The sequence below is a fragment of the Peromyscus maniculatus genome, chromosome 11, assembly GCF_049852395.1.
Source record: "Peromyscus maniculatus bairdii isolate BWxNUB_F1_BW_parent chromosome 11, HU_Pman_BW_mat_3.1, whole genome shotgun sequence".
Taxonomy (NCBI): domain Eukaryota; kingdom Metazoa; phylum Chordata; class Mammalia; order Rodentia; family Cricetidae; genus Peromyscus; species Peromyscus maniculatus.
The window spans coordinates 1,313,561-1,385,649 of record NC_134862.1 but is presented as its reverse complement, the minus strand read 5'-3'; positions in this window follow the sequence as shown (position 1 = coordinate 1,385,649).

The following is a 72,089-nucleotide window of genomic DNA, read 5'->3' as shown; positions in this document are numbered from 1 at the left end:
GGCACGTACAGTGAGCTAGCTCAGAACAATAGAACTGTGCTTCCTACACAAACGGGGCATAACTAGTTCAACTCAGTATTGGAAACTGAGTAAAACAGGAGCTTCTCTTCAGTCCAATACACTGTACTGGCTGGGAACAGACGCGAATGCTATTTGCACTGTATATGGCCAGAATAGCACAAGTGTGCTGTTCTTAGCCAGAATGAACACTTTCTGCTAGAACTTGAATCTCAACGTGACTCAACTCCATTTAGGAAGTTTAATTGAACCCTAGTGTGCCATGCAAGAAAAACACTCTGTTTTAGAGAAAACAGCATTCTTGCACTCTACTGTGTTTCCTATAGGGCCCGTAAGTGAGCTAGCTCAGAACAAAAGAACTGTGCTTCCTACACAAACGGGGCATATCTAGTTCAACTCAGTATTGGAAACTGAGTAAAACAGGAGCTTCTCTTCATTCCAATACACTGTACTGACTGGGAACAGACGCGAATGCTATTTGCACTGTATATGGCCAGAATAGCACAAGTGTGCTGTTCTTAGCCTGAATGAACACTTGCTGCTAGAACTTGAATCTCAACGTGATTCAACTCCGTTTAGGAAGTTTAATTGAACCCTAGTGTGCCATGCAAGAAAAACACTCTGTTTTAGAGAAAACAGCATTCTTTCACTCTACTATGTTTCCTATAGGGCACGTACAGTGAGCTAGCTCAGAACAAAAGAACTGTGCTTCCTACACAAACGGGGCATATCTAGTTCAACTCAGTATTGGAAACTGAGTAAAACAGGAGCTCTCTTCAGTCCAATACACTGTACTGGCTGGGAACAGACGCGAATGCTATTTAAAGTGTATTTGGCCAGAATAGCACAAGTGTGCTGTTCTTAGCCTGAATGAACACTTGCTGCTAGAACTTGAATCTAAACGTGATTCAACTCCGTTTAGGAAGTTTAATTGAACCCTAGTGTGCCATGAAGAAAAACACTCTGTTTTAGAGAAAACAGCATTCTTGCACTCTACTGTGTTTCCTATAGGGCCTGTAAGTGAGCTAGCTCAGAACAAAAGAACTGTGCTTTCTACACAAACGGGGCATATCTAGTTCAACTCAGTATTGGAAACTGAGTAAAACAGGAGCTTCTCTTCAGTCCAAAACACTGTACTGTCTGGGAACAGACGCGAATGCTATTTACACTGTATATGGCCAGAAAAGCACAAGTGTGCTGTTTTTAGCCTGAATGAACACTTGCTGCTAGAACTTGAATCTAAACGTGATTCAACTCCGTTTAGGAACTTTAATTAAACCCTAGTGTGCCATGCAAGAAAAACACTCCGTTTTAGAGAAAACAGTATTCTTGCACTCTACTGTGTTTCCTATAGGGCAATTACAGTGAGCCAGCTCAGAACAAAAGAACTGTGCTTCCTACACAAACGGGGCATATCTAGTTCAACTCAGTAATGGAAACTGAGTAAATCAGGAGCTTCTCTTCAGTCCAATACACTGTACTGGCTGGGAACAGACGCGAATGCTATTTGCACTGTATATGGCCAGAATAGCACAAGTGTGCTGTTCTTAGCCAGAATGAACACTTGCTGCTAGAACTTGAATCTCAACGTGACTCAACTCCATTTAGGAAGTTTAATTGAACCCTATTGTGCCATGCAAGAAAAACACTCTGTTTTAGAGAAAACAGCATTCTTGCACTCTACTGTGTTTCCTATAGGGCCCGTAAGTGAGCTAGCTCAGAACAAAAGAACTGTGCTTCCTACACAAACGGGGCATATCTAGTTCAACTCAGTATTGGAAACTGAGTAAAACAGGAGCTTCTCTTCAGTCCAATACACTGTACTGGCTGGGAACAGACGCGAATGCTATTTGCACTGTATATGGCCAGAATAGCACAAGAGTGCTGTTCTTAGCCAGAATGAACACTTGCTGCTAGAACTTGAATCTCAACGTGACTCAACTCCATTTAGGAAGTTTAATTGAACCCTAGTGTGCCATGCAAGAAAAACACTCTGTTTTAGAGAAAACAGCATTCTTGCACTCTACTGTGTTTCCTATAGGGCCCGTAAGTGAGCTAGCTCAGAACAAAAGAACTGTGCTTCCTACACAAACGGGGCATATCTAGTTCAACTCAGTATTGGAAACTGAGTAAAACAGGAGCTTCTCTTCATTCCAATACACTGTACTGACTGGGAACAGACACGAATGCTATTTGCACTGTATATGGCCAGAATAGCACAAGTGTGCTGTTCTTAGCCTGAATGAACACTTGCTGCTAGAACTTGAATCTCAACGTGATTCAACTCCGGTTAGGAAGTTTAATTGAACTCTAGTGTGCCATGCAAGAAAAACACTCTGTTTTAGAGAAAACAGCATTCTTGCACTCTACTGTGTTTCCTATAGGGCACGTACAGTGAGCTAGCTCAGAACAAAAGAACTGTGCTTCCTACACAAACGGGGCATATCTAGTTCAACTCAGTATTGGAAACTGAGTAAAACAGGAGCTTCTCTTCAGTCCAATACACTGTACTGGCTGGGAACAGACACGAATGCTATTTGAAGTGTATTTGGCCAGAATAGCACAAGTGTGCTGTTCTTAGCCTGAATGAACACTTGCTGCTAGAACTTGAATCTAAACGTGATTCAACTCCGTTTAGGAAGTTTAATTGAACCCTAGTGTGCCATGAAGAAAAACACTCTGTTTTAGAGAAAACAGCATTCTTGCACTCTACTGTGTTTCCTATAGGGCCTGTAAGTGAGCTAGCTCAGAACAAAAGAACTGTGCTTTCTACACAAACGGGGCATATCTAGTTCAACTCAGTATTGGAAACTGAGTAAAACAGGAGCTTCTCTTCAGTCCAAAACACTGTACTGTCTGGGAACAGACGCGAATGCTATTTACACTGTATATGGCCAGAAAAGCACAAGTGTGCTGTTTTTAGCCTGAATGAACACTTGCTGCTAGAACTTGAATCTAAACGTGATTCAACTCCGTTTAGGAACTTTAATTAAACCCTAGTGTGCCATGCAAGAAAAACACTCTGTTTTAGAGAAAACAGTATTCTTGCACTCTACTGTGTTTCCTACAGGGCACGTACAGTGAGCCAGCTCAGAACAAAAGAACTGTGCTTCCTACACAAACGGGGCATATCTAGTTCAACTCAGTATTGGAAACTGAGTAAAACAGGAGCTTCTCTTCAGTCCAATACACTGTACTGGCTGGGAACAGACGCGAATGCTATTTGCACTGTATATGGCCAGAAAAGCACAAGTTTGCTGTTCTTAGCCAGAATGAACACTTGCTGCTAGAACTTGAATCTCAACGTGACTCAACTCCATTTAGGAAGTTTAATTGAACCCTAGTGTGCCATGCAAGAAAAACACTCTGTTTTAGAGAAAACAGCATTCTAGCACTCTAATGTGTTTCCTATAGGGCCCGTAAGTGAGCTAGCTCAGAACAAAAGAACTGTGCTTCCTACACAAACGGGGCATATCTAGTTCAACTCAGTATTGGAAACTGAGTAAAACAGGAGCTTCTCTTCAGTCCAATACACTGTACTGGCTGGGAAAAGACGCGAATGCTATTTGCACTGTATATGGCCAGAATAGCACAAGTGTGCTGTTCTTAGCCAGAATGAACACTTGCTGCTAGAACTTGAATCTCAACGTGACTCAACTCCATTTAGGAAGTTTAATTGAACCCTAGTGTGCCATGCAAGAAAAACACTCTGTTTTAGAGAAAACAGCATTCTTGCACTCTACTGTGTTTCCTATAGGGCCCGTAAGTGAGCTATCTCAGAACAAAAGAACTGTGCTTCCTACACAAACGGGGCATATCTAGTTCAACTCAGTATTGGAAACTGAGTAAAACAGGAGCTTCTCTTCATTCCAATACACTGTACTGACTGGGAACAGACACGAATGCTATTTGCACTGTATATGGCCAGAATAGCACAAGTGTGCTGTTCTTAGCCTGCATGAACACTTGCTGCTAGAACTTGAATCTCAACGTGATTCAACTCCGTTTAGGAAGTTTAATTGAACCCTAGTGTGCCATGCAAGAAAAACACTCTGTTTTAGAGAAAACAGCATTCTTTCTCTCTACTGTGTTTCCTATAGGGCCCGTAAGTGAGCTAGCTCAGAACAAAAGAACTGTGCTTCCTACACAATCGGGGCATATCTAGTTCAACTCAGTATTGGAAACTGGTAAAACAGGAGCTTCTCTTCAGTCCAATACACTGTACTGTCTGGGAACAGACACGAATGCTATTTGCACTGTATAAGGCCAGAAAAGCACATGTGTGCTGTTCTTAGCCTGAATGAACACTTTCTGCTAGAACTTGAATCGCAACGTGATTCAACTCCGTTTAGGAAGTTTAATTGAACCCTAGTGTGCCATGGAAGAAAAACACTCTGTTTTAGAGAAAACAGCATTCTTTCACTCTACTGTTTTTCCTATAGGGCACGTACAGTGAGCTAGCTCAGAACAAAAGAACTGTGCTTCCTACGCAAACGGGGCATATCTAGTTCAACTCAGTATTGGAAACTGAGTAAAACCGGAGCTTCTCTTCAGGCCAATACACTGTACTGGCTGGGAACAGACGCGAATGCTATTTGCACTGTATATGGCCAGAAAAGCACAAGTGTGCTGTTCTTAGCCTGAATGAAAACTTGCTGCTAGAACTTGAATCTAAACGTGATTCAACTCCGTTTAGGAACTTTAATTAAACCCTAGTGTGCCATGCAAGAAAAACACTCCGTTTTAGAGAAAACAGTATTCTTGCACTCTACTGTGTTTCCTATAGGGCACGTACAGTGAGCTAGCTCAGAACAAAAGAACTGTGCTTCCTACACAAACGGGGCATATCTAGTTCAACTCAGTATTGGAAACTGAGTAAAACAGGAGCTTCTCTTCAGTCCAATACACTGTACTGGCTGGGAACAGACGCGAATGCTATTTGCACGGTATATGGCCAGAATAGCACAAGTGTGCTGTTCTTAGCCTGAATGAACACTTGCTGCTAGAACTTGAATCTCAACGTGACTCAACTCCATTTAGGAAGTTCAATTGAACCCTAGTGTGCCATGCAAGAAAAACACTCTGTTTTAGAGAAATCAGCATTCTTGCACTCTACTGTGTTTCCTATAGGGCCCGTACAGTGAGCTAGCTCAGAACAAAAGAACTGTGCTTCCTACACAAACGGGGCATATCTAGTTCAACTCAGTATTGGAAACTGAGTAAAACAGGAGCTTCTCTTCAGTCCAAAACACTGTACTGTCTGGGAACAGACGCGAATGCTATTTGCACTGTATATGCCCAGAAAAGCACAAGTGTGCTGTTCTTAGCCTGAATGAACACTTGCTGCTAGAACTTGAATCTCAACGTGATTCAACTCCGTTTAGGAAGTTTAATTGAACCCTAGTGTGCCATGCAAGAAAAACACTCTGTTTTAGAGAAAACAGCATTCTTGCACTCTACTGTGTTTCCTATACGGCCCGTAAGTGAGGTAGCTCAGAACAAAAGAACTGTGCTTCCTACACAAACGGGGCATATCTAGTTCAACTCAGTATTGGAAACTGAGTAAAACAGGAGCTTCTCTTCAGTCCAAAACACTGTACTGTCTGGGAACAGACGCGAATGCTATTTGCACTGTATATGGCCAGAAAAGCACAAGTGTGCTGTTCTTAGCCTGAATGAACACTTGCTGCTAGAACTTGAATCTAAACGTGATTCAACTCCGTTTAGGAACTTTAATTAAACCCTAGTGTGCCATGCCAGAAAAACACTCCGTTTTAGAGAAAACAGTATTCTTGCACTCTACTGTGTTTCCTATAGGGCACGTACAGTGAGCTAGCTCAGAACAAAAGAACTGTGCTTCCTACACAAACGGGGCATATCTAGTTCAACTCAGTAATGGAAACTGAGTAAAACAGGAGCTTCTCTTCAGTCCAATACACTGTACTGGCTGGGAACAGACGCGAATGCTATTTGCACTGTATATGGCCAGAATAGCACAAGTGTGCTGTTCTTAGCCTGAATTAACACTTGCTGCTAGAACTTGAATCTCAACGTGATTCAACTCCGTTTAGGAAGTTTAATTGAACTCTAGTGTGCCATGCAAGAAAAACACTCTGTTTTAGAGAAAACAGCATTCTTGCACTCTACTGTGTTTCCTATAGGGCACGTACAGTGAGCTAGCTCAGAACAAAAGAACTGTGCTTCCTACACAAACGGGGCATATCTAGTTCAACTCAGTATTGGAAACTGAGTAAAACAGGAGCTTCTCTTCAGTCCAATACACTGTACTGGCTGGGAACAGACGCGAATGCTATTTGAAGTGTATTTGGCCAGAATAGCACAAGTGTGCTGTTCTTAGCCTGAATGAACACTTGCTGCTAGAACTTGAATCTAAACGTGATTCAACTCCGTTTAGGAAGTTTAATTGAACCCTAGTGTGCCATGAAGAAAAACACTCTGTTTTAGAGAAAACAGCATTCTTGCACTCTACTGTGTTTCCTATAGGGCCTGTAAGTGAGCTAGCTCAGAACAAAAGAACTGTGCTTTCTACACAAACGGGGCATATCTAGTTCAACTCAGTATTGGAAACTGAGTAAAACAGGAGCTTCTCTTCAGTCCAAAACACTGTACTGTCTGGGAACAGACGCGAATGCTATTTACACTGTATATGGCCAGAAAAGCACAAGTGTGCTGTTTTTAGCCTGAATGAACACTTGCTGCTAGAACTTGAATCTAAACGTGATTCAACTCCGTTTAGGAACTTTAATTAAACCCTAGTGTGCCATGCAAGAAAAACACTCCGTTTTAGAGAAAACAGTATTCTTGCACTCTACTGTGTTTCCTATAGGGCAATTACAGTGAGCCAGCTCAGAACAAAAGAACTGTGCTTCCTACACAAACGGGGCATATCTAGTTCAACTCAGTATTGGAAACTGAGTAAAACAGGAGCTTCTCTTCAGTCCAATACACTGTACTGGCTGGGAACAGACGCGAATGCTATTTGCACTGTATATGGCCAGAAAAGCACAAGTTTGCTGTTCTTAGCCAGAATGAACACTTGCTGCTAGAACTTGAATCTCAACGTGACTCAACTCCATTTAGGAAGTTTAATTGAACCCTAGTGTGCCATGCAAGAAAAACACTCTGTTTTAGAGAAAACAGCATTCTAGCACTCTAATGTGTTTCCTATAGGGCCCGTAAGTGAGCTAGCTCAGAACAAAAGAACTGTGCTTCCTACACAAACGGGGCATATCTAGTTCAACTCAGTATTGGAAACTGAGTAAAACAGGAGCTTCTCTTCAGTCCAATACACTGTACTGGCTGGGAAAAGACGCGAATGCTATTTGCACTGTATATGGCCAGAATAGCACAAGTGTGCTGTTCTTAGCCAGAATGAACACTTGCTGCTAGAACTTGAATCTCAACGTGACTCAACTCCATTTAGGAAGTTTAATTGAACCCTAGTGTGCCATGCAAGAAAAACACTCTGTTTTAGAGAAAACAGCATTCTTGCACTCTACTGTGTTTCCTATAGGGCCCGTAAGTGAGCTATCTCAGAACAAAAGAACTGTGCTTCCTACACAAACGGGGCATATCTAGTTCAACTCAGTATTGGAAACTGAGTAAAACAGGAGCTTCTCTTCATTCCAATACACTGTACTGACTGGGAACAGACACGAATGCTATTTGCACTGTATATGGCCAGAATAGCACAAGTGTGCTGTTCTTAGCCTGAATGAACACTTGCTGCTAGAACTTGAATCTCAACGTGATTCAACTCCGGTTAGGAAGTTTAATTGAACTCTAGTGTGCCATGCAAGAAAAACACTCTGTTTTAGAGAAAACAGCATTCTTGCACTCTACTCTGTTTCCTGTAGGGCCCGTAAGTGAGCTAGCTCAGAACAAAAGAACTGTGCTTCCTACACAATCGGGGCATATCTAGTTCAACTCAGTATTGGAAACTGAGTAAAACAGGAGCTTCTCTTCAGTCCAATACACTGTACTGTCTGGGAACAGACACGAATGCTATTTGCACTGTATAAGGCCAGAAAAGCACATGTGTGCTGTTCTTAGCCTGAATGAACACTTTCTGCTAGAACTTGAATCGCAACGTGATTCAACTCCGTTTAGGAAGTTTAATTGAACCCTAGTGTGCCATGCAAGAAAAACACTCTGTTTTAGAGAAAACAGCATTCTTTCACTCTACTGTTTTTCCTATAGGGCACGTACAGTGAGCTAGCTCAGAACAAAAGAACTGTGCTTCCTACGCAAACGGGGCATATCTAGTTCAACTCAGTATTGGAAACTGAGTAAAACCGGAGCTTCTCTTCAGGCCAATACACTGTACTGGCTGGGAACAGACGCGAATGCTATTTGCACTGTATATGGCCAGAAAAGCACAAGTGTGCTGTACTTAGCCTGAATGAAAACTTGCTGCTAGAACTTGAATCTAAACGTGATTCAACTCCGTTTAGGAACTTTAATTGAACCCTAGTGTGCCATGCAAGAAAAACACTCCGTTTTAGAGAAAACAGTATTCTTGCACTCTACTGTGTTTCCTATAGGGCACGTACAGTGAGCTAGCTCAGAACAAAAGAACTGTGCTTCCTACACAAACGGGGCATATCTAGTTCAACTCAGTATTGGAAACTGAGTAAAACAGGAGCTTCTCTTCAGTCCAATACACTGTACTGGCTGGGAACAGACGCGAATGCTATTTGCACGGTATATGGCCAGAATAGCACAAGTGTGCTGTTCTTAGCCTGAATGAACACTTGCTGCTAGAACTTGAATCTCAACGTGACTCAACTCCATTTAGGAAGTTCAATTGAACCCTAGTGTGCCATGCAAGAAAAACACTCTGTTTTAGAGAAATCAGCATTCTTGCACTCTACTGTGTTTCCTATAGGGCCCGTACAGTGAGCTAGCTCAGAACAAAAGAACTGTGCTTCCTACACAAACGGGGCATATCTAGTTCAACTCAGTATTGGAAACTGAGTAAAACAGGAGCTTCTCTTCAGTCCAAAACACTGTACTGTCTGGGAACAGACGCGAATGCTATTTGCACTGTATATGCCCAGAAAAGCACAAGTGTGCTGTTCTTAGCCTGAATGAACACTTGCTGCTAGAACTTGAATCTCAACGTGATTCAACTCCGTTTAGGAAGTTTAATTAAACCCTAGTGTGCCATGCAAGAAAAACACTCCGATTTAGAGAAAATAGTATTCTTGCACTCTACTGTGTTTCCTATAGGGCACGTACAGTGAGCCAGCTAGAACAAAAGAACTGTTCCTCCTACACAAACGGGGCCTATCTAGTTCAACTCAGTATTGGAAACTGAGTAAAAGCTCCTGCTTCTCTTCAGTCCAATACACTGTACTGGCTGGTAACAGACGCGAAAGCTATTTGCACTGTATATGGCCAGAATAGCACAAGTGTGCTCTTCTTAGCCTGAATGAACACTTGCTGCTAGAAGTTGAATCTCAACGTGATTCAACTCCGTTTAGGAAGTTTAATTGAACCCTAGTGTGCCATGCAAGAAAAACACTCTGTTTTAGAGAAAACAGCATTCTTTCCCTCTATTGTGTTTCCTATAGGGCCCGTAAGTGTGCTAGCTCAGAACAAAAGAACTGTGCTTCCTACCCAAACGGGGCATATCTAGTTCAACTCAGTATTTGAAACTGAGTAAAACAGGAGCTTCTCTTCAGTCCAATACACTGTATGGCTGGGAACAGACGCGAATGCTATTTGCACTGTATATGGCCAGAATAGCACAAGTGTGCTGTTCTTAGCCTGAATGAACACTTGCTGCTAGAACTTGAATCTCAACGTGATTCAACTCCGTTTAGGAAGTTTAATTGAACCCTAGTGTGCCATGCAAGAAAAACACTCTGTTTTAGAGAAAACAGCATTCTTTCACTCTACTGTGTTTCCTATACGGCCCGTAAGTGAGGTAGCTCAGAACAAAAGAACTGTGCTTCCTACACAAACGGGGCATATCTAGTTCAACTCAGTATTGGAAACTGAGTAAAACAGGAGCTTCTCTTCAGTCCAAAACACTGTACTGTCTGGGAACAGACGCGAATGCTATTTGCACTGTATATGCCCAGAAAAGCACAAGTGTGCTGTTCTTAGCCTGAATGAACACTTGCTGCTAGAACTTGAATCTCAACGTGATTCAACTCCGTTTAGGAAGTTTAATTAAACCCTAGTGTGCCATGCAAGAAAAACACTCCGTTTTAGAGAAAATAGTATTCTTGCACTCTACTGTGTTTCCTATAGGGCACGTACAGTGAGCCAGCTAGAACAAAAGAACTGTGCTTCATACACAAACGGGGCCTATCTAGTTCAACTCAGTATTGGAAACTGAGTAAAAGCTCCTGCTTCTCTTCAGTCCAATACACTGTACTGGCTGGTAACAGACGCGAAAGGTATTTGCACTGTATATGGCCAGAATAGCACAAGTGTGCTCTTCTTAGCCTGAATGAACACTTGCTGCTAGAAGTTGAATCTCAACGTGATTCAACTCCGTTTAGGAAGTTTAATTGAACCCTAGTGTGCCATGCAAGAAAAACACTCTGTTTTAGAGAAAACAGCATTCTTTCCCTCTATTGTGTTTCCTATAGGGCCCGTAAGTGTGCTAGCTCAGAACAAAAGAACTGTGCTTCCTACCCAAACGGGGCATATCTAGTTCAACTCAGTATTTGAAACTGAGTAAAACAGGAGCTTCTCTTCAGTCCAATACACTGTATGGCTGGGAACAGACGCGAATGCTATTTGCACTGTATATGGCCAGAATAGCACAAGTGTGCTGTTCTTAGCCTGAATGAACACTTGCTGCTAGAACTTGAATCTCAACGTGATTCAACTCCGTTTAGGAAGTTTAATTGAACCCTAGTGTGCCATGCAATAAAAACACTCTGTTTTAGAGAAAACAGCATTCTTTCACTCTACTGTGTTTCCTATAGGGCCCGTAAGTGAACTAGCTCAGAACAAAAGAACTGTGCTTCCTACACAAACGGGGCATATCTAGTTCAACTCAGTATTGGAAACTGAGTAAAACAGGAGCTTCTCTTCAGTCCAATACACTGTACTGGCTGGGAACAGACGGAAATGCTATTTGCACTGTATAATGCCAGAATAGCACAAGTGTGCTGTTCTTAGCCTGAATGAAGACTTGCTGCTAGAACCTGAATCTCAACGTGATTCAACTCCGTTTAGGAAGTTTAATTGAACCCTAGTGTGCCATGCAAGAAAAACACTCTGTTTTAGAGAAAACAGCATTCTTGCACTCTACTGTGTTTGCTATAGGGCCCGTATGTGAGCTAGCTCAGAACAAAAGAACTGTCCTTTCTACACAAACGGGCCATATCTACTTCAACTCAGTATTGGAAACTGAGTAAAACAGGAGCTTCTCTTCAGTCCAAAACACTGTACTGTCTGGGAACAGACACGAATGCTATTTGCACTGTATAAGGCCAGAAAAGCACATGTGTGCTGTTCTTAGCCTGAATGAACACTTTCTGCTAGAACTTGAATCGCAACGTGATTCAACTCCGTTTAGGAAGTTTAATTGAACCCTAGTGTGCCATGCAAGAAAAACACTCTGTTTTAGAGAAAACAGCATTCTTTCACTCTACTGTTTTTCCTATAGGGCACGTACAGTGAGCTAGCTCAGAACAAAAGAACTGTGCTTCCTATGCAAACGGGGCATATCTAGTTCAACTCAGTATTGGAACTGAGTAAAACAGGAGCTTCTCTTCAGGCCAATACACTGTACTGGCTGGGAACAGACGCGAATGCTATTTGCACTGTATATGGCCAGAAAAGCACAAGTGTGCTGTTCTTAGCCTGAATGAAAACTTGCTGCTAGAACTTGAATCTAAACGTGATTCAACTCCGTTTAGGAACTTTAATTAAACCCTAGTGTGCCATGCAAGAAAAACACTCCGTTTTAGAGAAAACAGTATTCTTGCACTCTACTGTGTTTCCTATAGGGCACGTACAGTGAGCTAGCTCAGAACAATAGAACTGTGCTTCCTACACAAACGGGACATATCTAGTTCAACTCAGTATTGGAAACTGAGTAAAACAGGAGCTTCTCTTCAGTCCAATACACTGTACTGGCTGGGAACAGACGCGAATGCTATTTGCACTGTATATGGCCAGAATAGCACAAGTGTGCTGTTCTTAGCCTGAATGAACACTTGCTGCTAGAACTTGAATCTCAACGTGACTCAACTCCATTTAGGAAGTTCAATTGAACCCTAGTGTGCCATGCAAGAAAAACACTCTGTTTTAGAGAAATCAGCATTCTTGCACTCTACTGTGTTTCCTATAGGGCCCGTAAGTGAGCTAGCTCAGAACAAAAGAACTGTGCTTCCTACACAAACGGGGCATATCTAGTTCAACTCAGTATTGGAAACTGAGTAAAACAGGAGCTTCTCTTCATTCCAATACACTGTACTGACTGGGAACAGACGCGAATGCTATTTGCACTGTATATGGCCAGAATAGCACAAGTGTGCTGTTCTTAGCCTGAATGAAGACTTGCTGCTAGAACTTGAATCTCAACGTGATTCAACTCCGTTTAGGAAGTTTAATTGAACCCTAGTGTGCCATGCAAGAAAAACACTCTGTTTTAGAGAAAACAGCATTCTTGCACTCTACTGTGTTTCCTATACGGCCCGTAAGTGAGGTAGCTCAGAACAAAAGAACTGTGCTTCCTACACAAACGGGGCATATCTAGTTCAACTCAGTATTGGAAACTGAGTAAAACAGGAGCTTCTCTTCAGTCCAAAACACTGTACTGTCTGGGAACAGACGCGAATGCTATTTGCACTGTATATGGCCAGAAAAGCACAAGTGTGCTGTTTTTAGCCTGAATGAACACTTGCTGCTAGAACTTGAATCTCAACGTGATTCAACTCCGTTTAGGAAGTTTAATTAAACCCTAGTATGCCATGCAAGAAAAACACTCCGTTTTAGAGAAAATAGTATTCTTGCACTCTACTGTGTTTCCTATAGGGCACGTACAGTGAGCCAGCTCAGAACAAAAGAACTGTGCTTCCTACACAAACGGGGCCTATCTAGTTCAACTCAGTATTGGAAACTGAGTAAAAGCTACTGCTTCTCTTCAGTCCAATACACTGTACTGGCTGGTAACAGACGGGAAAGCTATTTGCACTGTATATGGCCAGAATAGCACAAGTGTGCTGTTCTTAGCCTGAATGAACACTTGCTGCTAGAACTTGAATCTCAACGTGACTCAACTCCATTTAGGAAGTTTAATTGAACCCTAGTGTGCCATGCAAGAAAACACTCTGTTTTAGAGAAAACAGCATTCTTTCACTCTACTGTGTTTCCTATAGGGCCCGTAAGTGAGCTAGCTCAGAACAAAATAACTGTGCTTCCTACACAAACGGGGCATATCTACTTCAACTCAGTATTGGAAACTGAGTAAAACAGGAGCTTCTCATTAGTCCAATACACTGTACTGGCTGGGAACTGACGCGAATGCTATTTGCACTGTATAATGACAGAATAGCACAAGTGTGCTGTTCTTAGCCTGAATGAAGACGTGCTGCTAGAACTTGAATCTCAACGTGATTCAACTCCGTTTAGGAAGTTTAATTGAACCCTAGTGTGCCATGCAAGAAAAACACTCTGTTTTAGAGAAAACAGCATTCTTGCACTCTACTGTGTTTGCTATAGGGCCCGTAAGTGAGCTAGCTCAGAACAAAAGAACTGTGCTTCCTACACAAACGGGGCATATCTAGTTCAACTCAGTATTGGAAACTGCGTAAAACAGGAGCTTCTCATTAGTCCAATACACTGTACTGGCTGGGAACAGACGCGAATGCTATTTGCACTGTATATGGCCAGAATAGCACAAGTGTGCTGTTCTTAGCCTGAATGAACACTTGCTGCTAGAACTTGAATCTCAACCTGATTCAACTCCGTTTAGGAAGTTTAATTGAACACTAGTGTGCCATGCAAGAAAAACACTGTTTTAGAGAAAACAGCATTCTTTCCCTCTACTGTGTTTCCTATAGGACCCGTAAGTGAGCTAGCTCAGAACAAAAGAACTGTGCTTCCTACACAAACGGGGCATATCTAGTTCAACTCAGTATTGGAAACTGAGTAAAACAGGAGCTTTTCTTCAGTCCAATACACTGTACTGGCTGGGAACAGACGCAAATTCTATTTGCACTGTATAATGCCAGAATAGCACAAGTGTGCTGTTCTTAGCCTGAATGAAGACTTGCTGCTAGCACTTGAATCTCAACGTGATGCAACTCCATATAGGAGGTTTAATTGAACCCTAGTGTGCCATGCAAGAAAAACACTCTGTTTTAGAGAAAACAGCATTCTTTCCCTCTACTGTGTTTCCTATAGGGCCCGTTAGTGAGCTAGCTCAGAACAAAATAACTGTGCTTCCTACACAAACGGGGCATGTCTAGTTCAACTCAGTATTGGAAACTGAGTAAAACAGGAGCTTCTCATTAGTCCAGTACACTGTACTGGCTGGGAACAGACACGAATGCTATTTGCACTGTATATGGCCAGAATAGCACAAGTGTGCTGTTGTTAGCCTTAATGAACACTTGCTGCTAGAACTTGAATCTCAACGTGATTCAACTCCGTTTAGGAAGTTTAATTGAACCCTAGTGTGCCATGCAAGAAAAACACTCTGTTTTAGAGAAAACAGCATTCTTTCACTCTACTATGTTTCCTATAGGGCACGTACAGTGAGCTATCTCAGAACAAAAGAACTGTGCTTCCTACACAAACGGGGCATATCTAGCTCAACTCAGTATTGGAAACTGAGTAAACAGGAGCTTCTCTTCAGTCCAATACACTGTACTGGTTGGGAAGAGACGCGAATGCTATTTGCACTGTATATGGCCAGAAAAGCACAAGTGTGCTGTTCTTAGCCTGAATGAACACTTGCTGCTAGAACTTGAATCTCAACGTGATTCAACTCCGTTTAGGAAGTTTAATTGAACCCTTGTGTGCCATGCAAGAAAAACACTCTGTTTTAGGGAAAACAGCATTCTTTCACTCCGCTGTGTTTCATATAGTGCACGTACAGTGAGCTAGCTCAGAACAAAAGAACTGTGCTTCCTACACAAACGGGGCATATCTAGTTCAACTCAGTATTGGAAACTGAGTAAAACAGGAGCTTCTCTTCAGTCCAATACACTGTACTGGCTGGGAACAGACGCGAATGCTATTTGCACTGTATATGGCCAGAATAGCACAAGTGTGCTGTTCTTAGCCTGAATGAACACTTGCTGCTAGAAGTTGAATCTCAACGTGATTCAACTCCGTTTAGGAAGTTTAATTGAACCCTAGTGTGCCATGCAAGAAAACCACTCTGTTTTAGAGAAAACAGCATTCTTTCCCTCTATTGTGTTTCCTATAGGGCCCGTAAGTGTGCTAGCTCAGAACAAAAGAACTGTGCTTCCTACCCAAACGGGGCATATCTAGTTCAACTCAGTATTGGAAACTGAGTAAAACAGGAGCTTTTCTTCAGTCCAATACACTGTACTGGCTGGGAACAGACGCGAATGCTATTTGCACTGTATAATGCCAGAATAGCACAAGTGTACTGTTCTTAGCCTGAATGAAGACTTGCTGCTAGAACTTGAATCTCAACGTGATTCAACTCCGTTTAGGAAGTTTAATTGAACCCTAGTGTGCCATGCAAGAAAAACACTCTGTTTTAGAGAAAACAGCATTCTTTCCCTCTACTGTGTTTCCTATAGGGCCCGTAAGTGAGCTAGCTCAGAACAAAATAACTGTGCTTCCTACACAAACGGGGCATATCTACTTCAACTCAGTATTGGAAACTGAGTAAAACAGGAGCTTCTCATTAGTCCAATACACTGTACTGGCTGGGAACTGACGCGAATGCTATTTGCACTGTATAATGACAGAATAGCACAAGTGTGCTGTTCTTAGCCTGAATGAAGACGTGCTGCTAGAACTTGAATCTCAACGTGATTCAACTCCGTTTAGGAAGTTTAATTGAACCCTAGTGTGCCATGCAAGAAAAACACTCTGTTTTAGAGAAAACAGCATTCTTGCACTCTACTGTGTTTGCTATAGGGCCCGTAAGTGAGCTAGCTCAGAACAAAAGAACTGTGCTTCCTACACAAACGGGGCATATCTAGTTCAACTCAGTACTGGAAACTGCGTAAAACAGGAGCTTCTCATTAGTCCAATACACTGTACTGGCTGGGAACAGACGCGAATGCTATTTGCACTGTATATGGCCAGAATAGCACAAGTGTGCTGTTCTTAGCCTGAATGAACACTTGCTGCTAGAACTTGAATCTCAACCTGATTCAACTCCGTTTAGGAAGTTTAATTGAACACTAGTGTGCCATGCAAGAAAAACACTGTTTTAGAGAAAACAGCATTCTTTCCCTCTACTGTGTTTCCTATAGGACCCGTAAGTGAGCTAGCTCAGAACAAAAGAACTGTGCTTCCTACACAAACGGGGCATATCTAGTTCAACTCAGTATTGGAAACTGAGTAAAACAGGAGCTTTTCTTCAGTCCAATACACTGTACTGGCTGGGAACAGACGCAAATTCTATTTGCACTGTATAATGCCAGAATAGCACAAGTGTGCTGTTCTTAGCCTGAATGAAGACTTGCTGCTAGCACTTGAATCTCAACGTGATGCAACTCCATATAGGAGGTTTAATTGAACCCTAGTGTGCCATGCAAGAAAAACACTCTGTTTTAGAGAAAACAGCATTCTTTCCCTCTACTGTGTTTCCTATAGGGCCCGTTAGTGAGCTAGCTCAGAACAAAATAACTGTGCTTCCTACACAAACGGGGCATGTCTAGTTCAACTCAGTATTGGAAACTGAGTAAAACAGGAGCTTCTCATTAGTCCAGTACACTGTACTGGCTGGGAACAGACACGAATGCTATTTGCACTGTATATGGCCAGAATAGCACAAGTGTGCTGTTGTTAGCCTTAATGAACACTTGCTGCTAGAACTTGAATCTCAACGTGATTCAACTCCGTTTAGGAAGTTTAATTGAACCCTAGTGTGCCATGCAAGAAAAACACTCTGTTTTAGAGAAAACAGCATTCTTTCACTCTACTATGTTTCCTATAGGGCACGTACAGTGAGCTAGCTCAGAACAAAAGAACTGTGCTTCCTACACAAACGGGGCATATCTAGTTCAACTCAGTATTGGAAACTGAGTAAAACAGGAGCTCTCTTCAGTCCAATACACTGTACTGGCTGGGAACAGACGCGAATGCTATTTGCACTGTACATGGCCAGAATAGCACAAGTGTGCTGTTCTTAGCCTGAATGAACACTTGCTGCTAGAACTTGAATCTCAACGTTTTTCAACTCCGTTTAGGAAGTTTAATTGAACCCTAGTGTGCCATGCAAGAAAAACACTCTGTTTTAGAGAAAACAGCATTCTTTCCCTCTATTGTGTTTCCTATAGGGCCCGTAAGTGAGCTAGCTCAGAACAAAAGAACTGTGCTTCCTACCCAAACGGGGCATATCTAGTTCAACTCAGTATTGGAAACTGAGTAAAACAGGAGCTTCTCTTCAGTCCAATACACTGTACTGGCTGGAAACAGACGCGAATGCTATTTGCACTGTATATGGGCAGAAAAGCACAAGTGTGCTGTTCTTAGCCTGAATGAACACTTGCTGCTAGAACTTGAATCTCAACGTGATTCAACTCCGTTTAGGAAGTTTAATTGAACCCTAGTGTGCCATGCAAGAAAAACACTCTGTTTTAGAGAAAACAGCATTCTTTCACTCTACTGTCTTTCCTATAGGGCCCGTATGTGAGCTATTTCAGAACAAAAGAACTGTGCTTCCTACACAAACGGGGCATATCTAGTTCAACTCAGTATTGGAAACTGAGTAAAACAGGAGCTTCTCTTCAGTCCAATACACTGTACTGGCTGGGAACAGACGGAAATGCTATTTGCACTGTATAATGCCAGAATAGCACAAGTGTGCTGTTCTTAGCCTGAATGAAGACTTGCTGCTAGAACTTGAATCTCAACGTGATTCAACTCCGTTTAGGAAGTTTAATTGAACCCTAGTGTGCCATGCAAGAAAAACACTCTGTTTTAGAGAAAACAGCATTCTTGCACTCTACTGTGTTTGCTATAGGGCCCGTATGTGAGCTAGGTCAGAACAAAAGAACTGTACTTTCTACACAAACGGGGTATATCTAGTTCAACTCAGTATTGGAAACTGAGTAAAACAGGAGCTTCTCTTCAGTCCAAAACACTGTACTGGCTGGGAACTGACGCGAATGCTATTTGCACTGTATAATGACAGAATAGCACAAGTGTGCTGTTCTTAGCCTGAATGAAGACTTGCTGCTAGAACTTGAATCTCAACGTCATTCAACTCCGTTTAGGAAGTTTAATTGAACCCTAGTGTGCCATGCAAGAAAAACACTCTGTTTTAGAGAAAACAGCATTCTTGCACTCTACTGTGTTTGCTAAAGGGCCCGTAAGTGAGCTAGCTCAGAACATCAGAACTGTGCTTCCTACACAAACGGGGCATATCTAGTTCAACTCAGTATTGGAAACTGCGTAAAACAGGAGCTTCTCATCAGGCCAATACACTGTACTGGCTGGGAACAGACGCGAATGCTATTTGCACTGTATATGGCCAGAATAGCACAAGTGTGCTGTTCTTAGCCTGAATGAACACTTGCTGCTAGAACTTGAATCTCAACGTGATTCAACTCCGTTTAGGAAGTTTAATTGAACACTAGTGTGCCATGCAAGACAAACACTCTGTTTTAGAGAAAACAGCATTCTTTCCCTCTACTGTGTTTCCTATAGGGCCCGTAAGTGAGCTAGCTCAGAACAAAAGAACTGTGCTTCCTACACAAACGGGGCATATCTAGTTCAACTCAGTATTGGAAACTGAGTAAAACAGGAGCTTTTCTTCAGTCCAATACACTGTACTGGCTGGGAACAGACGCGAATGCTATTTGCACTGTATAATGCCAGAATAGCACAAGTGTGCTGTTCTTAGCCTGAATGAAGACTTGCTGCTAGCACTTGAATCTCAACGTGATTCAACTCCGTTTAGGAAGTTTAATTGAACCCTAGTGTGCCATGCAAGAAAAACACTCTGTTTTAGAGAAAACAGCATTCTTTCCCTCTACTGTGTTTCCTATAGGGCCCGTAAGTGAGCTAGCTCAGAACAAAATAACTGTGCTTCCTACACAAACGGGGCATATCTACTTCAACTCAGTATTGGAAACTGAGTAAAACAGGAGCTTCTCATTAGTCCAATACACTGTACTGGCTGGGAACAGACACAAATGCTATTTGCACTGTATATGGCCAGAATAGCACAAGTGTGCTGTTGTTAGCCTTAATGAACACTTGCTGCTAGAACTTGAATCTCAACGTGATTCAAGTCCGTTTAGGAAGTTTAATTGAACCCTAGTGTGCCACGCAAGAAAAACACTCTGTTTTAGAGAAAACAGCATTCTTTCACTCTACTATGTTTCCTATAGGGCACGTACAGTAAGCTAGCTCAGAACAAAAGAACTGTGCTTCCTACACGAACGGGGCATATCTAGTTCAACTCAGTATTGGAAACTGAGTAAAACAGGAGCTCTCTTCAGTCCCATACACTGTACTGGCTGGGAACAGACGCGAATGCTATTTGCACTGTACATGGCCAGAATAGCACAAGTGTCCTGTTCTTAGCCTGAATGAACACTTGCTGCTAGAACATTAATCTCAACGTTTTTCAACTCCGTTTAGGAAGTTTAATTGAACCCTAGTGTGCCATGAAAGAAAAACACTCTGTTTTAGAGAAAACAGCATTCTTTCCCTCTACTGTGTTTTCTAGAGGGCCCGTAAGTGAACTAGCTCAGAACAAAAGAACTGTGCTTCCTACACAAACGGGGCATATCTAGTTCAACTTAGTATTGGAAACTGAGTAAAACAGGAGCTTCTCTTCAGACCAATACACTGTACTGGCTGGAAACAGTCGCGAATGCTATTTGCACTGTATATCTCCAGAAACACACAAGTGTGCTGTTCTTAGCCTGAATGAACACTTGCTGCTAGAACTTGAATCTCAACGTGTTTCAACTCTGTTTAGGAAGTTTAATTGAACCCTAGTGTGCCATGCAAGAAAAACACTCTGTTTTAGATAAAACAGCAATGTTTCCCTCTACTGTGTTTCCTATAGGGCCCGTAAGTGAGCTAGCTCAGAACAAAAGAACTGTGCTTCCTACACAAACGGGGCATATCTAGCTCAACTCAGTATAGGACACTGAGTAAAAGAGGAGCTTCTCATCAGTCCAATACACTGTACTGGCTGGGAACAGACGCGAATGCTATTTGCACTGTATATGGCCAGAATAGCACAAGTGTGCGGTTTTTAGCCTGAATGAACACTTGCTGCTAGAACTTGAATCTCAACGTTTTTCAACTCCGTTTAGGAAGTTTAATTGAACCCTAGTGTGCCATGCAAGAAAAACGCTCTGTTTTAGAGAAAACAGCATTCTTTCCCTCTACTGTGTTTCCTATAGGGCACGTACAGTGAGCTAGCTCAGAACAAAAGAACTGTGCTTCCTACACAAACGGGGCATATGTAGCTCAACTCAGTATAGGAAACTGAGTAAAACAGGAGCTTTTCTTCAGTCCAATACACTGTACAGGTTGGTAACAGACGCGCATGCTATTTGCACTGTATATGGCCAGAAAAGCACAAGTGTGCTGTTCTTAGCCTGAATGAACACTTGCTGCTAGAGCTTGAATCTCAACGTGATTCAACTCCGTTTAGGAAGTTTAATTGAACCCTAGTGTGCCATGCAAGAAAAACACTCTGTTTTAGAGAAAACAGCGTTCTTTCACTCCGCTGTGTTTCCTATAGGGCACGTACAGTGAGCTAGCTCAGAACAAAAGAACTGTGCTTCCTACACAAACGGGGCATATCTAGTTCAACTCAGTATTGGAAACTGAGTAAAACAGGAGCTTCTCTTCAGTCCAATACACTGTACTGGCTGGGAACAGACACGAATGCTATTTGAAATATATTTGGCCAGAATAGCACAAGTGTGCTGTTCTTAGCCTGAATGAACACTTGCTGCTAGAACTTGAATCTCAACGTGATTCAACTCCGTTTAGGAAGTTTAATTGAACCCTAGTGTGCCATGCAAGAAAAACACTCTGTTTTAGAGAAAACAGCATTCTTTCCCTCTACTGTGTTTGCTATAGGGCCCGTAAGTGAGCTAGCTCAGAACAAAAGAACTGTGCTTTCTACACAAACAGGGCATATCTAGTTCAACTCAGTATTGGAAACTGAGTAAAACAGGAGCTTCTCTTCAGTCCAAAACACTGTACTGTCTGGGAACAGTCGCGAATGCTATTTGCACTGTATATGGCCAGAAACACACAAGTGTGCTGTTCTTAGCCTGAATGAACACTTGCTCCTAGACTTGAATCTCAACGTGATTCAACTCCGTTTAGGAAGTTTAATTGAACCCTAGTGTGCCATGCAAGAAAAACACTCTGTTTTAGAGAAAACAGCATTCTTTCACTCCGCTGTGTTTCCTATAGGGCACATACAGTGAGCTAGCTCAGAACAAAAGAACTGTGCTTCCTACACAAACGGAAAATATCTAGTTCAACTCAGTATTGTAAACTGAGTAAAACAGGAGCTTCTCTTCAGTCCAATACACTGTACTGGCTGGGAACAGACGCGAATGCTATTTGCACTGTATATGGCCAGAATAGCACAAGTGTGCTGTTCTTAGCCTGAATGAACACTTGCTGCTAGAAATTGAATCTCAACGTGATTCAACTCCGTTTAGGAAGTTTAATTGAAACCTAGTGTGCCATGCAAGAAAAACACTCTGTTTTAGAGAAAACAGCATTCTTTCCCTCTATTGTGTTTCCTATAGGGCCCGTAAGTGAGCTAGCTCAGAACAAAAGAACTGTGCTTCCTACCCAAACGGGGCATATCTAGTTCAACTCAGTATTGGAAACTGAGTAAAACAGGAGCTTCTCTTCAGTACAATACACTGTACTGGCTGGAAACAGACGCGAATGCTATTTGCACTGTATATGGGCAGAAAAGCACAAGTGTGCTGTTCTTAGCCTGAATGAACACTTGCTGCTAGAACTTGAATCTCAACGTGATTCAACTCCGTTTAGGAAGTTTAATTGAACCCTTGTGTGCCATGCAAGAAAAACACTCTGTTTTAGAGAAAACAGCATTCTTTCACTCTACTGTCTTTCCTATAGGGCCCGTATGTGAGCTATTTCAGAACAAAAGAACTGTGCTTCCTACACAAACGGGGCATATCTAGTTCAACTCAGTATTGGAAACTGAGTAAAACAGGAGCTTCTCTTCAGTCCAATACACTGTACTGGCTGGGAACAGACGGAAATGCTATTTGCACTGTATAATGCCAGAATAGCACAAGTGTGCTGTTCTTAGCCTGAATGAAGACTTGCTGCTAGAACTTGAATCTCAACGTGATTCAACTCCGTTTAGGAAGTTTAATTGAACCCTAGTGTGCCATGCAAGAAAAACACTCTGTTTTAGAGAAAACAGCATTCTTTCCCTCTATTGTGTTTCCTATAGGGCCCGTAAGTGAGCTAGCTCAGAACAAAAGAACTGTGCTTCCTACCCAAACGGGGCATATCTAGTTCAACTCAGTATTGGAAACTGAGTAAAACAGGAGCTTCTCTTCAGTCCAATACACTGTACTGGCTGGAAACAGACGCGAATGCTATTTGCACTGTATATGGGCAGAAAAGCACAAGTGTGCTGTTCTTAGCCTGAATGAACACTTGCTGCTTGAACTTGAATCTCAACGTGATTCAACTCCGTTTAGGAAGTTTAATTGAACACTAGTGTGCCATGCAAGACAAACACTCTGTTTTAGAGAAAACAGCATTCTTTCCCTCTACTGTGTTTCCTATAGGGCCCGTAAGTGAGCTAGCTCAGAACAAAAGAACTGTGCTTCCTACACAAACGGGGCATATCTAGTTCAACTCAGTATTGGAAACTGAGTAAAACAGGAGCTTTTCTTCAGTCCAATACACTGTACTGGCTGGGAACAGACGCGAATGCTATTTGCACTGTATAATGCCAGAATAGCACAAGTGTGCTGTTCTTAGCCTGAATGAAGACTTGCTGCTAGCACTTGAATCTCAACGTGATTCAACTCCGTTTAGGAAGTTTAATTGAACCCTAGTGTGCCATGCAAGAAAAACACTCTGTTTTAGAGAAAACAGCATTCTTTCCCTCTACTGTGTTTCCTATAGGGCCCGTAAGTGAGCTAGCTCAGAACAAAATAACTGTGCTTCCTACACAAACGGGGCATATCTACTTCAACTCAGTATTGGAAACTGAGTAAAACAGGAGCTTCTCATTAGTCCAATACACTGTACTGGCTGGGAACAGACACAAATGCTATTTGCACTGTATATGGCCAGAATAGCACAAGTGTGCTGTTGTTAGCCTTAATGAACACTTGCTGCTAGAACTTGAATCTCAACGTGATTCAAGTCCGTTTAGGAAGTTTAATTGAACCCTAGTGTGCCACGCAAGAAAAACACTCTGTTTTAGAGAAAACAGCATTCTTTCACTCTACTATGTTTCCTATAGGGCACGTACAGTAAGCTAGCTCAGAACAAAAGAACTGTGCTTCCTACACGAACGGGGCATATCTAGTTCAACTCAGTATTGGAAACTGAGTAAAACAGGAGCTCTCTTCAGTCCCATACACTGTACTGGCTGGGAACAGACGCGAATGCTATTTGCACTGTACATGGCCAGAATAGCACAAGTGTCCTGTTCTTAGCCTGAATGAACACTTGCTGCTAGAACATTAATCTCAACGTTTTTCAACTCCGTTTAGGAAGTTTAATTGAACCCTAGTGTGCCATGCAAGAAAAACACTCTGTTTTAGAGAAAACAGCATTCTTTCCCTCTAATGTGTTTTCTAGAGGGCCCGTAAGTGAACTAGCTCAGAACAAAAGAACTGTGCTTCCTACACAAACGGGGCATATCTAGTTCAACTCAGTATTGGAAACTGAGTAAAACAGGAGCTTCTCTTCAGACCAATACACTGTACTGGCTGGAAACAGTCGCGAATGCTATTTGCACTGTATATCTCCAGAAACAAACAAGTGTGCTGTTCTTAGCCTGAATGAACACTTGCTGCTAGAACTTGAATCTCAACGTGTTTCAACTCCGTTTAGGAAGTTTAATTGAACCCTAGTGTGCCATGCAAGAAAAACACTCTGTTTTAGATAAAACAGCATTGTTTCCCTCTACTGTGTTTCCTATAGGGCCCGTAAGTGAGCTAGCTCAGAACAAAAGAACTGTGCTTCCTACACAAACGGGGCATATCTAGCTCAACTCAGTATAGGACACTGAGTAAAAGAGGAGCTTCTCATCAGTCCAATACACTGTACTGGCTGGGAACAGACGCGAATGCTATTTGCACTGTATATGGCCAGAATAGCACAAGTGTGCGGTTTTTAGCCTGAATGAACACTTGCTGCTAGAACTTGAATCTCAACGTTTTTCAACTCCGTTTAGGAAGTTTAATTGAACCCTAGTGTGCCATGCAAGAAAAACGCTCTGTTTTAGAGAAAACAGCATTCTTTCCCTCTACTGTGTTTCCTATAGGGCACGTACAGTGAGCTAGCTCAGAACAAAAGAACTGTGCTTCCTACACAAACGGGGCATATGTAGCTCAACTCAGTATAGGAAACTGAGTAAAACAGGAGCTTTTCTTCAGTCCAATACACTGTACAGGTTGGTAACAGACGCGCATGCTATTTGCACTGTATATGGCCAGAAAAGCACAAGTGTGCTGTTCTTAGCCTGAATGAACACTTGCTGCTAGAGCTTGAATCTCAACGTGATTCAACTCCGTTTAGGAAGTTTAATTGAACCCTAGTGTGCCATGCAAGAAAAACACTCTGTTTTAGAGAAAACAGCATTCTTTCACTCCGCTGTGTTTCCTATAGGGCACGTACAGTGAGCTAGCTCAGAACAAAAGAACTGTGCTTCCTACACAAACGGGGCATATCTAGTTCAACTCAGTATTGGAAACTGAGTAAAACAGGAGCTTCTCTTCAGTCCAATACACTGTACTGGCTGGGAACAGACACGAATGCTATTTGAAATATATTTGGCCAGAATAGCACAAGTGTGCTGTTCTTAGCCTGAATGAACACTTGCTGCTAGAACTTGAATCTCAACGTGATTCAACTCCGTTTAGGAAGTTTAATTGAACCCTAGTGTGCCATGCAAGAAAAACACTCTGTTTTAGAGAAAACAGCATTCTTTCCCTCTACTGTGTTTGCTATAGGGCCCGTAAGTGAGCTAGCTCAGAACAAAAGAACTGTGCTTTCTACACAAACAGGGCATATCTAGTTCAACTCAGTATTGGAAACTGAGTAAAACAGGAGCTTCTCTTCAGTCCAAAACACTGTACTGTCTGGGAACAGTCGCGAATGCTATTTGCACTGTATATGGCCAGAAACACACAAGTGTGCTGTTCTTAGCCTGAATGAACACTTGCTCCTAGACTTGAATCTCAACGTGATTCAACTCCGTTTAGGAAGTTTAATTGAACCCTAGTGTGCCATGCAAGAAAAACACTCTGTTTTAGAGAAAACAGCATTCTTTCACTCCGCTGTGTTTCCTATAGGGCACATACAGTGAGCTAGCTCAGAACAAAAGAACTGTGCTTCCTACACAAACGGAAAATATCTAGTTCAACTCAGTATTGTAAACTGAGTAAAACAGGAGCTTCTCTTCAGTCCAATACACTGTACTGGCTGGGAACAGACGCGAATGCTATTTGCACTGTATATGGCCAGAATAGCACAAGTGTGCTGTTCTTAGCCTGAATGAACACTTGCTGCTAGAAATTGAATCTCAACGTGATTCAACTCCGTTTAGGAAGTTTAATTGAAACCTAGTGTGCCATGCAAGAAAAACACTCTGTTTTAGAGAAAACAGCATTCTTGCACTCTACTGTGTTTCCTATAGGGCACGTACAGTGAGCTAGCTCAGAACAAAAGAACGGTGCTTTCTACACAAACGGGGCATATCTAGTTCAACTCAGTATTGGAAACTGAGTAAAACAGGAGCTTCTCTTCAGTCCAAAACACTGTACTGTCTGGGAACAGACGCGAATGCTATTTGCACTGTATATGGCCAGAAACACATAAGTGTGCTGTTCTTAGCCTGAAAGAACACTAGCTGCTAGAACTTGAATCTCAACGTGATTCAACTCCATTTAGGAAGTTTAATTGAACCCTAGTGTGCCATGCAAGAAAAACACTCTGTTTTAGAGAAAACAGCATTCTTTCACTCTACTGTGTTTCCTATAGGGCCCGTAAGTGAGTTAGCTCAGAACAAAAGAACTGTGCTTCCTCCACAAACGAGGCATATCTAGTTCAACTCAGTATTGGAAACTGAGAAAAACAGGAGCACTCTTCAGTCCAATACACTGTACTGCTTGGGAACAGATGCGAATGCTATTTGCACTGTATATGGCCAGAATAGCACAAGTGTGCTGTTCTTAGCCTGAATGAACACTTGCTGCTAGAACTTGAATCTCAACGTGATTCAACTCCGTTTAGGAAGTTTAATTGAACACTAGTGTGCCATGCAAGACAAAAACTCTGTTTTAGAGAAAACAGCATTCTTTCCCTCTACTGTGTTTCCTATAGGGCCCGTAAGTGAGCTAGCTCAGAACAAAAGAACTGTGCTTCCTACACAAACGGGGCATATCTAGTTCAACTCAGTATTGGAAACTGAGTAAAACAGGAGCTTTTCTTCAGTCCAATACACTGTACTGGCTGGGAACAGACGCGAATGCTATTTGCACTGTATAATGCCAGAATAGCACAAGTGTGCTGTTCTTAGCCTGAATGAAGACTTGCTGTTAGCACTTGAATCTCAACGTGATTCAACTCCGTTTAGGAAGTTTAATTGAACCCTAGTGTGCCATGCAAGAAAAACACTCTGTTTTAGAGAAAACAGCATTCTTTCCCTCTACTGTGTTTCCTATAGGGCCCGTAAGTGAGCTAGCTCAGAACAAAATAACTGTGCTTCCTACACAAACGGGGCATATCTACTTCAACTCAGTATTGGAAACTGAGTAAAACAGGAGCTTCTCATTAGTCCAATACACTGTACTGGCTGGGAACAGACACAAATATTATTTGCACTGTATATGGCCAGAATAGCACAAGTGTGCTGTTGTTAGCCTTAATGAACACTTGCTGCTAGAACTTGAATCTCAACGTGATTCAAGTCCGTTTAGGAAGTTTAATTGAACCCTAGTGTGCCATGCAAGAAAAACACTCTGTTTTAGAGAAAACAGCATTCTTTCACTCTACTATGTTTCCTATAGGGCACGTACAGTGAGCTAGCTCAGAACAAAAGAACTGTGCTTCCTACACGAACGGGGCATATCTAGTTCAACTCAGTATTGGAAACTGAGTAAAACAGGAGCTCTCTTCAGTCCCATACACTGTACTGGCTGGGAACAGACGCGAATGCTATTTGCACTGTACATGGCCAGAATAGCACAAGTGTGCTGTTCTTAGCCTGAATGAACACTTGCTGCTAGAACATTAATCTCAACGTTTTTCAACTCCGTTTAGGAAGTTTAATTGAACCCTAGTGTGCCATGCAAGAAAAACACTCTGTTTTAGAGAAAACAGCATTCTTTCCCTCTACTGTGTTTTCTATAGGGCCCGTAAGTGAACTAGCTCAGAACAAAAGAACTGTGCTTCCTACACAAACGGGGCATATCAAGTTCAACTCAGTATTGGAAACTGAGTAAAACAGGAGCTTCTCTTCAGACCAATACACTGTACTGGCTGGAAACAGTCGCGAATGCTATTTGCACTGTATATCTCCAGAAACACACAAGTGTGCTGCTCTTAGCCTGAATGAACACTTGCTGCTAGAACTTGAATCTCAACGTGTTTCAACTCCGTTTAGGAAGTTTAATTGAACCCTAGTGTGCCATGCAAGAAAAACACTCTGTTTTAGAGAAAACAGCATTCTTTCCCTCTACTGTGTTTCCTATAGGGCCCGTAAGTGAGCTAGCTCAGAACAAAATAACTGTGCTTCCTACACAAACGGGGCATATCTACTTCAACTCAGTATTGGAAACTGAGTAAAACAGGAGCTTCTCATTAGTCCAATACACTGTACTGGCTGGGAACAGACACAAATGCTATTTGCACTGTATATGGCCAGAATAGCACAAGTGTGCTGTTGTTAGCCTTAATGAACACTTGCTGCTAGAACTTGAATCTCAACGTGATTCAAGTCCGTTTAGGAAGTTTAATTGAACCCTAGTGTGCCACGCAAGAAAAACACTCTGTTTTAGAGAAAACAGCATTCTTTCACTCTACTATGTTTCCTATAGGGCACGTACAGTAAGCTAGCTCAGAACAAAAGAACTGTGCTTCCTACACGAACGGGGCATATCTAGTTCAACTCAGTATTGGAAACTGAGTAAAACAGGAGCTCTCTTCTGTCCCATACACTGTACTGGCTGGGAACAGACGCGAATGCTATTTGCACTGTACATGGCCAGAATAGCACAAGTGTCCTGTTCTTAGCCTGAATGAACACTTGCTGCTAGAACATTAATCTCAACGTTTTTCAACTCCGTTTAGGAAGTTTAATTGAACCCTAGTGTGCCATGCAAGAAAAACACTCTGTTTTAGAGAAAACAGCATTCTTTCCCTCTAATGTGTTTTCTAGAGGGCCCGTAAGTGAACTAGCTCAGAACAAAAGAACTGTGCTTCCTACACAAACGGGGCATATCTAGTTCAACTCAGTATTGGAAACTGAGTAAAACAGGAGCTTCTCTTCAGACCAATACACTGTACTGGCTGGAAACAGTCGCGAATGCTATTTGCACTGTATATCTCCAGAAACAAACAAGTGTGCTGTTCTTAGCCTGAATGAACACTTGCTGCTAGAACTTGAATCTCAACGTGTTTCAACTCCGTTTAGGAAGTTTAATTGAACCCTAGTGTGCCATGCAAGAAAAACACTCTGTTTTAGATAAAACAGCATTGTTTCCCTCTACTGTGTTTCCTATAGGGCCCGTAAGTGAGCTAGCTCAGAACAAAAGAACTGTGCTTCCTACACAAACGGGGCATATCTAGCTCAACTCAGTATAGGACACTGAGTAAAAGAGGAGCTTCTCATCAGTCCAATACACTGTACTGGTTGGGAACAGACGCGAATGCTATTTGCACTGTATATGGCCAGAATAGCACAAGTGTGCGGTTTTTAGCCTGAATGAACACTTGCTGCTAGAACTTGAATCTCAACGTTTTTCAACTCCGTTTAGGAAGTTTAATTGAACCCTAGTGTGCCATGCAAGAAAAACGCTCTGTTTTAGAGAAAACAGCATTCTTTCCCTCTACTGTGTTTCCTATAGGGCACGTACAGTGAGCTAGCTCAGAACAAAAGAACTGTGCTTCCTACACAAACGGGGCATATGTAGCTCAACTCAGTATAGGAAACTGAGTAAAACAGGAGCTTTTCTTCAGTCCAATACACTGTACAGGTTGGTAACAGACGCGCATGCTATTTGCACTGTATATGGCCAGAAAAGCACAAGTGTGCTGTTCTTAGCCTGAATGAACACTTGCTGCTAGAGCTTGAATCTCAACGTGATTCAACTCCGTTTAGGAAGTTTAATTGAACCCTAGTGTGCCATGCAAGAAAAACACTCTGTTTTAGAGAAAACAGCATTCTTTCACTCCGCTGTGTTTCCTATAGGGCACGTACAGTGAGCTAGCTCAGAACAAAAGAACTGTGCTTCCTACACAAACGGGGCATATCTAGTTCAACTCAGTATTGGAAACTGAGTAAAACAGGAGCTTCTCTTCAGTCCAATACACTGTACTGGCTGGGAACAGACACGAATGCTATTTGAAATATATTTGGCCAGAATAGCACAAGTGTGCTGTTCTTAGCCTGAATGAACACTTGCTGCTAGAACTTGAATCTCAACGTGATTCAACTCCGTTTAGGAAGTTTAATTGAACCCTAGTGTGCCATGCAAGAAAAACACTCTGTTTTAGAGAAAACAGCATTCTTTCCCTCTACTGTGTTTGCTATAGGGCCCGTAAGTGAGCTAGCTCAGAACAAAAGAACTGTGCTTTCTACACAAACAGGGCATATCTAGTTCAACTCAGTATTGGAAACTGAGTAAAACAGGAGCTTCTCTTCAGTCCAAAACACTGTACTGTCTGGGAACAGTCGCGAATGCTATTTGCACTGTATATGGCCAGAAACACACAAGTGTGCTGTTCTTAGCCTGAATGAACACTTGCTCCTAGACTTGAATCTCAACGTGATTCAACTCCGTTTAGGAAGTTTAATTGAACCCTAGTGTGCCATGCAAGAAAAACACTCTGTTTTAGAGAAAACAGCATTCTTTCACTCCGCTGTGTTTCCTATAGGGCACATACAGTGAGCTAGCTCAGAACAAAAGAACTGTGCTTCCTACACAAACGGAAAATATCTAGTTCAACTCAGTATTGTAAACTGAGTAAAACAGGAGCTTCTCTTCAGTCCAATACACTGTACTGGCTGGGAACAGACGCGAATGCTATTTGCACTGTATATGGCCAGAATAGCACAAGTGTGCTGTTCTTAGCCTGAATGAACACTTGCTGCTAGAATTTGAATCTCAACGTGATTCAACTCCGTTTAGGAAGTTTAATTGAAACCTAGTGTGCCATGCAAGAAAAACACTCTGTTTTAGAGAAAACAGCATTCTTGCACTCTACTGTGTTTCCTATAGGGCACGTACAGTGAGCTAGCTCAGAACAAAAGAACGGTGCTTTCTACACAAACGGGGCATATCTAGTTCAACTCAGTATTGGAAACTGAGTAAAACAGGAGCTTCTCTTCAGTCCAAAACACTGTACTGTCTGGGAACAGACGCGAATGCTATTTGCACTGTATATGGCCAGAAACACATAAGTGTGCTGTTCTTAGCCTGAAAGAACACTAGCTGCTAGAACTTGAATCTCAACGTGATTCAACTCCATTTAGGAAGTTTAATTGAACCCTAGTGTGCCATGCAAGAAAAACACTCTGTTTTAGAGAAAACAGCATTCTTTCACTCTACTGTGTTTCCTATAGGGCCCGTAAGTGAGTTAGCTCAGAACAAAAGAACTGTGCTTCCTCCACAAACGAGGCATATCTAGTTCAACTCAGTATTGGAAACTGAGAAAAACAGGAGCACTCTTCAGTCCAATACACTGTACTGCTTGGGAACAGACGCGAATGCTATTTGCACTGTATATGGCCAGAATAGCACAAGTGTGCTGTTCTTAGCCTGAATGAACACTTGCTGCTAGAACTTGAATCTCAACGTGATTCAACTCCGTTTAGGAAGTTTAATTGAACACTAGTGTGCCATGCAAGACAAAAACTCTGTTTTAGAGAAAACAGCATTCTTTCCCTCTACTGTGTTTCCTATAGGGCCCGTAAGTGAGCTAGCTCAGAACAAAAGAACTGTGCTTCCTACACAAACGGGGCATATCTAGTTCAACTCAGTATTGGAAACTGAGTAAAACAGGAGCTTTTCTTCAGTTCAATACACTGTACTGGCTGGGAACAGACGCGAATGCTATTTGCACTGTATAATGCCAGAATAGCACAAGTGTGCTGTTCTTAGCCTGAATGAAGACTTGCTGTTAGCACTTGAATCTCAACGTGATTCAACTCCGTTTAGGAAGTTTAATTGAACCCTAGTGTGCCATGCAAGAAAAACACTCTGTTTTAGAGAAAACAGCATTCTTTCCCTCTACTGTGTTTCCTATAGGGCCCGTAAGTGAGCTAGCTCAGAACAAAATAACTGTGCTTCCTACACAAACGGGGCATATCTACTTCAACTCAGTATTGGAAACTGAGTAAAACAGGAGCTTCTCATTAGTCCAATACACTGTACTGGCTGGGAACAGACACAAATATTATTTGCACTGTATATGGCCAGAATAGCACAAGTGTGCTGTTGTTAGCCTTAATGAACACTTGCTGCTAGAACTTGAATCTCAACGTGATTCAAGTCCGTTTAGGAAGTTTAATTGAACCCTAGTGTGCCATGCAAGAAAAACACTCTGTTTTAGAGAAAACAGCATTCTTTCACTCTACTATGTTTCCTATAGGGCACGTACAGTGAGCTAGCTCAGAACAAAAGAACTGTGCTTCCTACACGAACGGGGCATATCTAGTTCAACTCAGTATTGGAAACTGAGTAAAACGGGAGCTCTCTTCAGTCCCATACACTGTACTGGCTGGGAACAGACGCGAATGCTATTTGCACTGTACATGGCCAGAATAGCACAAGTGTGCTGTTCTTAGCCTGAATGAACACTTGCTGCTAGAACATTAATCTCAACGTTTTTCAACTCCGTTTAGGAAGTTTAATTGAACCCTAGTGTGCCATGCAAGAAAAACACTCTGTTTTAGAGAAAACAGCATTCTTTCCCTCTACTGTGTTTTCTATAGGGCCCGTAAGTGAACTAGCTCAGAACAAAAGAACTGTGCTTCCTACACAAACGGGGCATATCAAGTTCAACTCAGTATTGGAAACTGAGTAAAACAGGAGCTTCTCTTCAGACAAATACACTGTACTGGCTGGAAACAGTCGCGAATGCTATTTGCACTGTATATCTCCAGAAACACACAAGTGTGCTGCTCTTAGCCTGAATGAACACTTGCTGCTAGAACTTGAATCTCAACGTGTTTCAACTCCGTTTAGGAAGTTTAATTGAACCCTAGTGTGCCATGCAAGAAAAACACTCTGTTTTAGAGAAAACAGCATTGTTTCCCTCTACTGTGTTTCCTATAGGGCCCGTAAGTGAGCTAGCTCAGAACAAAAGAACTGTGCTTCCTACACAAACGGGGCATATCTAGCTCAACTCAGTATAGGACACTGAGTAAAAGAGGAGCTTCTCATCAGTCCAATACACTGTACTGGCTGGGAACAGACGCGAATGCTATTTGCACTGTATATGGCCAGAATAGCATAACTGTGCGGTTTTTAGCCTGAATGAACACTTGCTGCTAGAACTTGAATCTCAACGTTTTTCAACTCCGTTTAGGAAGTTTAATTGAACCCTAGTGTGCCATGCAAGAAAAACGCTCTGTTTTAGAGAAAACAGCATTCTTTCCCTCTACTGTGTTTCCTATAGGGCACGTACATTGAGCTAGCTCAGAACAAAAGAACTGTGCTTCCTACACAAACGGGGCATATCTAGCTCAACTCAGTATAGGAAACTGAGTAAAACAGGAGCTTTTCTTCAGTCCAATACACTGTACAGGTTGGTAACAGACGCGCATGCTATTTGCACTGTATATGGCCAGAAAAGCACAAGTGTGCTGTTCTTAGCCTGAATGAACACTTGCTGCTAGAGCTTGAATCTCAACGTGATTCAACTCCGTTTAGGAAGTTTAATTGAACCCTAGTGTGCCATGCAAGAAAAACACTCTGTTTTAGAGAAAACAGCATTCTTTCACTCCGCTGTGTTTCCTATAGGGCACATACAGTGAGCTAGCTCAGAACAAAAGAACTGTGCTTCCTACACAAACGGAAAATATCTAGTTCAACTCAGTATTGGAAACTGAGTAAAACAGGAGCTTCTCTTCAGTCCAATACACTGTACTGGCTGGGAACAGACGCGAATGCTATTTGCACTGTATATGGCCAGAATAGCACAAGTGTGCTGTTCTTAGCCTGAATGAACACTTGCTGCTAGAAATTGAATCTCAACGTGATTCAACTCCGTTTAGGAAGTTTAATTGAAACCTAGTGTGCCATGCAAGAAAAACACTCTGTTTTAGAGAAAACAGCATTCTTTCACTCTACTGTGTTTCCTATAGGGCACGTACAGTGAGCTAGCTCAGAACAATAGAACTGTGCTTTCTACACAAACGGGGCATATCTAGTTCAACTCAGTATTGGAAACTGAGTAAAACAGGAGCTTCTCTTCAGTCCAAAACACTGTACTGTCTGGGAACAGACGCGAATGCTATTTGCACTGTATATGGCCAGAAACACATAAGTGTGCTGTTCTTAGCCTGAAAGAACACTAGCTGCTAGAACTTGAATCTCAACGTGATTCAACTCCATTTAGGAAGTTTAATTGAACCCTAGTGTGCCATGCAAGAAAAACACTCTGTTTTAGAGAAAACAGCATTCTTTCACTCTACTGTGTTTCCTATAGGGCCCATAAGTGAGTTAGCTCAGAACAAAAGAACTGTGCTTCCTCCACAAACGAGGCATATCTAGTTCAACTCAGTATTGGAAACTGAGAAAAACAGGAGCACTCTTCAGTCCAATACAGTGTACTGCTTGGGAACAGACGCGAATGCTATTTGCACTGTATATGGCCAGAATAGCACAAGTGTGCTGTTCTTAGCCTGAATGAACACTTGCTGCTAGAACTTGAATCTCAACGTGATTCAACTCCGTTTAGGAAGTTTAATTGAACCCTAGTGTGCCATGCAAGAAAAACGCTCTGTTTTAGAGAAAACAGAATTCTTTCCCTCTACTGTGTTTCCCATAGGGCACGTACAGTGAGCTACCTCAGAACAAAAGAACTGCGCTTCCTACACAAACGGGGCATATCTAGCTCAACTCAGTATTGGAAACTGAGTAAAACAGGAGCTTCTCTTCAGTCCAATACACTGTACTTGTTGGTAACAGACGCGAATGCTATTTGCACTGTATATGGCCAGAAAAGCACAAGTGTGCTGTTCTTAGCCTGAATGAACACTTGCTGCTAGAACTTGAATCTCAATGTGATTCAACTCCGTTTAGGAAGTGTAATTGAACCCTCATGTGCCATGCAAGAAAAACACTCTGTTTTAGAGAAAGCAGCATTCTTTCACTCCGCTGTGTTTCCTATAGGGCACGTACAGTGAGCTAGCTCAGAACAAAAGAACTGTGCTTCCTACACAAACGGGGCATATCTAGTTCAACTCAGTATTGGAAACTGAGTAAAACAGGAGCTTCTCTTCAGTCCAATACACTGTACTGGCTGGGAACAGACGCGAATGCTATTGTACTATATAGGGCCAGAATAGCACAAGTGTGCTGTTCTTAGCCTGAATGAACACTTGCTGCTAGAACTTGAATCTCAACGTGATTCAACTCCGTTTACAAAGTTTAATTGAACCCTAGTGTGCCTTGCAAGAAAAACACTCTGTTTTAGAGAAAACAGCATTCTTTCACTCTACTGTGTTTCCTATAGGGCACGTACAGTGAGCTAGCTCAGAACAAAAGAAGTGTGCTTCCTACACAAACGGGGCATATCTAGTTCAACTCAGTATTGGAAACTGAGTAAAACAGGAGCTTCTCTTCAGTCCAATACACTGTACTGGCTGGGAAAAGACAAGAATGCTATTTGCACTGTATATGGCCAGAATAGCACAAGTGTGCTGTTCTTAGCCTGAATAAACACTTGCTGCTAGAACTTGAACCTCAACGTGATTCAACTCCGTTTAGGAAGTTTAATTGAACCCTAGTGTGCCATGCAAGAAAAAAACACTCTGTTTTAGAGAAAACAGCATTCTTTCCCTCTACTGTGTTTCCTATAGGGCCCGTAAGTGAGCTAGCTCAGAACAAAAGAACTGTGCTTCCTACACAAACGGGGCATATCTAGTTCAACTCAGTATTGGAAACTGAGTAAAACAGGAGCTTCTCATCAGTCCAATACACTGTACTGGCTGGGAACAGACGGGAATGCTATTTGCACTGTATAATGCCAGAATAGCACAAGTGTGCTGTTCTTAGCCTGAATGAAGACTTGCTGCTAGCACTTGAATCTCAACGTGATTCAACTCCGTTTAGGAAGTTTAATTGAACCCTAGTGTGCCATGCAAGAAAAACACTCTGTTTTAGAGAAAACAGCATTCTTTCCCTCTACTGTGTTTCCTATAGGGCCCGTAAGTGAGCTAACTCAGAACAAAATAACTGTGCTTCCTACACAAACGGGGCATATCTACTTCAACTCAGTATTGCAAACTGAGTAAAACAGGAGCTTCTCATTAGTCCAATACACTGTACTGGCTGGGAACAGACACAAATGCTATTTGCACTGTATATGGCCAGAATAGCACAAGTGTGCTGTTGTTAGCCTTAATGAACACTTGCTGCTAGAACTTGAATCTCAACGTGATTCAACTCCGTTTAGGAAGTTTAATTGAACCCTAGTGTGCCATGCAAGAAAAACACTCTGTTTTAGAGAAAACAGCACTCTTTCCCTCTACTATGTTTCCTATAGGGCACGTACAGTGAGCTAGCTCAGAACAAAAGAACTGTGCTTCCTACACGAACGGGGCATATCTAGTTCAACTCAGTATTGGAAACTGAGTAAAACAGGAGCTCTCTTCAGTCCCATACACTGTACTGGCTGGGAACAGACGCGAATGCTATTTGCACTGTACATGGCCAGAATAGCACAAGTGTGATGTTCTTAGCCTGAATGAACACTTGCTGCTAGAACATTAATCTCAACGTTTTTCAACTCCGTTTAGGAAGTTTAATTGAACCCTAGTGTGCCATGCAAGAAAAACACTCTGTTTTAGAGAAAACAGCATTCTTTCACTCTACTGTGTTTTCTATAGGGCCCGTAAGTGAACTAGCTCAGAACAAAAGAACTGTGCTTCCTACACAAACGGGGCATATCTAGTTCAACTCAGTATTGGAAACTGAGTAAAACAGGAGCTTCTCTTCAGACCAATACACTGTACTGGCTGGAAACAGTCGCGAATGCTATTTGCACTGTATATCTCCAGAAACACACAAGTGTGCTGTTCTTAGCCTGAATGAACACTTGCTGCTAGAACTTGAATCTCAACGTGTTTCAACTCCGTTTAGAAAGTTTAATTGAACCCTAGTGTGCCATGCAAGAAAAACACTCTGTTTTAGAGAAAACAGCATTGTTTCCCTCTACTGTGTTTCCTATAGGGCCCGTAAGTGAGCTAGCTCAGAACAAAAGAACTGTGCTTCCTACACAAACGGGGCATATCTAGCTCAACTCAGTATAGGACACTGAGTAAAAGAGGAGCTTCTCATCAGTCCAATACACTGTACTGGCTGGTAACAGACGGGAAAGCTATTTGCACTGTATATGGCCAGAATAGCACAAGTGTGCTGTTCTTAGCCTGAATGAACACTTGCTGCTAGAACTTGAATCTCAACGTGACTCAACTCCATTTAGGAAGTTTAATTGAACCCTAGTGTGCCATGCAAGAAAAACGCTCTGTTTTAGAGAAAACAGCATTCTTTCCCTCTACTGTGTTTCCTATAGGGCACGTACAGTGAGCTAGCTCAGAACAAAAGAACTGTGCTTCCTACACAAACGGGGCATATCTAGCTCAACTCAGTATAGGAAACTGAGTAAAACAGGAGCTTTTCTTCAGTCCAATACACTGTACAGGTTGGTAACAGACACGCATGCTATTTGCACTGTATATGGCCAGAAAAGCACAAGTGTGCTGTTCTTAGCCTGAATGAACACTTGCTGCTAGAGCTTGAATCTCAACGTGATTCAACTCCGTTTAGGAAGTTTAATTGAACCCTAGTGTGCCATGCAAGAAAAACACTCTGTTTTAGAGAAAACAGCATTCTTTCACTCCGCTGTGTTTCCTATAGGGCACGTACAGTGAGCTAGCTCAGAACAAAAGAACTGTGCTTCCTACACAAACGGGGCATATCTAGTTCAACTCAGTATTGGAAACTGAGTAAAACAGGAGCTTCTCTTCATTCCAATACACTGTACTGGCTGGGAACAGACACGAATGCTATTTGAAATATATTTGGCCAGAATAGCACAAGTGTGCTGTTCTTAGCCTGAATGAACACTTGCTGCTAGAACTTGAATCTCCACGTGATTCAACTCCGTTTAGGAAGTTTAATTGAACCCTAGTGTGCCATGCAAGAAAAACACTCTGTTTTAGAGAAAACAGCATTCTTTCCCTCTACTGTGTTTGCTATAGGGCCCGTAAGTGAGCTAGCTCAGAACAAAAGAACTGTGCTTTCTACACAAACAGGGCATATCTAGTTCAACTCAGTATTGGAAACTGAGTAAAACAGGAGCTTCTCTTCAGTCCAAAACACTGTACTGTCTGGGAACAGTCGCGAATGCTATTTGCACTGTATATGGCCAGAAACACACAAGTGTGCCGTTCTTAGCCTGAATGAACACTTGCTCCTAGACTTGAATCTCAACGTGATTCAACTCCGTTTAGGAAGTTTAATTGAACCCTAGTGTGCCATGCAAGAAAAACACTCTGTTTTAGAGAAAACAGCATTCTTTCACTCTACTGTGTTTCCTATAGGGCCCGTAAGTGAGTTAGCTCAGAACAAAAGAACTGTGCTTCCTCCACAAACGAGGCATATCTAGTTCAACTCAGTATTGGAAACTGAGAAAAACAGGAGCACTCTTCAGTCCAATACACTGTACTGCTTGGGAACAGACGCGAATGCTATTTGCACTGTATATGGCCAGAATAGCACAAGTGTGCTGTTCTTAGCCTGAATGAACACTTGCTGCTAGAAATTGAATCTCAACGTGATTCAACTCCGTTTAGGAAGTTTAATTGAACCCTAGTGTGCCATGCAAGAAAAACGCTCTGTTTTAGAGAAAACAGAATTCTTTCCCTCTACTGTGTTTCCCATAGGGCACGTACAGTGAGCTAGCTCAGAACAAAAGAACTGCGCTTCCTACACAAACGGGGCATATCTAGCTCAACTCAGTATTGGAAACTGAGTAAAACAGGAGCTTCTCTTCAGTCCAATACACTGTACTTGTTGGTAACAGACGCGAATGCTATTTGCACTGTATATGGCCAGAAAAGCACAAGTGTGCTGTTCTTAGCCTGAATGAACACTTGCTGCTAGAACTTGAATCTCAATGTGATTCAACTCCGTTTAGGAAGTGTAATTGAACCCTAGTGTGCCATGCAAGAAAAACACTCTGTTTTAGAGAAAGCAGCATTCTTTCACTCCGCTGTGTTTCCTATAGGGCACGTACAGTGTGCTAGCTCAGAACAAAAGAACTGTGCTTCCTACACAAACGGGGCATATCTAGTTCAACTCAGTATTGGAAACTGAGTAAAACAGGAGCTTATCTTCAGTCCAATACACTGTACTGGCTGGGAACAGACGCGAATGCTATTTGTACTATATAGGGCCAGAATAGCACAAGTGTGCTGTTCTTAGCCTGAATGAACACTTGCTGCTAGAACTTGAATCTCAACGTGATTCAACTCCGTTTACAAAGTTTAATTGAACCCTAGTGTGCCTTGCAAAAAAAACACTCTGTTTTAGAGAAAACAGCATTCTTTCACTCTACTGTGTTTCCTATAGGGCACGTACAGTGAGCTAGCTCAGAACAAAAGAAGTGTGCTTCCTACACAAACGGGGCATATCTAGTTCAACTCAGTATTGGAAACTGAGTAAAACAGGAGCTTCTCAGCAGTCCAATACACTGTACTGGCTGGGAACAGACGCGAATGCTATTTGCACTGTATATGGCCAGAATAGCACAAGTGTGCTGTTCTTAGCCTGAATGAACATTTGCTGCTAGAACTTGAATCTCAACGTGATTCAACTCCGTTTAGGAAGTTTAATTGAACCCTAGTGTGCCATGCAAGAAAAACACTCTGTTTTAGAGAAAACAGCATTCTTTCACTCTACTGTGTTTCCTTTGGGCACGTACAGTTAGCTAGCTATGAACAAAAGAACTGTGCTTCCTACACAAACGGGGCATATCTAGTTTAACTCAGTATTGGAAACTGAGTAAAACAGGAGCTTCTCTTCAGTCCAATACACTGTACTGGCTGGGAACAGACGCGAATGCTATTTGCACTGTATATGGCCAGAAATGCACAAGTGTGCTGTTCTTAGCCTGAATGAACACTTGCTGCTAGAACTTGAATCTCAACGTGATTCAACTCCGTTTAGGAAGTTTAATTGAACCCTAGTGTGCCATGCAAGAAAAACACTCTGTTTTAGAGAAAACAGCATTCTTGCACTCTACTGTGTTTGCTATAGGGCCCGTAAGTGAGCTAGCTCAGAACAAAAGAACTGTGCTTTCTACACAAACGGGGCATATCTAGTTCAACTCAGTATTGGAAACTGAGTAAAACAGGAGCTTCTCAGCAGTCCAATACACTGTACTGGCTGGGAACAGACGCGAATGCTATTTGCACTGTATATGGCCAGAAACACACAAGTGTGCTGTTCTTAGCCTGAAAGAACACTTGCTGCTAGAACTTGAATCTCAACGTGATTCAACTCCGTTTAGGAAGTTTAATTGAACCCTAGTGTGCCATGCAAGAAAAACACTCTGTTTTAGAGAAAACAGCATTCTTTCACTCTAATGTGTTTCCTATAGGGCCCGTAAGTGAGTTAGCTCAGAACAAAAGATCTGTCCTTCCTACACAAACGGGGCATATCTAGTTCAACTCAGTAATGGAAACTGAGTAAAACAGGAGCACTCTTCAGTCCAATACACTGTACTGCTTGGGAACAGACGCGAATGCTATTTGCACTGTATATGGCCAGAAAAGCACAAGTGTTCTGTTCTTAACCTGAATGAACACTTGCTGCTAGAACTTGAATCTCAACGTGATTCAACTCCGTTTAGGAAGTTTAATTGAACCCTAGTGTGCCATGCAAGAAAAACGCTCTGTTTTAGAGAAAACAGCATTCTTTCCCTCTACTGTGTTTCCTATAGGGCACGTACAGTGAGCTAGCTCAGAACAAAAGAACTGCGCTTCCTACACAAACGGGGCATATCTAGCTCAACTCAGTATTGGAAACTGAGTAAAACAGGAGCTTCTCTTCAGTCCAATACACTGTACTGGTTGGTAACAACGCGAAAGCTATTTGCACTGTATATGGCCAGAAAAGCACAAGTGTGCTGTTCTTAGCCTGAATGAACACTTGCTGCTAGAACTTGAATCTCAATGTGATTCAACTCCGTTTAGGAAGTGTAATTGAACCCTAGTGTGCCATGCAAGAAAAACACTCTGTTTTAGAGAAAGCAGCATTCTTTCACTCCGCTGTGTTTCCTATAGGGCACGTACAGTGAGCTAGCTCAGAACAAAAGAACTGTGCTTCCTACACAAACCGGGCATATCTAGTTCAACTCAGTATTGGAAACTGAGTAAAACAGGAGCTTCTCTTCAGTCCAATACACTGTACTGGCTGGGAACAGACGCGAATGCTATTTGCACTATATAGGGCCTGAATAGCACAAGTGTGCTGTTCTTAGCCTGAATGAACACTTGCTGCTAGAACTTGAATCTCAACGTGATTCCACTCCGTTTACAAAGTTTAATTGAACCCTAGTGTGCCTTGCAAGAAAAACACTCTGTTTTAGAGAAAACAGCATTCTTTCCCTCTACTGTGTTTCCTATAGGGCACGTACAGTGAGCTAGCTCAGAACAAAAGAAGTGTGCTTCCTACACAAACGGGGCATATCTAGTTCAACTCAGTATTGGAAACTGAGTAAAACAGGAGCTTCTCTTCAGTCCAGTACACTGTACTGGCTGGGAAAAGACGCGAATGCTATTTGCACTGTATATGGCCAGAAACACACAAGTGTGCTGTTCTTAGCCTGAATGAACACTTGCTGCTAGAACTTGAACCTCAACGTGATTCAACTCCGTTTAGGAAGTTTAATTGAACCCTAGTGTGCCATGCAAGAAAAAAACACTCTGTTTTAGAGAAAACAGCATTCTTTCCCTCTACTGTGTTTCCTATAGGGCCCGTAAGTGAGCTAGCTCAGAACAAAAGAACTGTGCTTCCTACACAAACGGGGCATATCTAGTTCAACTCAGTATTGGAAACTGAGTAAAACAGGAGCTTCTCATCAGTCCAATACACTGTACTGTCTGGGAACAGACGCGAATGCTATTTGCACTGTATATGGCCAGAATAGCACAAGTGTGCTGTTCTTAGCCTGAATGAACACTTGCTGCTAGAACTTGAATCTCAACGTGATTCAACTCCGTTTAGGAAGTTTAATTGAACCCTAGTGTGCCATGCAAGAAAAACACTCTGTTTTAGAGAAAACACCATTCTTTCACTCTACTGTGTTTCCTATAGGGCACGTACAGTTAGCTAGCTAAGAACAAAAGAACTGTGCTTCCTACACAAACGGGGCATATCTAGTTCAACTCAGTATTGGAAACTGAGTAAAACAGGAGCTTCTCTTCAGTCCAATACACTGTACTGGCTGGGAACAGACGTGAATGCTATTTGCACTGTATATGGCCAGAATAGCACAAGTGTGCTGTTCTTAGCCTGAATGAACACTTGCTGCTAGAACTTGAATCTCAACGTGATTCAACTCCGTTTAGGAAGTTTAATTGAACCCTAGTGTGCCATGCAAGAAAAACACTCTGTTTTAGAGAAAACAGTATTCTTGCACTCTACTGTGTTTGCTATAGGGCCCGTAAGTGAGCTAGCTCAGAACAAAAGACCTGTGCTTTCTACACAAACGGGGCATATCTAGTTCAACTCAGTATTGGAAACTGAGTAAAACAGGAGCTTCTCTTCAGTCCGAAACACTGTACTGGCTGGGAACAGACGCGAATGCTATTTGCACTGTATATGGCCAGAAACACACAAGTGTGCTGTTCTTAGCCTGAAAGAACACTTGCTGCTAGAACTTGAATCTCAACGTGTTTCAACTCCGTTTAGGAAGTTTAATTGAACCCTAGTGTGCCATTCAAAAAAACACTCTGTTTTAGAGAAAACAGCATTCTTTCCCTCTACTGTGTTTCCTATAGGGCACGTACAGTGAGCTAGTTCAGAACATAAGAACTGTGCTTCCTACATAAACGGGGCATATATAGTTGTACTCAGTATTGGAAACTGAGTAAAACAATAGCTTCCCTTCAGTCCAATACACTGTACTGGCTGGAAACAGACGCGAATGCTATTTGTACTGTATATGGCCAGAATAGCACAAGTGTGCTGTTCTTAGCCTGAATGGACACTTGCTGCTAGAACTTGAATCACAACGTGATTGAACTCCGTTTAGGAAGTTTAATTGAACCCTAGTGTGCTATGCAAGAAAAACACTCTGTTTTAGAGAAAACAGCATTCTTTCCCTCTACTGTGTTTCCTATAGGGCACGTACAGTGAGCTAGCTCAGAACAAAAGAAGTGTGCTTCCTACACAAACGGGGCATATCTAGTTCAACTCAGTATTGGAAACTGAGTAAAACAGGAGCTCTCTTCAGTCCCATACACTGTACTGGCTGGGAACAGACGCGAATGCTATTTGCACTGTACATGGCCAGAATAGCACAAGTGTGATGTTCTTAGCCTGAATGAACACTTGCTGCTAGAACATTAATCTCAACGTTTTTCAACTCCGTTTAGGAAGTTTAATTGAACCCTAGTGTGCCATGCAAGAAAAACACTCTGTTTTAGAGAAAACAGCATTCTTTCACTCTACTGTGTTTTCTATAGGGCCCGTAAGTGAACTAGCTCAGAACAAAAGAACTGTGCTTCCTACACAAACGGGGCATATCTAGTTCAACTCAGTATTGGAAACTGAGTAAAACAGGAGCTTCTCTTCAGACCAATACACTGTACTGGCTGGAAACAGTCGCGAATGCTATTTGCACTGTATATCTCCAGAAACACACAAGTGTGCTGTTCTTAGCCTGAATGAACACTTGCTGCTAGAACTTGAATCTCAACGTGTTTCAACTCCGTTTAGAAAGTTTAATTGAACCCTAGTGTGCCATGCAAGAAAAACACTCTGTTTTAGAGAAAACAGCATTGTTTCCCTCTACTGTGTTTCCTATAGGGCCCGTAAGTGAGCTAGCTCACAACAAAAGAACTGTGCTTCCTACACAAACGGGGCATATCTAGCTCAACTCAGTATAGGACACTGAGTAAAAGAGGAGCTTCTCATCAGTCCAATACACTGTACTGGCTGGGAACAGACGCGAATGCTATTTGCACTGTATATGGCCAGAATAGCACAAGTGTGCGGTTTTTAGCCTGAATGAACACTTGCTGCTAGAACTTGAATCTCAACGTTTTTCAACTCCGTTTAGGAAGTTTAATTGAACCCTAGTGTGCCATGCAAGAAAAACGCTCTGTTTTAGAGAAAACAGCATTCTTTCCCTCTACTGTGTTTCCTATAGGGCACGTACAGTGAGCTAGCTCAGAACAAAAGAACTGTGCTTCCTACACAAACGGGGCATATCTAGCTCAACTCAGTATAGGAAACTGAGTAAAACAGGAGCTTTTCTTCAGTCCAATACACTGTACAGGTTGGTAACAGACACGCATGCTATTTGCACTGTATATGGCCAGAAAAGCACAAGTGTGCTGTTCTTAGCCTGAATGAACACTTGCTGCTAGAGCTTGAATCTCAACGTGATTCAACTCCGTTTAGGAAGTTTAATTGAACCCTAGTGTGCCATGCAAGAAAAACACTCTGTTTTAGAGAAAACAGCATTCTTTCACTCCGCTGTGTTTCCTATAGGGCACGTACAGTGAGCTAGCTCAGAACAAAAGAACTGTGCTTCCTACACAAACGGGGCATATCTAGTTCAACTCAGTATTGGAAACTGAGTAAAACAGGAGCTTCTCTTCAGTCCAATACACTGTACTGGCTGGGAACAGACACGAATGCTATTTGAAATATATTTGGCCAGAATAGCACAAGTGTGCTGTTCTTAGCCTGAATGAACACTTGCTGCTAGAACTTGAATCTCAACGTGATTCAACTCCGTTTAGGAAGTTTAATTGAACCCTAGTGTGCCATGCAAGAAAAACACTCTGTTTTAGAGAAAACAGCATTCTTTCCCTCTACTGTGTTTGCTATAGGGCCCGTAAGTGAGCTAGCTCAGAACAAAAGAACTGTGCTTTCTACACAAACAGGGCATATCTAGTTCAACTCAGTATTGGAAACTGAGTAAAACAGGAGCTTCTCTTCAGTCCAAAACACTGTACTGTCTGGGAACAGTCGCGAATGCTATTTGCACTGTATATGGCCAGAAACACACAAGTGTGCCGTTCTTAGCCTGAATGAACACTTGCTCCTAGACTTGAATCTCAACGTGATTCAACTCCGTTTAGGAAGTTTAATTGAACCCTAGTGTGCCATGCAAGAAAAACACTCTGTTTTAGAGAAAACAGCATTCTTTCACTCTACTGTGTTTCCTATAGGGCACGTACAGTGAGCTAGCTCAGAACAAAAGAAGTGTGCTTCCTACACAAACGGGGCATATCTAGTTCAACTCAGTATTGGAAACTGAGTAAAACAGGAGCTTCTCAGCAGTCCAATACACTGTACTGGCTGGGAACAGACGCGAATGCTATTTGCATTGTATATGGCCAGAATAGCACAAGTGTGCTGTTCTTAGCCTGAATGAACATTTGCTGCTAGAACTTGAATCTCAACGTGATTCAACTCCGTTTAGGAAGTTTAATTGAACCCTAGTGTGCCATGCAAGAAAAACACTCTGTTTTAGAGAAAACAGCATTCTTTCACTCTACTGTGTTTCCTTTGGGCACGTACAGTTAGCTAGCTATGAACAAAAGAACTGTGCTTCCTACACAAACGGGGCATATCTAGTTTAACTCAGTATTGGAAACTGAGTAAAACAGGAGCTTCTCTTCAGTCCAATACACTGTACTGGCTGGGAACGGACGCGAATGCTATTTGCACTGTATATGGCCAGAAATGCACAAGTGTGCTGTTCTTAGCCTGAATGAACACTTGCTGCTAGAACTTGAATCTCAACGTGATTCAACTCCGTTTAGGAAGTTTAATTGAACCCTAGTGTGCCATGCAAGAAAAACACTCTGTTTTAGAGAAAACAGCATTCTTGCACTCTACTGTGTTTGCTATAGGGCCCGTAAGTGAGCTAGCTCAGAACAAAAGAACTGTGCTTTCTACACAAACGGGGCATATCTAGTTCAACTCAGTATTGGAAACTGAGTAAAACAGGAGCTTCTCAGCAGTCCAATACACTGTACTGGCTGGGAACAGTCGCGAATGCTATTTGCACTGTATATGGCCAGAAACACACAAGTGTGCTGTTCTTAGCCTGAAAGAACACTTGCTGCTAGAACTTGAATCTCAACGTGATTCAACTCCGTTTAGGAAGTTTAATTGAACCCTAGTGTGCCATGCAAGAAAAACACTCTGTTTTAGAGAAAACAGCATTCTTTCACTCTAATGTGTTTCCTATAGGGCCCGTAAGTGAGTTAGCTCAGAACAAAAGATCTGTCCTTCCTACACAAACGGGGCATATCTAGTTCAACTCAGTAATGGAAACTGAGTAAAACAGGAGCACTCTTCAGTCCAATACACTGTACTGCTTGGGAACAGACGCGAATGCTATTTGCACTGTATATGGCCAGAAAAGCACAAGTGTTCTGTTCTTAACCTGAATGAACACTTGCTCCTAGAACTTGAATCTCAACGTGATTCAACTCCGTTTAGGAAGTTTAATTGAACCCTAGTGTGCCATGCAAGAAAAACGCTCTGTTTTAGAGAAAACAGCATTCTTTCCCTCTACTGTGTTTCCTATAGGGCACGTACAGTGAGCTAGCTCAGAACAAAAGAACTGCGCTTCCTACACAAACGGGGCATATCTAGCTCAACTCAGTATTGGAAACTGAGTAAAACAGGAGCTTCTCTTCAGTCCAATACACTGTACTGGTTGGTAACAGACGCGAAAGCTATTTGCACTGTATATGGCCAGAAAAGCACAAGTGTGCTGTTCTTAGCCTGAATGAACACTTGCTGCTAGAACTTGAATCTCAATGTGATTCAACTCCGTTTAGGAAGTGTAATTGAACCCTAGTGTGCCATGCAAGAAAAACACTCTGTTTTAGAGAAAGCAGCATTCTTTCACTCCGCTGTGTTTCCTATAGGGCACGTACAGTGAGCTAGCTCAGAACAAAAGAACTGTGCTTCCTACACAAACCGGGCATATCTAGTTCAACTCAGTATTGGAAACTGAGTAAAACAGGAGCTTCTCTTCAGTCCAATACACTGTACTGGCTGGGAACAGACGCGAATGCTATTTGCACTATATAGGGCCTGAATAGCACAAGTGTGCTGTTCTTAGCCTGAATGAACACTTGCTGCTAGAACTTGAATCTCAACGTGATTCCACTCCGTTTACAAAGTTTAATTGAACCCTAGTGTGCCTTGCAAGAAAAACACTCTGTTTTAGAGAAAACAGCATTCTTTCCCTCTACTGTGTTTCCTATAGGGCACGTACAGTGAGCTAGCTCAGAACAAAAGAAGTGTGCTTCCTACACAAACGGGGCATATCTAGTTCAACTCAGTATTGGAAACTGAGTAAAACAGGAGCTTCTCTTCAGTCCAGTACACTGTACTGGCTGGGAAAAGACGCGAATGCTATTTGCACTGTATATGGCCAGAAACACACAAGTGTGCTGTTCTTAGCCTGAATGAACACTTGCTGCTAGAACTTGAACCTCAACGTGATTCAACTCCGTTTAGGAAGTTTAATTGAACCCTAGTGTGCCATGCAAGAAAAAAACACTCTGTTTTAGAGAAAACAGCATTCTTTCCCTCTACTGTGTTTCCTATAGGGCCCGTAAGTGAGCTAGCTCAGAACAAAAGAACTGTGCTTCCTACACAAACGGGGCATATCTAGTTCAACTCAGTATTGGAAACTGAGTAAAACAGGAGCTTCTCATCAGTCCAATACACTGTACTGTCTGGGAACAGACGCGAATGCTATTTGCACTGTATATGGCCAGAATAGCACAAGTGTGCTGTTCTTAGCCTGAATGAACACTTGCTGCTAGAACTTGAATCTCAACGTGATTCAACTCCGTTTAGGAAGTTTAATTGAACCCTAGTGTGCCATGCAAGAAAAACACTCTGTTTTAGAGAAAACACCATTCTTTCACTCTACTGTGTTTCCTATAGGGCACGTACAGTTAGCTAGCTAAGAACAAAAGAACTGTGCTTCCTACACAAACGGGGCATATCTAGTTCAACTCAGTATTGGAAACTGAGTAAAACAGGAGCTTCTCTTCAGTCCAATACACTGTACTGGCTGGGAACAGACGTGAATGCTATTTGCACTGTATATGGCCAGAATAGCACAAGTGTGCTGTTCTTAGCCTGAATGAACACTTGCTGCTAGAACTTGAATCTCAACGTGATTCAACTCCGTTTAGGAAGTTTAATTGAACCCTAGTGTGCCATGCAAGAAAAACACTCTGTTTTAGAGAAAACAGTATTCTTGCACTCTACTGTGTTTGCTATAGGGCCCGTAAGTGAGCTAGCTCAGAACAAAAGACCTGTGCTTTCTACACAAACGGGGCATATCTAGTTCAACTCAGTATTGGAAACTGAGTAAAACAGGAGCTTCTCTTCAGTCCGAAACACTGTACTGGCTGGGAACAGACGCGAATGCTATTTGCACTGTATATGGCCAGAAACACACAAGTGTGCTGTTCTTAGCCTGAAAGAACACTTGCTGCTAGAACTTGAATCTCAACGTGTTTCAACTCCGTTTAGGAAGTTTAATTGAACCCTAGTGTGCCATTCAAAAAAACACTCTGTTTTAGAGAAAACAGCATTCTTTCCCTCTACTGTGTTTCCTATAGGGCACGTACAGTGAGCTAGTTCAGAACATAAGAACTGTGCTTCCTACATAAACGGGGCATATATAGTTGTACTCAGTATTGGAAACTGAGTAAAACAATAGCTTCCCTTCAGTCCAATACACTGTACTGGCTGGAAACAGACGCGAATGCTATTTGTACTGTATATGGCCAGAATAGCACAAGTGTGCTGTTCTTAGCCTGAATGGACACTTGCTGCTAGAACTTGAATCACAACGTGATTGAACTCCGTTTAGGAAGTTTAATTGAACCCTAGTGTGCTATGCAAGAAAAACACTCTGTTTTAGAGAAAACAGCATTCTTTCCCTCTACTGTGTTTCCTATAGGGCACGTACAGTGAGCTAGCTCAGAACAAAAGAAGTGTGCTTCCTACACAAACGGGGCATATCTAGTTCAACTCAGTATTGGAAACTGAGTAAAACAGGAGCTTCTCTTCAGTCCAATACACGGTACTGGCTGGGAACAGACGCGAAAGCTATTTGCACTGTATATGGCCAGAATAGCACAAGTGTTCTGTTCTTAGCCTGAATGAACACTTGCTGCTAGAACTTGAATCTCAACGTGATTCAACTCCGTTTAGGAAGTTTAATTGAACCCTAGTGTGCCATGCAAGAAAAACACTCTGTTTTAGAGAAAACAGCATTCGTTCCCTCTACTGTGTTTCCTATAGGGCCCGTAAGTGAGTTAGCTCAGAACAAAAGAAGTGTGCTTCGTACACAAACGGGGCATATCTAGTTCAACTCAGTATTGGAAACTGAGTAAAACAGGAGCTTCTCTTCAGTCCAATACACTGTACTTGCTGGGAACAGACATGAATGCTATTTGCACTGTATATGGCCAGAATAGCACAAGTGTGCTGTTCTTAGCCTGAATGAACACTTGCTGCTAGAACTTGAATCTCAACGTGATTCAACTCCGTTTAGGAAGTTTAATTGAACCCTAGTGTGCCATGCAAGAAAAAAACACTCTGTTTTAGAGAAAACAGCATTTTTTCCCTCTACTGTGTTTCCTATAGGGCCCGTAAGTGAGCTAGCTCAAAACAAAAGAAGTGTGCTTCCTTCACAAACGGGGCATATCTAGTTCAACTCAGTATTGGAAACTGAGTAAAACAGGAGCTTCTCTTCAGTCCAATACACGGTACTGGCTGGGAACAGACGCGAAAGCTATTTGCACTGTATATGGCCAGAATAGCACAAGTGTTCTGTTCTTAGCCTGAATGAACACTTGCTGCTAGAACTTGAATCTCAACGTGATTCAACTCCATTTAGGAAGTTTAATTGAACCCTAGTGTGCCATGGAAGAAAAACACTCTGTTTTAGAGAAAACAGCATTCTTGCACTCTACAGTGTTTCCTATAGGGCACGTACAGTGAGGTAGCTCAGAACAAAAGAACTGTGCTTCCTACACAAACGGGGCATATCTAGATCAATTCAGTATCGGAAACTGAGTAAAACAGGAGCTTCTCTTCAGTCCAATACACTGTACTGGCTGGGAACAGACACGAATGCTATTTGAAGTATATTTGTCCAGAATAGCACAAGTGTGCTGTTCTTAGCCTGAATGAACACTTGCTGCTAGAACTTGAATCTCAACGTGATTCAACTCCGTTTAGGAAGTTTAATTGAACCCTAGTGTGCCATGCAAGACAAACACTCTGTTTTAGAGAAAACAGCATTCTTTCACTCTACTGTGTTTCCTATAGGGCACGTACAGTTAGCTAGCTCAGAACAAAAGAACTGTGCTTCCTACACAAACGGGGCATATCTAGTTCAACTCAGTATTGGAAACTGAGTAAAACAGGAGCTTCTCTTCAGTCCAATACACTGTACTGGCTGGGAACAGACGCAAATGCTATTTGCACTGTATATGGCCAGAAAAGCACAAGTGTGCTGTTCTTAGACTGACTGAACACTTGCTGCTAGAACTTGAATCTCAACGTGATTCAACTCCGTTTAGGAAGTTTAATTGAACCCTAGTGTGCCATGCAAGAAAAACGCTCTGTTTTAGGGAAAACAGCATTCTTTCACTCTACTGTGTTTCCTATAGGGCCCGTAAGTGAGCTAGCTCAGAACAAAAGAACTGTGCTTCCTACAAAAACGGGGCATATCTAGCTCAACTCAGTATTGGAAACTGAGTAAAACAGGAGCTTCTCTTCAGTCCAATACACTGTACTGGTTGGGAACAGACGCGAATGCTATTTGTACTGTATATGGCCGGAAAAGCACAAGAGTGCTGTTCTTAGCCTGAATGAACACTTTCTGCTAGAACTTGAATCTCAACGTGATTCAACTCCGTTTAGGAAGTTTAATTGAACCCTAGTGTGCCATGCAAGAAAAACGCTCTGTTTTAGATAAAACAGCATTCTTTCACTCTACTGTGTTTCCTATAGGGCACGTACAGTGAGCTACTTCGGAACAAAAGAACTGTGCTTCCTAAACAACGGGGCATATCTAGTTCAACTCACAATTGGAAACTGAGTAAAACAGGAGCTTCTCTTCAGTCCAAAACACTGTACTGACTGGGAACAGATGCGAATGCTATTTGCACTGTATATGGCCAGAAACGCACAAGTGTGCTCTTCTTAGCCTGAATGAACACTTGCTGCTAGAACTTGAATCTCAACGTGATTCAACTCCGTTTAGGAAGTTTAATTGAACCCTAGTGTGCCATGCAAGAAAAACACTCTGTTTTAGAGAAAACAGCATTCTTTCACTCTACTGGGTTTCCTATAGGGCACGTACAGTGAGCTAGCTCAGAACAAAAGAACTGTGCTTCCTACACAAACGGGGCATATCTAGCTCAACTCCTTATTGGAAACTGAGTAAAACAGGAGCTTCTCTTCAGTCCAATACACTGTACTGGTTGGGAACAGACGCGAATGCTATTAGTACTGTATATGGCCGGAAAAGCACAAGTGTGCTGTTCTTAGCCTGAATGAACACTTGCTGCTAGAACTTGAATCTCAACGTGATTCAACTCCGTTTAGGAAGTTTAATTGAACCCTAGTGTGCCATGCAAGAAAAACGCTCTGTTTTAGAGAAAACAGCATTCTTTCACTCTACTGTGTTTCCTATAGGGCACGTACAGTTAGCTAGCTCAGAACAAAAGAACTGTGCTTCCTACACAAACGGGGCATATCTAGTTCAACTCAGTATTGGAAACTGAGTAAAACAGGAGCTTCTCTTCAGTCCAATACACTGTACTGTCTGGGAACAGACGCGAATGCTATTTGCACTGTATATGGCCAGAAACGCACAAGTGTGCTGTTCTTAGCCTGAATGAACACTTGCTGCTAGAACATGAATCTCAACGTGATTCAACTCCGTTTAGGAAGTTTAATTGAACCCTAGTGTGCCATGCAAGAAAAACGCTCTGTTTTAGAGAAAACAGCATTCTTTCACTCTACTGTGTTTCCTATAGGGCACGTACAGTGAGCTAGCTCAGAACAAAAGAACTGTGCTTCCTACACAAACGGGGCATATCTAGTTCAACTCAGTATTGGAAACTGAGTAAAACAGGAGCTTCTCATCAGTCCAATACACTGTACTGGCTGGGAACAGACGCTAATGCTATTTGCACTGTATATGGCCAGAATAGCACAAGTGTGCCGTTCTTAGCCTGAATGAACACTTCCTGCTATAACTTGAATCTCAACGTGTTTCAACTCCGTTTAGGAAGTTTAATTGAACCCTAGTGTGCCATGCAAGAAAAACACTCTGTTTTAGAGAAAACAGCATTCTTTCCCTCTACTGTGTTTCCTATAGGGCCCGTAAGTGAGCTAGCTCAGAACAAAAGAAGTGTGCTTCCTACACAAACGGGGCATATCTAGTTCAACTCAGTATTGGAAACTGAGTAAAACAGGAGCTTCTCTTCAGTCCAATACACTGTACTGGCTGGGAACAGACGCGAATGCTATTTGCACTGTATATGCCAGAATAGCACAAGTGTGTTGTTCTTAGCATGAATGAACACTTGCTGCTAGAACTTGAATCTCAACGTGATTCAACTCCGTTTAGGAAGTTTAATTGAACCCTAGTTTGCCATGCAAGAAAAACACTCTATTTTAGAGAAAACAGCATTCTTTCACTCTACTGTGTTTCCTATAGGGCACGTACAGTGAGCTAGATCAGAACAAAAGAACTGTGCTTCCTACACAAACGGGGCATATCTAGTTCAACACAGTATTGAAAACTGAGTAAAATAGGAGCTTCTCTTCACTCCAAAACACTGTACTGTCTGGGAACAGACGCGAATGCTATTTGCACTGTATATGGCCAGAAACGCACAAGTGTGCTGTTCTTAGCCTGAATGAACACTTGCAGCTAGAACTTGAATCTCAACGTGATTCAACTCCGTTTAGGAAGTTTAATTGAACCCTAGTGTGCCATGCAAGAAAAACACTCCGTTTTAGAGAAAACAGCATTCTTCGACTCTACTGTGTTTCCTATAGGGCACGTACAGTGAGCTAGCTCAGGACAAAAGGACTGTGCTTGCTACACAAAGGGGGCATATCTAGTTCAACTCAGTATTGGAAACTGAGTAAAACAGGAGCTTCTCTTCAGTCCAAAACACTGTACTGTCTGGGAACAGACGCGAAAGCTATTTGCACTGTATATGGGCAGAAACGCACAAGTGTGCTGTTCTTAGCCTGAATGAACACTTGCTGCTAGAACTTGAATCTCAACGTGATTCAACTCTGTTTAGGAAGTTTAATTGAACCCTAATGTTCCATGCAAGAAAAACACTCTGTTTTAGAGAAAACAGCATTCTTTCACTCTACTGTGTTTCCTATAGGGCACGTACAGTGAGCTAGCTCAGAACAAAAGAACTGTGCTTCCTACACAAACGGGGTATATCTAGTTCAACTCAGTATTGGAAACTGAGTAAAACAGGAGCTTCTCATCAGTCCAATACACTGTACTGGCTGGGAACAGACGCGAATGCTATTTGCACTGTATATGGCCAGAATAGCACAAGTGTGCTGTTCTTAGCCTGAATGAACACTTGCTGCTAGAACTTGAATCTCAACGTGTTTCAAATCCGTTTAGGAAGTTTAATTGAACCCTAGTGTGCCATGCAAGAAAAACACTCTGTTTTAGAGAAAACAGCATTCTTTCCCTCTACTGTGTTTCCTATAGGGTCCGTAAGTGAGCTAGCTGAGAACAAAAGAACTGTGCTTCCTACACAAACGGGGCATATCTAGTTCAACTCAGTATTGGAAACTGAGTAAAACAGGAGCTTCTCATCAGTCCAATACACTGTACTGGCTGGGAACAGACGCGAATGCTATTTGCACTGTATATGGCCAGAATAACACAAGTGTGCTGTTCTTAGCCTGAATGAACACTTCCTGCTAGAACTTGAATCTCAACGTGTTTCAACTCCGTTTAGGAAGTTTAATTGAACCCTAGTGTGCCATGAAAGAAAAACACTCTGTTTTAGAGAAAACAGCATTCTTTCCCTCTACTGTGTTTCCTATAGGGCCCGTAAGTGAGCTAGCTCAGAACAAAAGAAGTGTGCTTCCTACACAAACGGGGCATATCTAGTTCAACTCAGTATTGGAAACTGAGTAAAACAGGAGCTTCTCTTCAGTCCAATACACTGTACTGGCTGGGAACAGACGCGAAAGCTATTTGCACTGTATATGGCCAGAATAGCACAAGTGTGCTGTTCTTAGCCTGAATGAACACTTGCTGCTAGAACTTGAATGTCAACGTGTTTCAAATCCGTTTAGGAAGTTTAATTGAACCCTAGTGTGCCATGCAAGAAAACACTCTGTTTTAGAGAAAACAGCATTCTTTCGCTCTACTGTGTTTTCTATAGGGTCCGTAAGTGAGCTAGCTGAGAACAAAAGAACTGTGCTTCCTACACAAACGGGGCATATCTAGTTCAACTCAGTATTGGAAACTGAGTAAAACAGGAGCTTCTCATCAGTCCAATACACTGTACTGGCTGGGAACAGACGCGAATGCTATTTGCACTGTCTATGGCCAGAATAGCACAAGTGTGCTGTTCTTAGCCTGAATGAACACTTCCTGCTAGAACTTGAATCTCAACGTGTTTCAACTCCGTTTAGGAAGTTTAATTGAACCCTAGTGTGCCATGAAAGAAAAACACTCTGTTTTAGAGAAAACAGCATTCTTTCCCTCTACTGTGTTTCCTATAGGGCCCATAAGTGAGCTAGCTCAGAACAAAAGAAGTGTGCTTCCTACACAAACGGGGCATATCTAGTTCAACTCAGTATTGGAAACTGAGTAAAACAGGAGCTTCTCTTCAGTCCAATACACTGTACTGGCTGGGAACAGACGTGAAAGCTATTTGCACTGTATATGGCCAGAATAGCACAAGTGTGCTGTTCTTAGCCTGAATGAACACTTGCTGCTAGAACTTGAATGTCAACGTGTTTCAAATCCGTTTAGGAAGTTTAATTGAACCCTAGTGTGCCATGCAAGAAAAACACTCTGTTTTAGAGAAAACAGCATTCTTTCCCTCTACTGTGTTTCCTATAGGGTCCGTAAGTGAGCTAGCTGAGAACAAAAGAACTGTGCTTCCTACACAAACGGGGCATATCTAGTTCAACTCAGTATTGGAAACTGAGTAAAACAGGAGCTTCTCATCAGTCCAATACACTGTACTGGCTGGGAACAGACGCGAATGCTATTTGCACTGTATATTGCCAGAATAGCACAAGTGTGCTGTTCTTAGCCTGAATGAACACTTCCTGCTAGAACTTGAATCTCAACGTGTTTCAACTCCGTTTAGGAAGTTTAATTGAACCCTAGTGTGCCATGAAAGAAAAACACTCTGTTTTAGAGAAAACAGCATTCTTTCCCTCTACTGTGTTTCCTATAGGGCCCGTAAGTGAGCTAGCTCAGAACAAAAGAACTGTGCTTCCTACACAAACGGGGCATATCTAGTTCAACTCAGTATTGGAAACTGAGTAAAACAGGAGCTTCTCTTCAGTCCAATACACTGTACTGGCTGGGAACAGACGCGAAAGCTATTTGAACTGTATATGGCCAGAATAGCACAAGTGTGCTGTTCTTAGCCTGAATGAACACTTGCTGCTAGAACTTGAATCTCAACGTGATTCAACTCCGTTTAGGAAGTTTAATTGAACCGTAGTGTGCCATGCAAGAAAAACACTCTCTTTTAGAGAAAACAGCATTCTTTCACTCCGCTGTGTTTCCTATATGGCACATACAGTGAGCTAGCTCAAACAAAAGAACTGTGCTTCCTACACAAACAGGGCATATCTAGTTCAACTCAGTATTGGAACCTGAGTAAAACGGGAGAATCTCTTCAGCCCAAAACACTGTATGGTCTGGGAACAGACGCGAATGCTATTTGCACTGTATATGGCCAGAAACGCACAAGTGTGCTGTTATTAGCCTGAATGAACTGTTGCTGCTAGAACTTGAATCTCACCTGATTAAACTCTGTTTAGGAAGTTTAATTGAACCCTAGTGTGCCATGCAAGAAAAACACTCTGTTTTAGAGAAAACAGCATTCTTTCACTCTACTGTGTTTCCTATAGGGCACGTACAGTTAGCTAGCTCAGAACAAAAGAACTGTGCTTCCTACACAAACGGGGCATATCTAGTTCACCTCAGTATTGGAAACTGAGTAAAACAGGAGCTTCTCTTCAGTCCAATACACTGTACTGTCTGGGAACAGACGCGAATGCTATTTGCACTGTATATGGCCAGAAACGCACAAGTGTGCTGTTCTTAGCCTGAATGAACACTTGCTGCTAGAACATGAATCTCAACGTGATTCAACTCCGTTTAGGAAGTTTAATTGAACCCTAGTGTGCCATGCAAGAAAAACGCTCTGTTTTAGATAAAACAGCATTCTTTCACTCTACTGTGTTTCCGATAGGGCACGTACAGTGAGCTACTTCGTAACAAAAGAACTGTGCTTCCTACACAACGGGGCATATCTAGTTCAACTCACTATTGGAAACTGAGTAAAACAGGAGCTTCTCTTCAGTCCAAAACACTGTACTGTCTGTGAACAGATGCGAATGCTATTTGCACTGTATATGGCCAGAAACGCACAAGTGTGCTGTTCTTAGCCTGAATGAACACTTGCTGCTAGAACTTGAATCTCAACGTGATTCAACTCCGTTTAGGAAGTTTAATTGAACCCTAGTGTGCCATGCAAGAAAAACACTCTGTTTTAGAGAAAACAGCATTCTTTCCCTCTACTGTGTTTCCTATAATGCCCGTAAGTGAGCTAGCTCAGAACAAAAGAACTGTGCTTTCTACACAAACGGGGCATATCTAGTTCAACTCAGATTGGAAACTGAGTAAAACAGGAGCTTCTCTTCAGTCCAATACACTGTACTGGCTGGGAACAGACGCGAATGCTATTTGCACTGTATATGCCAGAATAGCACAAGTGTTTTGTTCTTAGCATGAATGAACACTTGCTGCTAGAACTTGAATCTCAACGTGATTCAACTCCGTTTAGGAAGTTTAATTGAACCCTAGTGTGCCATGCAAGAAAAACACTCTATTTTAGAGAAAACAGCATTCTTTCACTCTACTGTGTTTCCTATAGGGCACATACAGTGAGCTAGCTCAGAACAAAAGAACTGTGCTTCCTACACAAACGGGGCATAACTAGTTCAACAGAGTATTGAAAACTGAGTAAAACAGGAGCTTCTCTTCACTCCAAAACACTGTACTGTCTGGGAACAGACGCGAATGCTATTTGCACTGTATATGGCCAGAAACGCACAAGTGTGCTGTTCTTAGCCTGAATGAACACTTGCAGCTAGAACTTGAATCTCAACGTGATTCAACTCCGTTTAGGAAGTTTAATTGAACCCTAGTGTGCCATGCAAGAAAAACACTCTGTTTTAGAGAAAACAGCATTCTTTGACTCTACTGTGTTTCCTATAGGGCACGTACAGTGAGCTAGCTCAGAACAAAAGGACTGTGCTTGCTACACAAACGGGGCATATCTAGTTCAACTCAGTATTGGAAACTGAGTAAAACAGGAGATTCTCTTCAGTCCAAAACACTGTACTGTCTGGGAACAGACGCGAAAGCTATTTGCACTGTATATGGGCAGAAACGCACAAGTGTGCTGTTCTTAGCCTGAATGAACACTTGCTGCTAGAACTTGAATCTCAACGTGATTCAACTCCGTTTAGGAAGTTTAATTGAACCCTAATGTGCCATGCAAGAAAAACACTCTGTTTTAGAGAAAACAGCATTCTTTCACTCTACTGTGTTTCCTATAGGGCACGTACAGTGAGCTAGCTCAGAACAAAAGAACTGTGCTTCCTACACAAACGGGGTATATCTAGTTCAACTCAGTATTGGAAACTGAGTAAAACAGGAGCTTCTCATCAGTCCAATACACTGTACTGGCTGGGAACAGACGCGAATGCTATTTGCACTGTATATGGCTAGAATAGCACAAGTGTGCTGTTCTTAGCCTGAATGAACACTTGCTGCTAGAACTTGAATCTCAACGTGATTCAACTCCGTTTAGGAAGTTTAATTGAACCCTAGTGTGCCATGCAAGAAAAACACTCTGTTTTAGAGAAAACAGCATTCTTTCACTCTACTGTGTTTCCTATAGGGCCCGTAAGTGAGCTAGCTCAGAACAAAAGAAGTGTGCTTCCTACACAAACGGGGCATATCTAGTTCAACTCAGTATTGGAAACTGAGTAAAACAGGAGCTTCTCTTCAGTCCAATACACTGTACTGGCTGGGAACAGACGCGAATGCTATTTGCACTGTATATGGCCAGAATAGCACAAGTGTATTATTCTTAGCCTGAATGAACACTTGCTGCTAGAACTTGAATCTCAACGTGATTCAACTCCGTTTAGGAAGTTTAATTGAACCCTAGTGTGCCATGCAAGAAAAACACTCTGTTTTAGAGAAAAAAGGATTCTTTCACTCTACTGTGTTTCCTATAGGACACGTACAGTGAGCTACTTCGGAACAAAAGAACTGTGCTTCCTACACAAACGGGGCATATCTAGTTCAACTCAGTATTGGAAACTGAGTAAAACAGGAGCTTCTCCTCAGTCCAATACACTGTAATGGCTGGGAACAGACGCGAATGCTATTTGCACTGTATATGGCCAGAATAGCACAAGTGTGCTGTTCTTAGCCTGAATGAACACTTCCTGCTAGAACTTGAATCTCAACGTGTTTCAACTCCGTTTAGGAAGTTTAATTGAACCCTAGTGTGCCATGAAAGAAAAACACTCTGTTTTAGAGAAAACAGCATTCTTTCCCTCTACTGTGTTTCCTATAGGGCCCGTAAGTGAGCTAGCTCAGAACAAAAGAACTGTGCTTCGTACACAAACGGGGCATATCTAGTTCAACTCAGTATTGGAAACTGAGTAAAACAGGAGCTTCTCTTCAGTCCAATACACTGTACTGGCTGGGAACAGACGCGAATGCTATTTGCACTGTATATGGCCAGAATAGCACAAGTGTATTATTCTTAGCCTGAATGAACACTTGCTGCTAGAACTTGAATCTCAACGTGATTCAACTCCGTTTAGGAAGTTTAATTGAACCCTAGTGTGCCATGCAAGAAAAACACTCTGTTTTAGAGAAAAAAGGATTCTTTCACTCTACTGTGTTTCCTATAGGACACGTACAGTGAGCTACTTCGGAACAAAAGAACTGTGCTTCCTACACAAACGGGGCATATCTAGTTCAACTCAGTATTGGAAACTGAGTAAAACAGGAGCTTCTCCTCAGTCCAATACACTGTAATGGCTGGGAACAGACGCGAATGCTATTTGCACTGTATATGGCCAGAATAGCACAAGTGTGCTGTTCTTAGCCTGAATGAACACTTCCTGCTAGAACTTGAATCTCAACGTGTTTCAACTCCGTTTAGGAAGTTTAATTGAACCCTAGTGTGCCATGAAAGAAAAACACTCTGTTTTAGAGAAAACAGCATTCTTTCCCTCTACTGTGTTTCCTATAGGGCCCGTAAGTGAGCTAGCTCAGAACAAAAGAACTGTGCTTCGTACACAAACGGGGCATATCTAGTTCAACTCAGTATTGGAAACTGAGTAAAACAGGAGCTTCTCTTCAGTCCAATACACTGTACTGGCTTGGAACAGACGCGAAAGCTATTTGCACTGTATATGGCCAGAATAGCACAAGTGTGCTGTTCTTAGCCTGAATGAACACTTGCTGCTATAACTTGAATCTCAAAGTGATTCAACTCCGTTTAGGAAGTTTAATTGAACCCTAATGTGCCATGCTAGAAAAACACTCTGTTTTAGAGAAAACAGCATTCTTTCACTCTACTGTGTTTCCTATAGGGCACGTACAGTGAGCTAGCTCAGAACAAAAGAACTGTGCTTCCTACACAAACGGGGCATATCTAGTTCAACTCAGTATTGGAAACTGAGTAAAACAGGAGCTTCTCATCAGTCCAATACACTGTACTGTCTGGGAACAGACGCGAATGCTATTTGCACTGTATATGCCCAGAATAGCACAAGTGTGCTGTTCTTAGCCTGAATGAACACTTGCTGCTAGAACTTGAATCTCAACGTGATTCAACTCCGTTTAGGAAGTTTAATTGAACCCTAGTGTGCCATGCAAGAAAAACACTCTGTTTTAGAGAAAACAGCATTCTTTCACTCTACTGTGTTTCCTATAGGGCCCGTAAGTGAGCTAGCTCAGAACAAAAGAAGTGTGCTTCCTACACAAACGGGGCATATCTAGTTCAACTCAGTATTGGAAACTGAGTAAAACAGGAGCTTCTCTTCAGTCCAATACACTGTACTGGCTGGGAACAGACGCGAATGCTATTTGCACTGTATATGGCCAGAATAGCACAAGTGTATTGTTCTTAGCCTGAATGAACACTTGCTGCTAGAACGTGAATCTCAACGTGATTCAACTCCGTTTAGGAAGTTTAATTGAACCCTAGTGTGCCATGCAAGAAAAACACTCTGTTTTAGAGAAAAAAGGATTCTTTCACTCTACTGTGTTTCCTATAGGACACGTACAGTGAGCTACTTCGGAACAAAAGAACTGTGCTTCCTACACAAACGGGGCATATCTAGTTCAACTCAGTATTGGAAACTGAGTAAAACAGGAGCTTCTCCTCAGTCCAATACACTGTAATGGCTGGGAACAGACGCGAATGCTATTTGCACTGTATATGGCCAGAATAGCACAAGTGTGCTGTTCTTAGCCTGAATGAACACTTCCTGCTAGAACTTGAATCTCAACGTGTTTCAACTCCGTTTAGGAAGTTTAATTGAACCCTAGTGTGCCATGAAAGAAAAACACTCTGTTTTAGAGAAAACAGCATTCTTTCCCTCTACTGTGTTTCCTATAGGGCCCGTAAGTGAGCTAGCTCAGAACAAAAGAACTGTGCTTCGTACACAAACGGGGCATATCTAGTTCAACTCAGTATTGGAAACTGAGTAAAACAGGAGCTTCTCTTCAGTCCAATACACTGTACTGGCTTGGAACAGACGCGAAAGCTATTTGCACTGTATATGGCCAGAATAGCACAAGTGTGCTGTTCTTAGCCTGAATGAACACTTGCTGCTATAACTTGAATCTCAACGTGATTCAACTCCGTTTAGGAAGTTTAATTGAACCCTAATGTGCCATGCTAGAAAAACACTCTGTTTTAGAGAAAACAGCATTCTTTCACTCTACTGTGTTTCCTATAGGGCACGTACAGTGAGCTAGCTCAGAACAAAAGAACTGTGCTTCCTACACAAACGGGGCATATCTAGTTCAACTCAGTATTGGAAACTGAGTAAAACAGGAGCTTCTCATCAGTCCAATACACTGTACTGTCTGGGAACAGACGCGAATGCTATTTGCACTGTATATGGCCAGAATAGCACAAGTGTGCTGTTCTTAACCTGAATGAACACTTGCTGCTAGAACTTGAATCTCAACGTGATTCAACTCCGTTTAGGAAGTTTAATTGAACCCTAGTGTGCCATGCAAGAAAAACACTCTGTTTTAGAGAAAACAGCATTCTTTCACTCTACTGTGTTTCCTATAGGGCCCGTAAGTGAGCTAGCTCAGAACAAAAGAAGTGTGCTTCCTACACACACGGGGCATATCTAGTTCAACTCAGTATTGGAAACTGAGTAAAACAGGAGCTTCTCTTCAGTCCAATACACTGTACTGGCTGGGAACAGACGCGAATGCTATTTGCACTGTATATGGCCAGAATAGCACAAGTGTATTGTTCTTAGCCTGAATGAACACTTGCTGCTAGAACGTGAATCTCAACGTGATTCAACTCCGTTTAGGATGTTTAATTGAACCCTACTGTGCCATGCAAGAAAAACACTCTGTTTTAGAGAAAAAAGCATTCTTTCACTTTACTGTGTTTCCTATAGGGCACGTACAGTGAGCTACTTTGGAACAAAAGAACTGTGCTTCCTACACAAACGGGGCATATCTAGTTCAACTCAGTATTGGAAACTGAGTAAAACAGGAGCTTCTCTTCAGTCCAAAACACTGTACTGTCTGGGAACAGATGCGAATGCTATTTGCACTGTATATGGCCAGAAACGCAAAGTGTTCTGTTCTTAGCCTGAATGAACACTTGCTGCTAGAACTTGAATCTCAACGTATTTCAACTCCGTTTATGAAGTTTAATTGAACCCTAGTGTGCCATGCAAGAAAAACACTCTGTTTTAGAGAAAACAGCATTCTTTCACTCTACTGTGTTTCCTATAGGGCACGTACAGTGAGCTAGCTCAGAACAAAAGAACTGTGCTTCCTAGACAAACGGGGCATATCTAGTTCAACTCAGTATTGGAAACTGAGAAAAACAGGAGCTTCTCTTCAGTCCAATACACTGTACTGGCTGGGAACAGACGCGAATGCTATTTGCACTGTATATGGCCAGAATAGCACAAGTGTGCTGTTCTTAGCCTGAATGAACACTTGCTGCTAGAACTTGAATCTCAACGTGATTCAAATCCGTTTAGGAAGTTTAATTGAACCCTAGTGTGCCATGCAAGAAAAACACTCTGTTTTAGAGAAAACAGCATTCTTTCCCTCTACTGTGTTTCCTATAGGGCCCGTAAGTGAGCTAGCTGAGAACAAAAGAATTGTGCTTCCTACACAAACGGGGCATATCTAGTTCAACTCAGTATTGGAAACTGAGTAAAACAGGAGCTTCTCTTCAGTCCAATACACTGTACTGGCTGGGAACAGACGCGAATGCTATTTGCACTGTATATGGCCAGAATAGCACAAGTGTGCTGTTCTTAGCCTGAATGAACACTTGCTGCTAGAACTTGATTCTCAAAGTGTTTCAACTCCGTTTAGGAAGTTTAATTGAACCCTAGTGTGCCATGCAAGAAAAACACTCTGTTTTAGAGAAAACAGCATTCTTTCACTCTACTGTGTTTCCTATAAGGCCCGTAAGTAAGCTAGCTCAGAACAAAAGAACTGTGCTTCCTACACAAACGGGGCATATCTAGTTCAACTCAGTATTGGAAACTGAGTAAAACAGGAGCTTCTCTTCAGTCCAATACACTGTACTGGCTGGGAACAGACGCGAATGCTATTTGCACTGTATATGGCCAGAATAGCACAAGTGTTCTGTTCTTAGCCTGAATGAACACTTGCTGCTAGAACTTGAATCTCAACGTGACTCAACTCCGTTTAGGATGTTTAATTGAACCCTAGTGTGCCATGAGAGAAAAACACTCTGTTTTAGAGAAAACAGCATTCTTTCACTCTACTGTGTTTCCTATAGGGCCCGTAAGTGAGCTAGCTCAGAACAAAAGAACTGTGCTTCCTACACAAACGGGGCATATCTAGTTCAAATCAGTATTGGAAACTGAGTAAAACAGGAGCTTCACATCAGTCCAATACACTGTACTGGCTGGGAACAGACGCAAATGCTATTTGCACTGTATATGGCCAGAATAGCACAAGTGTGCTGTTCTTAGCCTGAATGAACACTTGCTGCTAGAACTTGAATCTCAACGTGATTCCACTCCGTTTAGGAAGTTTAATTGAACCCTAGTGTGCCATGCAAGAAGAACACTCTGTTTTAGAGAAAAAAGCATTCTTTCACTCTGCTGTGTTTCCTATAGGGCACATACAGTGAGCTAGCTCAGAACAAAAGAACTGTGCTTCCTACACAAACAGGGCATATCTAGTTCAACTCAGTATTGGAAACTGAGGAAAACGGGAGCTTCTCTTCAGTCCAAAACACTGTACTGTCTGGGAACAGACGCGAATGCTATTTGCACTGTATATGGCCAGAAACGCACAAGTGTGCTGTTCTTAGCCTGAATGAACACTTGCTTCTAGAACTTGAATCTCAACGTGTTTCAACTCCGTTTAGGAAGTTTAGTTGAACCCTAGTGTGCCATGCAAGAAAAACACTCTGTTTTAGAGAAAACAGCATTCTTTCCCTCTACTGTGTTTCCTATAGGGCCCATAAGTGAGCTAGCTCAGAACAAAAGAACTGTGCTTCCTACACAAACGGGGCATATCTAGTACAACTCAGTATTGGAAACTGAGTAAAACAGGAGCTTCTCTTCAGTCCAATACACTGTACTGTCTGGGAACAGACGCGAATGCTATTTGCACTGTATATGGCCAGAAACGCACAAGTGTGCTGTTGTTAGCCTTAATGAACACTTGCTGCTAGAACTTGAATCTCAACGTGATTCAACTCCGTTTAGGAAGTTTAATTGAACCCTAGTGTGCCATGAAAGAAAAACACTCTGTTTTAGAGAAAACAGCATTCTTTCACTCTACTGTGTTTCCTATAGTGCACGTATAGTGAGCTAGCTCAGAACAAAAGAACTGTGCTTCCTACACAAACGGAGCATATCTAGTTCAACTCAGTATTGGAAACTGAGTAAAACAGGAGCTTCTCATCAGTCCAATACACTGTACTGGCTGGGAACAGACGCGAATGCTATTTGCACTGTATATGGCCAGAATAGCACAAGTGTGCTGTTCTTAGCCTGAATGAACACTTGCTGCTAGAACTTGAATCTCAACGTGATTCAACTCCGTTTAGGAAGTTTAATTGAACCCTAGTGTGCCATGCAAGAAAAACACTCTGTTTTAGAGAAAACAGCATTCTTTCACTCTACTGTGCTTCCTATATGGCACGTACAGTGAGCTAGCTCAGAACAAAAGAACTGTGCTTCCTACACAAACGGGGCATATCTAGTTCTAGTCAGTATTGGAAACTGAGTAAAACAGGAGCTTCTCTTCAGTCCAATACACTGTACTGGCTGGGAACAGACGCGAATGCTATTTGTACTGTATATTGCCTGAATAGCACAAGTGTGCTGTTCTTAGCCTGAATGAACACTTGCTGCTAGTAATTGAATCTCAACGTGGTTCAACTCCGTTTAGGAAGTTTAATTGAACTCTAGTGTGCCATGCAAGAAAAACACTCTGTTTTAGAGAAAACAGCATTCTTTCACTCTACTGTGTTTCCTATAGGGCACGTAAGTGAGCTAGCTCAGATAAAATAACTGTGCTTACTACACAAACGGGGCATATCTAGTTCAACTCAGTATTGGAAACTGAGAAAAACAGGAGCTTCTCTTCAGTCCAATACACTGTACTGGCTGGGAACAGACGCGAAAGCTATTTGCACTGTATATGGCCAGAATAGCACAAGTGTGCTGTTCTTAGCCTGAATGAACACTTGCTGCTAGAACTTGAATGTCAACGTGTTTCAAATCCGTTTAGGAAGTTTAATTGAACCCTAGTGTGCCATGCAAGAAAAACACTCTGTTTTAGAGAAAACAGCATTCTTTCCCTCTATTGTGTTTCCTATAGGGTCCGTAAGTGAGCTAGCTGAGAACAAAAAAACTGTGCTTCCTACAAAAACGGGGCATATCTAGTTCAACTCAGTATTGGAAACTGAGTAAAACAGGAGCTTCTCATCAGTCCAATACACTGTACTGGCTGGGAACAGACGCGAATGCTATTTGCACTGTATAAGGCCAGAATAGCACAAGTGTGCTGTTCTTAGCCTGAATGAACACTTCCTGCTAGAACTTGAATCTCAACGTGTTTCAACTCCGTTTAGGAAGTTTAATTGAACCCTAGTGTGCCATGAAAGAAAAACACTCTGTTTTAGAGAAAACAGCATTCTTTCCCTCTACTTTGTTTCCTATATGGCCCGTAAGTGAGTTAGCTCAGAACAAAAGAACTGTGCTTCCTACACAAACAGGGCATATCTAGTTCAACTCAGTATTGGAACCTGAGTAAAACGGGAGAATCTCTTCAGCCCAAAACACTCTATGGTCTGGGAACAGACGCGAATGCTATTTGCACTGTATATGGCCAGAAACGCACAAGTGTGCTGTTATTAGCCTGAATGAACACTTGCTGCTAGAACTTGAATCTCACCGGATTAAACTCCGTTTAGGAAGTTTAATTGAACCCTAGTGTGCCATGCAAGAAAAACACTCTGTTTTAGAGAAAACAGCATTCTTTCACTCTACTGTGTTTCCTATAGGGCACGTACAGTTAGCTAGCTCAGAACAAAGGAACTGTGCTTCCTACACAAACGGGGAATATCTAGTTCACCTCAGTATTGGAAACTGAGTAAAACAGGAGCTTCTCTTCAGTCCAATACACTGTACTGTCTGGGAACAGACGCGAATGCTATTTGCACTGTATATGGCCAGAAACGCACAAGTGTGCTGTTCTTAGCCTGAATGAACACTTGCTGCTAGAACATGAATCTCAACGTGATTCAACTCCGTTTAGGAAGTTTAATTGAACCCTAGTGTGCCATGCAAGAAAAACGCTATGTTTTAGATAAAACAGCATTCTTTCACTCTACTGTGTTTCCTATAGGGCACGTACAGTGAGCTACTTCGTAACAAAAGAACTGTGCTTCCTACACAACGGGGCATATCTAGCTCAACTCACTATTGGAAACTGAGTAAAACAGGAGCTTCTCTTCAGTCCAAAACACTGTACTGTCTGGGAACAGATGCGAATGCTATTTGCACTGTATATGGCCAGAAACGCACAAGTGTTCTGTTCTTAGCCTGAATGAACACTTGCTGCTAGAACTTGAATCTCAACGTGATTCAACTCCGTTTAGGAAGTTTAATTGAACCCTAGTGTGCCATGCAAGAAAAACACTCTGTTTTAGAGAAAACAGCATTCTTTCACTCTACTGGGTTTCCTATAGGGCACGTACAGTGAGCTAGCTCAGAACAAAAGAACTGTGCTTCCTACACAAACGGGGCATATCTAGTTCAACTCAGTATTGGAAACTGAGTAAAACAGGAGCTTCTCATCAGTCCAATACACTGTACTGGCTGGGAACAGACGCGAATGCTATTTGCACTGTATATGGCCAGAATAGCACAAGTGTGCCGTTCTTAGCCTGAATGAACACTTCCTGCTAGAACTTGAATCTCAACGTGTTTCAACTCCGTTTAGGAAGTTTAATTGAACCCTAGTGTGCCATGCAAGAAAAACACTCTGTTTTAGAGAAAACAGCATTCTTTCCCTCTATTGTGTTTCCTATAGGGCCCGTAAGTGAGCTAGCTCAGAACAAAAGAACTGTGCTTCCTACACAAACGGGGCATATCTAGTTCAACTCAGATTGGAAACTGAGTAAAACAGGAGCTTCTCTTCAGTCCAATACACTGTACTGGCTGGGAACAGACGCTAATGCTATTTGCACTGTATATGCCAGAATAGCACAAGTGTTTTGTTCTTAGCATGAATGAACACTTGCTGCTAGAACTTGAATCTCAACGTGATTCAACTCCGTTTAGGAAGTTTAATTGAACCCTAGTGTGCCATGCAAGAAAAACACTCTATTTTAGAGAAAACAGCATTCTTTCACTCTACTGTGTTTCCTATAGGGCACATACAGTGAGCTAGCTCAGAACAAAAGAACTGTGCTTCCTACACAAACGGGGCATATCTAGTTCAACTCAGTATTGAAAACTGAGTAAAACAGGAGCTTCTCTTCAGTCCAATACACTGTACTGGCTGGGAACAGACGCGAATGATATTTGCACTGTATAAGGCCAGAATAGCACAAGTGTGCTGTTCTTAGCCTGAATGAACACTTGCTGCTAGAACTTGAATCTCAACGTGATTCAACTCCGTTTAGGAATTTTAATTGAAACCTCGTGTGCCGTGCAAGAAAAACACTCTGTTTTAGAGAAAACAGCATTCTTTCACTCTACTGTGTTTCCTATAGGGCCCGTAAGTGAGCTAGCTCAGAACAAAAGAACTGTGCTTCCTACACAAACGGGGCATATCTAGTTCAACTCAGTATTGGAAACTGAGTAAAACAGGAGCTTCTCTTCAGTCCAATACACTGTACTGGCTGGGAACAGACGCGAATGCTATTTGCACTGTATATGGCCATAAAAGCACAAGTGTGCTGTTCTTAGACTGAATGAACACTTGCTGCTAGAACTTGAATCTCAACGTGTTTCAACTCCGTTTAGAAAGTTTAATTGAATCCTAGTATGCCATGCAAGAAAAACGCTCTGTTTTAGAGAAAACAGCATTCTTTCACTCGACTGTGTTTCCTATAGGGCACATACAGTGAGCTAGTTCAGAACAAAAGAACTGTGCTTCCTACACAAACGGGGTGTATCTAGTTAAATTCAGTGTTGGAAACTGAGTAAAACAGGAGCTTCTCTTCAGTCCAATACACTGTACTGTCTGGGAACAGACGCGAATGATATTTGCACTGTTTATGGCTAGAATAGCACAAGTGTGCTGTTCTTAGCCTGAATGAACACTTGCTGCTAGAACTTGAATCTCAAGGTAATTCAACTCTGTTTAGGAAGTTTAATTAAACCCTAGTGTGCCATGCAAGAAAAACACTCTGTTTTAGACAAAACAGCATTCTTTCACTCTGCTGTGTTAACTATAGGGCACGTACAGTGAGCTAGCTCAGAATAAAAGAACTGTGCTTCCTACACAAACGGGGCATATCTAGTTCAACTCAGTATTGGAAACTGAGTAAAACAGGAGCTTCTCTTCAGTTCAATACACTGCACTGGTTGGGAACAGACGCGAATGCTATTTGCACTGTATATGGCCAGAAAAGCACAAGTGTGCTGTTCTTAGCCTGAATGAACACTTGCTGCTAGAACTTGAATCTCAACGTGATTCAACTCCGTTTAGGAGTTTAATTGAACCCTCGTGTGCCATGCAAGAAAAACACTCTGTTTTAGAGAAAACAGCATTCTTTCACTCTACTGTGTTTCCTATAGGGCACGTACAGTGAGCTAGCTCAGAACAAAAGAACTGTGCTTCCTACACAAACGGGGCATATCTAGTACAACTCAGTATTGGAAACTGAGTAAAACAGGAGCTTCTCTTCAGTCCAAAACACTGTACTGTCTGGGAACAGACGCGAATTCTATTTGCACTGTATATGGCCAGAAACGCACAAGTGTGCTGTTCTTAGCCTGAATGACCACTTGCTCCTAGAACTTGAATCTCAACGTGATTCAACTCCGTTTAGGAAGTTTAATTGAACACTAGTGTGCCATGAAAGAAAAACACTCTGTTTTAGAGAAAACTGCATTCTTTCACTCTACTGTGTTTCCTATAGGGCACGTACAGTGAGCTAGCTCAGAACAAAAGAACTGTGCTTCCTACACAAACGGGGCATATCTAGTTCAACTCAGTATTGGAAACTGAGTAAAACAGGAGCTTCTCTTCAGTCCAATACACTGTACTGTCTGGGAACAGACGCGAATGCTATTTGCACTGTATATGGCCAGAAAAGCACAAGTGTGCTGTTCTTAGCCTGAATGAACACTTGCTGCTAGAACTTGAATCTCAACGTGATTCAACTCCGTTTAGGAAGTTTAATTGAACCCTAGTGTGCCATGCAAGAAAAACACTCTGTTTTAGAGAAAACAGCATTCTTTCACTCTACTGTGTTTCCTATATGGCACGTACAGTGCGCTAGCTCAGAACAAAAGAACTGTGCTTCCTACACAAACGGGGCATATCTAGTTCAACTCAGTATTGGAAACTGAGTAAAACAGGAGCTTCTCTTCAGTCCAATACACTGTACTGGCTGGGTACAGACGCGAATGCTATTTGCACTGTATATGGCCAGAAAAGTACAAATGTGCTGTTCTTAGCCTGAATGAACACTTGCTTCTAGAACTTGAATCTCAACTTGATTCAACTCCGTTTAGGAAGTTTAATTAAACCCTAGTGTGCCATGCAAGAAAAACACTCTGTTTTAGAGAAAACAGCATTCTTTCACTCTGCTGTGTTAACTATAGGGCACGTACAGTGAGCTACTTCAGAACAAAAGAACTGTGCTTCCTACACAAACAGGGCATATCTAGTTCAACTCAGTATTTGAAACACAGTAAAACAGGAGCTTCTCTTCACTCCAAAACACTGTACTGTCTGGGAACAGACGCGAATGCTATTTGCACTGTATATGGCCAGAAAAGCACAAGTGTGCTGTTCTTAGCCTGAATGAACACTTCCTGCTAGAACTTGAATCTCAACGTGATTCAACTCCATTTAGGAAGTTTAATTGAACCCTAGTGTTCCATGCAAGGAAAACACTCTGTTTTAGAGAAAACAGCATTCTTTCACTCTACTGTGTTTCCTATATGGCACGTACAGTGCGCTAGCTCAGAACAAAAGAACTGTGCTTCCTACACAAACGCGGCATATCTAGTTCAACTCAGTATTGGAAACTGAGTAAAACAGGAGCTTCTCTTCAGTCCAATACACTGTACTGGCTGGCAACAGACGAGAATGCTATTTGCACTGTATATGGCCAGAAAAGTACAAATGTGCTGTTCTTAGCCTGAATGAACACTTGCTGCTAGAACTTGAATCTCAATGTGATTCAACTCCGTTTAGGAAGTTTAATTAAACCCTAGTGTGCCATGCAAGAAAAACACTCTGTTTTAGAGAAAACAGCATTCTTTCACTCTGCTGTGTTAACTATAGGGCACGTACAGTGAGCTACTTCAGAACAAAAGAACTGTGCTTCCTACACAAACAGGGCATATCTAGTTCAACTCAGTATTGGAAACTGAGTAAAACAGGAGCTTCTCTTCAGTCCAAAACACTGTACTGTCTGGGAACAGACGCGAATGCTATTTGCACTGTATATGGCCAGAAACGCACAAGTGTGCTGTTCTTAGCCTGAATGAACACTTGCTGCTAGAACTTGAATCTCAACGTGATTCAACTCCGTTTAGGAAGTTTAATTGAACCCAAGTGTGCCATGCAAGAAAAACACTCTGTTTTAGAGAAAACAGCATTCTTTCACTCTACTGTGTTTCCTATAGGGCCCGTAAGTGACCTAGCTCAGAACAAAAGAACTGTGCTTCCTACACAAACAGGGCATATCTAGTTCAACTCAGTATTGGAAACTGAGTAAAACAGGAGCTTCTCATCAGTCCAATACACTGTACTGGCTGGGAACAGACGCGAATGCTATTTGCACTGTATATGGCCAGAAACGCAGAAGTGTGCTGTTCTTAGCCTGAATGAACACTTGCTGCTAGAACTTGAATCTCAACGTGATTCAACTCCGTTTAGGAAGTATAATTGAATCCTAGTTTGCCATGCAAAAAAACACTCTGTTTTAGAGAAAACAGCATTCTTTCACTCTACTGTGTTTCCTAGAGGGCACGTACAGTGAGCTAGCTCAGAACAAAAGAACTGTGCTTCCTACACAAACGGGGCATATCTAGTTCAACTCAGTATTGGAAACTAAGTAAAACTGGAGCTTCTCTTCAGTCCAATACACTATACTGGCTGGGAACAGACGCGAATGCTATTTGTTCTGTATATGGCCAGAATAGCACAAGGGTGCTGTTATTAGCCTGAATGAACACTTGCTGCTAGAACTTGAATCTCAACGTGTTTCAACTCCGTTTAGGAAGTTTAATTGAATCCTAGTATGCCATGCAAGAAAAACGCTCTGTTTTAGAGAAAACAGCATTCTTTCACTCTACTGTGTTTCCTATAGGGCACATACAGTGAGCTAGCTCAGAACAAAAGAACTGTGCTTCCTACACAAACGGCGCATATCTAGTTCAACTCAGTATTGAAAACTGAGTAAAACAGGAGTTTCTCTTCAGTCCAATACACTGTACTGGCTGGGAACAGACGCGAATGATATTTGCACTGTATAAGGCCAGAATAGCACAAGTGTGCTGTTCTTAGCCTGAATGAACACTTGCTGCTAGAACTTGAATCTCAACGTGATTCAACTCCGTTTAGGAAGTTTAATTGAACCCTAGTGTGCCATGCAAGAAAAACACTCTGTTTTAGAGAAAACAGCATTCTTTCACTCTAATGTGTTTCCTATA